Genomic DNA, 60,948 nt, shown 5'->3' with positions numbered 1-60,948 from the left:
ATATCACTCGTGTGAATTGGAAATGTGTTTTTTACTCCCCCTGAGACACCCATGGAGAGTGGGGTCTTGGCCAGGGTCAGCCATTATCAACAGCGACCCTGGAGCAATGGGGTTAAGTGCCTTGCTCAAGGGCACATTCGATCTGATCATCTGTGAAGTGTGCCTGGCCATGAAAACAACCTATACTAGGACATGCCTTAAGTCTCCGTCTTCCAAGTTCACAGATTCACAGAGGAACACAAATTCAATTCAAGTAATTTAGTTGAAGGCCCAATGCAGCCGTAAAAAAAACAAAAACAATATCAAATAATTTCTGCGTAACAATTAAGTACCTTAGTGTAATAGATTTCTATTTAAATGGACAATGATAGCTTTTTAGCAAAAACTACATCTCAAGCAAGACTTTTCCAAGGACTGTCTGGGAGAAGTCTGAGTGAGGAGGGGGAAACAGAAAACTAGCTGTTCATGAGGCGATTCGATTAATCTGGCCCATGGGCCCAGGTAGGCGTGTTTTGCACCGGGTGAAAGTTGATTGCCTTCATTTTGAAACCGGTCTGCCTCCCAGGCATTGGTCTATTAACTCATTTACTGCATGGTGATGTTACTATGGAAAGCCAAAACTCCCGCCCATGCAAACCTTCTAATTAGGTCCTTTGTAGATTGTATTTTCAACCGGCCAACTATCAGGAAATAAATAACACTGATAAATGTTTTTAAAACTTTTCCAGTGTTAGTTTCATCAGCTGTTGTACAATATAATACAAAACACAGGAAAACATTTTTTGGACTGCACTGGGCCTTTAATGTTAAAATGTACATTTCTAAGTTTAGATTAGGAATGTACCTTAGAGTAATGTGAGTGCATTTTTTCTCAAGAGCAATGGAAAGCAATGTAAATGTTGAATCAGACAGCAAGAAATAGCTTTCCAAGCTTCCCAAGAAGCTAGCTAGGTGTCATGTAGTTTACAGCACTAGTACAGTTCAGTTTTCACTTCCGTTTCCTCAGTAAAATGGGTCCACACATATAGGGCCCAGACGTCATACTTTTAGGGCGTGGACCTAGTTAGCGAGATAGGCGCTAGCTAGCAGAAAAAGACCGACCTGATATCGATGCACAGCTAGCTATACTAGCAATCCTGGTTGTGATAATATTGCCACTGTATCCAAATTAACAGGTAGCTATGTCTATTTTTCAACGAATATGATTTGTGATATTACCTTTACCTTGTGAGTCCTTGCTTGCGGTTTATGCCATCAAATTTGATCAAGCTACTGGTAGCAAGCCAGGTAACTAACGCCAGGCCTGCCATTTGTGTATGACTGTCTCAGGATCAAATTATGATCTAATAACGTTAGCCAAATTAACTTCATCTAGCTATTTTGTTAGGTGCAATCATGTGTTTCATGATAATGAATTTAGCTACTGTAGCCAGCTAAATGTATTTAACTCACGTTAGCTACTAGCAACAATGCGCTAGCTAAATTCACAATGTGCTAGTATTGTTAGATAGCTACCAGCTAGCATTTGCAGCAATTTAAAAAGTCTAACGTTACAAGACATGATTAGCTAGTTAACTGCATTCACTTACCTAAAAGTAAAATACAATTTAGATGGCCAGCTAGCTAACTAGTTACGTAGTTAAATATTATTAGCCAAGTAACGTAGGCTAGTTGAGTAAAGGTAGCTAGTTAATTTACGTTTAAAAAAAACAACTAGGCAAGTCAGTTAAGCACAAGTTATTATTTACAATGACGGTCAAACCCGGACGATGCTGGAACAATTGTATGCCGCCCTATGGGACTCCCAATCATGGCCGGATGTGATACAGCCTGGATTCGAACCAGGGACTGTAGTGACGCCTCTCTCACAGCGATGCAGTGCCTTAGACTGCTGTGCCACTCAGGAGCCCCGTTACAAACATACCAATATACTTCTTTACTTTCCTCAGGTTTAAAATAATACCAACCATGTCTGATGGAGAGGGTTACGTGGTGCGTGTGAGAGGTCTACCATGGTCCTGCTCTGTGGATGAAATACAGAGGTTCTTCTCAGGTAACACCTTTACGATAACACCTGCTTGATACTACACGTTTATAGCCTCTCACAGCTGAGATAACTGTGAGTCCCTCTAACCTCTTCTTGGTATATAGATTGTAAAATCGCCAACAATGGCACCAGCATCCATTTTACCTCCACACGTGAGGGCCGACCCAGCGGAGAGGCCTTCGTTGAGCTGGAGAACGAGGATGACCTTAAGATCGCTGTGAAGAAGGACAGAGAAACCATGGGCCACAGATATGTGGAAGGTGTGTGTCTCTCTGTTTGTGTGTTTTTGTGTCAATGCAAGTTTTGAAGTTTCAATGTTTGCAGCAGAAGCATAATATGTGCCTTGGGACCTCACTTTGGGCTACATTTCTCAGCTGTTTACATTGTGTAGCACTATCAGTAGTGACTGTATATGTTGACTTGTATTTTCTCAGTGTTCAAATCCAACAATGTGGAGATGGACTGGGTGATGAAACATTCTGGTTCAAGCAGTCCAGAGGCGACTGGAGACGGCCTGGTCAGGCTCCGAGGCCTCCCCTTCGGCTGCAGCAAGGAGGAGATCGTCCAGTTCCTCTCAGGTACTAGTAGCTTGGTTCACATGAACAGCCCCATAACAGCCTGTAGGAGTAGGTGACCGTCCTCAGCCCTCATCAATGATCCAGGATTATTTACGTTTTTTAGACATTTAGCAGACAGTCTTAACCAGAGCGACTTACATTATACAGGCTATAATTTGTCCAGGATTTCCCCCATCACCTAATTTTCTCTATCACTGCTTTGGCCCCAACCAATACTTACATTTTTTAAATTTTATTCTGTACAATAATTTGACCAATCAGGCCTGACATGCTAGTCTCTGTCACTCTCATTGACAGTGGTCCTTTAATTCATCCCATTGGGACAATTATAGAATGGGTGGGTACTAAAGGTAACGCAAGTACCGCCAGAGCCACTCCTTTTCATTCCTTGACACCTACAGTCTCTTCTGTATCCTCTTCTCTCTCCTTTTCTCTTTCGCTCACTCTTTCCTCTCATCCTCCTTTATGTTGCAGTAAAATTTAAGTACCATGAATGGTCATTGACTCATTGGTTAAAAACACTCACCAGGTGTGTACATAACATAATGTATAGTTTTCATTATTTTTATATTTTTTAAATCTATCATACAAAATAAATAAAGCAACAACAGAGAAAGATCTCTTTCTGTAACTGGGCATGTGATTTACTGTGTCCCCCACTGGGGTTATCTGTCCTTGGGTTGAAGGGTTGGAAATCGTGCCAAATGGGATAACATTGCCGCTGGACTTCCAGGGGAGGAGTACGGGGGAGGCCTTCGTGCAGTTTGCTTCACAGGATATAGCTGAAAAGGCTCTAAAGAAACACAAGGAAAGAATAGGGCACAGGTGGGGATGGATGGTTGGTTGGCTGGATAAAGTTGCATTTCTTATGGTGTACAACTTATAAACATTAACCACAGGTATAACTGACTGACACTCAACAGAACAGTAAAAAGTGATATCTGTTCATTTAAGACAACACATACTCAGATATTGACTGTAAAGACACATAGTTACAATATTAGATCAAAACACACTAACACTCATTCACTCACAGCAGTCGTTGGGAAAATGAAGCACATTCTCTTGTTCTTAAACCATTGGGAGATAGATCATATTCTGAGTTTAGTGCCGAGGTGACTTGTAAGATCTCAGGTTCGTCACCAAGTTTGGTTGAGAGTGCAGAGTAAAAATTGCAGTTTAATTTGGCATATCCATTTTACCCTGATTCTTAAGAGTGAAACTGATTGGTTCCTGGGCACTAAACATCAGTACAGGTAGCCAATGGATGGACAGACATACAATTCTCCCAGGTGTTCTAACTCACTGAGGGCCATTCAACATGAGGACAAGGACCCCGCCCACTGTCACTCACAGGTAATGCTCAGAGAGTGTGTCTCCATGGATAACAACAGGACAATGACCACAACAGGGACACAGATTGTACTGTAACCTCAGTGTTAACTGTATCGGGTACCTGCAGGTGACCATAAGAAAAGTGCCTGTTGTACTGTCAAGGCTTTATACTACACAGTATACTGTTACCCACTAGATCAAGTCTCACCTACCTACGGAACAGTAGTGCACGTGGCAGCACCTGGCCTCAATAACCCAACTTTATCAGTACTCTCAATGACCAGTAACTACAGAAAAATGTCAGCTCATCACCTGCATATTGAACATCCAACTTTATTGGTGCCCTTTGCATTTGAACACACATTGATTCAGCCTGAGGTGCTGTACAGTAGCTAGCTGTAGTCTACACCTCCTCCTGTGTGGTGGGGTCTTCATGGTGATGTGTGTACTGTATGTGTCTCAGGTACATTGAGATCTTCAAGAGCAGCCGTGCTGAGGTGAGGACCCACTACGAACCCCAGAGGAAACCTATGGGGATGCAGAGACCGGGGCCCTATGACAGACCGTCTGGGGGCCGTGGGTACAACATGATGGGGGGCCGAGGAGGGGGCTCTTACGACAGGGCCAGACGCGGAGGCTATGGTGGAGGTGTGTGTGTAATGTCTACCCAGTGTAAGAAGATAGTGTGTTTGTTTTTGATCATCTGAATGGATTAAGAGGGAACGATGATCAGTCAAAAAGGGTCATGATTATGGATCATAACACAATGGTCTCAGTCATACTCTTCCTAGCCCTCTATGTACATTTCTATCATGATGAGAGACTGTATATGCCTCAATGTTCCAGACCAGTGTCTCCATAACTATGGTGTGTGTCTAACATCAGGTGTGTCTGATGGGCGGTATGGTGACAGTAGCTCCTCCTTCCAGAGCACCACAGGTCACTGTGTTCACATGAGGGGTCTGCCCTACAGAGCCACAGAGACTGACATCTACAATGTGAGTTCTAGGATCTTCTACTAAGAATGGTCTGTGTGAGAGACGGTGAGAATAACACACTGCTTCCTCCCTCCCTCTGTAGTTCTTCTCTCCTCTGAACCCAGTGAGAGTGCATGTGGAGATCGGTCCAGACGGCAGAGTGACAGGAGAGGCTGACGTGGAGTTTGCTACACATGAGGATGCTGTGACAGCCATGTCGAAGGACAAGGCCAACATGCGTGAGTCTGTCTTTGAAGTTATTTTGTTTTGAGCCGGCCACAGCTATTATGAAAGGCACTTTAAAATGTACCCCCCCCCATCCCTCTCCTTCCCCATAATTCCTCCTCCTTGCCCCCCCAGCATTCCTTCCTTATTTTCCTACCTTAATATGATTAAATCCATGTACTAACCAGCTGTGTCCTGCAGAGCACCGCTATGTGGAGCTGTTCCTCAACTCTACAGCAGGGGGCAGTAATGGCTCGTACGGCAGTCCGATGCAGGGGGGTATGGGGAGCCAGTCCTCCTATAGCAGTGGAGGGCTGAGCTCTGGATACTCTGGAGGCTACAGCAGCCAGGGCAGCATGGGAGGTTACAGTGACTATAGTGAGTATCAGCTCTATAAAACACACCCCCTGTTCACATGTACCTCCACCACTGTTGACTAGCCTTGTATGTCTGTATCTGCGTATGACTTGAACTATCAAGCTTTACTGTGTGTGACTTCTGAACTCCTCGGTCCTATAGTGTGTATCTCTCTCCTGTCAGGTAACCAGGGCGGTATGAGCAGCAGTTACTATAGCGGCGGTGGACGAGGAGACAGGAGTTCCAATGGACTGGGGGCAGGATGGGGGATGTAGTTCTTCAACCAAGCATGTGTTCGGCTAGAATTGTAGTTCTCACCTGGATGTTTCGTATTAATGATTGAGGCCCCTTTGATGTTTTGTTTTCACCCTCTCCTACTGTTGTTAGTGACATGACCGTGGTCGGAAGGCTTGTTTCATCAGCGTTACCTGGAAGATTCAAATAACCAACTGTGATTATGACTGTCTGTTTCTTTAACCCACAGTTCACCTTATGTTGACCGTGAAGGGTTGCGGGAAACTCTAGTTAATTCAGAAAGTAAACCAATTCCACATTTTTGTAATTGAAAAGCAATTGGCCCCATCGTGGCAGTTCTGTCTCTGAGTGGATGAACCAACACACTTCTGTAAATAGACTTCTAGATGTTTTCTTTTCTCCAGTAGGTGCAAAAATATCTTGACTTTCTGTCAAAGTCTGAAACAATGTCAAAATAGTGTGAGGTTAACATGGTGAACAAAGCGCATGTTTGTTTTATAATGAAGATTGTTATGAGGGATGGATACTTATTTAGCAAACAAACCTTTAAGTTTATAAAGGTTTCTTTCTACTGCCTATGTGGAATTTTCTCTTTGTATTTCTTGTAAGGTGCACAAGAGTAAATACAATTTGAAGATCGATAAATGTCTTTGTCCTGTTTGACGTGAGTGGTTTCTTAAACAGTCAAGAAACAACACATTCAGATAGGTTTTATTAAATTAGATATCTATATAGAAAACATGTTGCCCCAATGACTTGGCAGAAATTGGCTGTTTAGTAGCACTAGTCACAATCAATCCACAAAATGATCGTTATTTATATACATTCTAAAATAGACCTTTCTTGATATGTTAACATTCTGTAGTCATTTACAAAAAAAAAAAAAAAGGCCTGTAACAAATCCACAATTGTTCAGCCAGGCAGGTTGAGGAAATAAACTTGATTCTTTCACTTCCATTGAAGCAAAGGAACCATGTGAAACTATATATAATCGCCACAGAGACAATTAAATCAGGAGTTTTGATAAGGTCTATAAGTGAATCAACAATGATATTATTGAAGGTCAGTTCATCTACTAACATTTTCCCACAATTGTGACATTGCTGCATACTGGGTCATTAATAATACAACAAATACTGACATGTTCCAATACTCTACCGCCCTTCAACTATCATTTCAAATTCAGCATCCTAGAGGAATATGGAGATAATGACAATTAGCTGGCTAACTAATTGTATTCTTTATCTTACTTTGTGAAATCCACCCAGGGGAGTTTAAAAGATGAGAAAAGGCAGTATTAAGCAGAGGGTTCAACAGTCAAACATCCTGAATCTCAGGTTAGTGGTGAAACAGAACTTAAACATAGATCGCCTGTCCCTGCTCAAATTTGATTAAAATGTTTTCTCAGTGGCTTTGAGCACAGTGAGGGAAGAAAGATTATTGGTGAGTGTGTCTACTGGCTTGCGTGAGAAGGAGAGAGAGTGTGTATATCAGGGTCTTGTGTGTGTTCTGTCAGGTGGAGGAAGGTGTGTGTGTGTGTTCTGTCAGGAGGAAGAAGGTGTGTGTGTGTGTGTGTTCTGTCAGGAGGAAGAAGGTGTGTGTGTGTGGTGTGTGTGTGTTCTGTCAGGAGGAAGAAGGTGTGTGTGTGTGTGTGCTGTCAGGTGGAAGGTGTGTTCTGTCAGGAGGAAGAAGGTGTGTGTGTGTGGTGTGTGTGTGTTCTGTCAGGTGGAAGGTGTGTGTGTGTGTTCTGTCAGGAAGAAGAAGGTGTGTGTGTGTGGTGTGTGTGTGTTCTGTCAGGAGGAAGAAGGTGTGTGTGTGTGTGTGTTCTGTCAGGTGGAGGAAGAGGTGTGTGTGTGGTCTGTCAGGTGGAGGAAGGTGTGTGTTCCGTCAGGAGGAAGAGATGCTCCTCTGCAGCAGTAGTGAGTGACAGATGTCACAGACTCGTACAGGTCGGGGGTAGGAGGGCAGGGCCAACTCATTAGTAGAACAACTGTTACAGTAGATATCTCCACAGTTCCTACAGTGGTGCTGCAGACAGACAGGGGGAAAAACGGACATTTAGTAGAACTGTATTTGTAACCCTTGTGGCAAATGACAGCATTTCATACAAAGGCCTTTCTAAACCTTCCTTTACATCTGCCACAGACCAGAGTCCACAACTGAAGAGATGGATGGACAGAGCCTTACCTTTCTGCGAGCGATGGAGAACTCCTTCTGACACTGTTTACACTGTGTAGCCTCATCGTCTTTCAGCCAGGCTTGGCCCTGACGGACACAGACGGACAACAATGCTCAATCACAAATGATTACAGAAATGAGTGTGTGTCTGTGCTGTGAAGGTGGGGGTCAGGTACAAGGAGAAGTCTATGACCAGCTGTGAGCGCCTATGTCTCGTCTGTTCTTCACTAGTAAACTCTGTAGAGACTTGGTGTAACGGTGGGCTAGGGGAAGTTTTAATGTAGGAACACCTTACCTTCAGGGCTTTGTTGACCTCTTTGAAGTCCTCCATCTTCAGTTTAGACCTACGAGAGAGATGAGTCACACAAAGATGGAACACAGGAAGGAAGAGAGATGTAAATAGGCCCATCTCCTGTAAGGCCGTCTAGTACAGTACTCACTGGCCGAGGTGTAGGGCCATCTCCTGTAAGGCCGTCTAGTACAGTACTCACTGGCTGAGGTGTAGGGCCATCTCCTGTAAGGCCGTCTAGTACAGTACTCACTGGCTGAGGTGTAGGGCCATCTCCTGTAAGGCCGCCTAGTAGAGTACTCACTGGCTGAGGTGTAGGGCCATCTCCTGTAAGGCCGTCTAGTACAGTACTCACTGGCTGAGGTGTAGGGCCATCTCCTGTAAGGCCGTCTAGTACAGTACTCACTGGCTGAGGTGTAGGGCCATCTCCTGTAAGGCCGTCTAGTACAGTACTCACTGGCTGAGGTGTAGGCCCATCTCCTGTAAGGCCGCCTAGTACAGTACTCACTGGCTGAGGTGTAGGGCCATCTCCTGTAAGGCCGTCTAGTACAGTACTCACTGGCTGAGGTGTAGGGCCATCTCCTGTAAGGCCGTCTAGTACAGTACTCACTGGCTGAGGTGTAGGGCCATCTCCTGTAAGGCCGTCTAGTACAGTACTCACTGGCTGAGGTGTAGGGCCATCTCCTGTAAGGCCGTCTAGTACAGTACTCACTGGCTGAGGTGTAGGCCCATCTCCTGTAAGGCCGTCTAGTACAGTACTCACTGGCCGAGGTGTAGGCCCATCTCCTGTAAGGCCGTCTAGTACAGTACTCACTGGCCGAGGTGTAGGCCCATCTCCTGTAAGGCCGTCTAGTACAGTACTCACTGGCCGAGGTGTAGGCCCATCTCCTGTAAGGCCGTCTAGTACAGTACTCACTGGCCGAGGTGTAGGCCCATCTCCTGTAAGGCCGTCTAGTACAGTACTCACTGGCCGAGGTGTAGGCCCATCTCCTGTAAGGCCGTCTAGTACAGTACTCACTGGCCGAGGTGTAGGGCCATCTCCTGTAAGGCCGTCTAGTACAGTACTCACTGGCTGAGGTGTAGGGCCATCTCCTGTAAGGCCGTCTAGTACAGTACTCACTGGCTGAGGTGTAGGGCCATCTCCTGTAAGGCCGTCTAGTACAGTACTCACTGGCTGAGGTGTAGGCCCATCTCCTGTAAGACCGTCTAGTACAGTACTCACTGGCTGAGGTGTAGGCCCATCTCCTGTAAGACCGTCTAGTACAGTACTCACTGGCTGAGGTGTAGGCCCATCTCCTGTAAGACCGTCTAGTACAGTACTCACTGGCTGAGGTGTAGGCCCATCTCCTGTAAGACCGTCTAGTACAGTACTCACTGGCTGAGGTGTAGGCCCATCTCCTGTAAGACCGTCTAGTACAGTACTCACTGGCTGAGGTGTAGGCCCATCTCCTGTAAGGCCGTCTAGTACAGTACTCACTGGCTGAGGTGTAGGCCCATCTCCTGTAAGACCGTCTAGTACAGTACTCACTGGCTGAGGTGTAGGCCCATCTCCTGTAAGACCGTCTAGTACAGTACTCACTGGCTGAGGTGTAGGCCCATGTCCTGTAAAACCGTCTAGTACAGTACTCACTGGCTGAGGTGTAGGCCCATCTCCTGTAAGGCCGTCTCCTGCTCCTGACAGGTCTGCTGGAGCTGCTGCTTCTCCTGACGAACATCCTGCAGCTCCTAGAAACCCACACAAACCAGCTCAGGAGAAAAACAGGAGCTAGACTTCTCTTTTCTGTGTGTGTGTGAGACGCTGACCGTGTGTAGCCCCTGTATCTGCTGTAGTTGGGTGCGTAGCTCAGTGCTGTTGTCCTGTTCTCTCTGTAGAGCTCTCTGAATGGCCTGTCTCTGCTCCTTCTCACTGCACAGATCACTCTCCAGACCCAGCCTAGGAAGACAGGGGAGTGGGTCACAACGTGTGTGTGTGTGTGTGTGTGTGTGTGTGTGTGTGTCCTCGTGCTTACATACCTTAGTGTGTCCAGGTCAGACAGTTGTTTCTGTAGGGAGTCTACCCTGCCCTCCAGCTCTGTTCTCATGTCCCTGTCCATCTGGTCACTTTGTCTGCGATCACGTTCAGAGTTCTGCAGTCTGAAAATACATGGGCTACAATTAGCATTCAATCATGTTAAAACAAAGAAACCATCATGGAAACCCCCCTGTACCACACACCTCTGCTCCATCTCCTTAATGGTGGTCTTCATCTGGTTTATCTTCTCCTCCAGTTGTCCCTCTTCCTCCTGCTTCCTCTGGGCCTCACGCTCACAGTCCTGCACACACATGCTGTCAAGAGGTGTGTTCTCACGAGGGTGTTGCTGCGGAAGTGAGAGAGTGTGTGTGTGTTTCCGTGTGTGTTACCTGTGTCTTATGGAACATCTGCAGGTTGAGGGTTTTGACCTGGTCTAGTTGTTGTCGGAGAGCTTGCAGTGTGTCCTGTTTCTCATGTGTGTCTTTCTCCAGCAGCCTCATGGCCATCTCCATCTCCTGCTTTAGTCCTACCTGCAGCTCCAGCTCCCTCTCCAACTCCTACACACAGGAATAAAAGGTACAGGAACACACACACCTATTGTAGAGGCAGTTAGCTAGGATCTCTTAAAGAAATGTAGAGCTAGTTGTTCATGTTGCTGTTACACACACACACACACACACCTGTCTGATGCGTTTCTCCTCCTGGTACTGTTTCCAGACCACGCTGTACATCTCATCCAGGCCCTGCCGTGTCTGTCTGTATGTCTCCAGCTCTACTGCACTGTCCTCCAGGGTCGCCTAGGAAATCACACAGGACGTGAAATGCCAGCTCTTCATGTTGTCTGAGTTAGATTCAAGTTACAGACTAAAAACAGTGAGTCCTGACCTCCTCTTTCTTCTGGCTGCTCTGGACGATGGTCTCATTCTCATGTCTCAGGGTTTCCTGTTCCTCCCGTAAAGAGTTAATTCTGTCTGTCGCTGCCGTCAACTGTAGGGTTATAACACATCCACAAGCACTATGTAGGGTTATAACACATCAACACGCACTATGTAGGGTTATAACACATCAATATGCACTATGTAGGTTATAACACATCAATACGCACTATGTAGGGTTATTTTTTCCCATTAATCTCATTGTCTGAAAGTGTTCAAATACACTGAAAACACCTAAATAAATCTATACAGCTCAAAACTACCATGCGATGTAAAAACAAGTTGACACTGAGGTTAAAGAAAGTCTGCTTTTCTCAATTAACCTAATTTTACTAACCATTACTTTAGACAAAATCAAGACGTGAATATTCTTGTAATGTTTTTTTGTATGAAAAATCTTAAACTACAGTTCACACTGAGCAAATTCGGGAATTTGCGATTAATCACAGCAAATCCTGCGATCAACTCGATTAATAAAAAATTAAAACATTGACAGCCCTAGTTAACACGCCCATGAGGACCGTGGGGTTAACACGCCCATGAGGACCGTGGGGTTAACACGCCCATGAGGACCGTGGGGTTAACACGCCCATGAGGACCGTGGGGTTAACACGCCCATGAGGACCGTGGGGTTAACACGCCCATGAGGACCGTGGGGTTAACACGCCCATGAGGACCGTGGGGTTAACACGCCCATGAGGACCGTGGGGTTAACACGCCCATGAGGACCGTGGGGTTAACACGCCCATGAGGACCGTGGGGTTAACACGCCCATGAGGACCGTGGGGTTAACACGCCCATGAGGACCGTGGGGTTAACACGCCCATGAGGACCGTGGGGTTAACACGCCCATGAGGACCGTGGGGTTAACACATCTATAAGGACCGTGGGGTTAACACATCTATAAGGACCGTGGGGTTAACACATCTATAAGGACCGTGGGGTTAACACATCTATAAGGACCGTAGGGTTATAAACATCTATAAGGACTGTAGGGTTATAAACATCTATAAGGACTGTAGGGTTAACACATCTGTAAGGACTATATGGTTATAAACATCCATAATCATTACATATAGTTATAGAACACATCCATAACAACTACATAGGGTTATATAATACATCCACAAGCATTATGTAGGGTTATGACTACAGATGTGCATCTCTACCTTTCAAGACGATTCCATGTATCTAGATACATGGGCTCCGATACGTTTTAGTTTGAAACGATTCTGTGCGATTCGTTTTAATTAGACGAACGAATCGATGCGATTCGGTGTGATACGATTTGAAGCACTAATATTTGTTGCATAAACACATCCATTTTCTAAATGAAAATCTGCTGCTGATGGAACTCATGAGCTGACTTCTGTCTGAATGATGTATACTGCAAAAATATAAAACACAACATGTAAAGTGTTGGTCTCATGTTTCATGAGCTGTCTCAGCCTCCAGTATTTATGCTGTGTTGGGGCTAGGGTCAGTCTGTTATATCTGGAGTATTTCTCCTGTCTTATCCGGTGTCTGTGTGAATTTAAGTATGCTCCCTCTAATTCTCGCTCTCTCAGGGGACCTGAGCCCTAGGACAATGCCTAGGGTAGGCCCCTGAGACCAGACTACCTGGTCTCAGGGGACCTGGTCATGCTGCTGCTCCAGTTTCAACTGCTCTGCCTGCGGCTATGGAACCCTGACCTGGTCACCGGATGTGCTACCTGTCCCAGACCTGCTGTTTTCTACCCTCTCTCTCTACCGCACTTGCTGTCTCTAACGCTGAATGATTGGCTATGAAAAGCTGTTGAGGGAATTAAATAATTCCTCTAATGTACTCATTAATTAAATTCAATCTGTCTATTTATAAGAATTTGTAAGATACTTATTAACATAAAATAGACAGGATACAGTCTTATTAAAATTAGATAATAGTATTTATTCTCGGAGCACGCTACCATTTGACCATAAACAACAGGTTTATATACAAGATATGACGTCATAGGTTACAGAATAAATCTCCTCGTCCTGACAAATAGAAAACAGGTTCAAAAGTTAATTCCAACTTCCCAGCGCACACACATGACACACAATATAATCTATTCTCCTGAAGGCTCACTATAATTTATTACCACTTTAGCAGACAACTCAAGATAATGGAAGACCTAAAAAGTTACCCACAGCCTTATCTAAACACCTCAGGGCTAAGTTGGGTCAGTTCAACCATAGTTTAACGACCCTTTCTGTTTACTTTATAACCCACAGCACAAATCTCTTTTCACCAGGCGTGCGGAGTTCAATTAGTTGTAGCTTTATCTAAATCTAGAAATTGTTTTATTTATTATCAACAAAATTCCTAACAAAAGCCAACTGACATTTACTCCTGAGGTGCTGACTTGTTGCACCCTCTACAACCACTGATTATTATTATTATGACCCTGCTGGTCATCTATGAACATTTGAACATCTTGGCCATGTTCTGTTATAATCTCCACCCGGCACAGCCAGAAGAGGACTGGCCACCCCTCATAGCCTGGTTCCTCTCTAGGTTTCTTCCTAGGTTCTGGCCTTTCTAGGGAGTTTTTCCTAGCCACCGTGCTTCTACATCTGCATTGCTTGCTGTTTGGGGTTTTAGGCTGGGTTTCTGTATTGCACTTTGTGAGATCGGCTGATGTAAGGGCTTTATAAATACATTTGATTGATTGATGAGCTGAAATAAAAGATCCAGAAATGTTCCATATGCACAGAAAGCTTATTTATCTCAAAAGTTGTGCACAAATATGTTTACATCCCTGTTAGTGTGCATTTCTCCTTTGCCAAGATAATCCATCCACCTGACAGGGGTGGCATATCAAGAAGCTGGGGACACCTTGTGCTGGGGACAAAAGGCCACTAAAATGTGCAGTTTTGTCACACAACACCACAAGTTTTGAGGGAGTGTGCAATCGGCATGCTGACTGCAGGAATGTCCACCAGAGATGTTGCTAAATAATTTAACGTTAATTTCCCTATCATCTTTTGTTTTAGAGAATTTGGCAGTACGTCCAACCGGCCTCACAACCACGTGTAACCATGCCAGCCCAAGACCTCCACATCTGGCTTCTTCAACTGTGGGACCAGACACCCAGACAGCTGATGAAACTGTGGGTTTGCAAAACCAAAGTATTTCTACACAAACTGTCAGAAACCATCTCAGGGAAGCTCATCTGCGTGCTTGTCGTCCTCACCAGGGTCTTGACCTGACTGCAGTTCAGCGTTGTAACCGACTTCACTGGGCAAATGCTCACTTTCCATGGCCACTGACACGCTGGAGAAGTGTGCTCTTCCCGGATGAATCCCGGTTTCAACTGTACCGGGCAGATGGCAGACAGCGTGTATGGCGTGGTGTGGGCGAGCGGTTTGCTGATGTCAAGCTTGTGTTCCATGGTAGCGGTGGGGTTATGATATGGGCAGGCATTTTTTATTTATTTAAATTGAACCTTTATTTAACTAGGCAAGTCAGTTAAGAACAAATTCTTATTTACAATGACGGCCTACCCCGGCCACACCCGGACGACGCTGGGCCAATTGTGCGCCGCCCTATGGGACTCCCAAACACGGCCGGATGTGATGCAGCCTGGATTCAAACCAGGGACTGCAGTGACACCTCTTGCACTGAGATACAGTGCCTTAGACCGCTGCGCCACTCGGGAGCCCATTGCATAACCTATGGACAACGAACACAATTGTATTTTATTGATGGCAATTTGAATTCAAAGAGTTACCGTGACGAGATCCTGAGGGCCATTGTCGTGCGCCATCACCTCATGTTTCAGCATGATAACGCTTGGCCCCATGTCGCAATAATCTGTACACAATTCCTGGAAAGTGAAAATGTCCCAATTCATCCATGGCCTGCATACTCACCAGACAGGTCACCCATTGAGCATGTGTGGGATGCTCTGGATCGATGTGTACGACTGCGTGTTCCAGTTCCCTCCAATATCCAGCAACTTCGCACAGCCATTGAAGAGGAGTGGGACAACATTCCTCAGGCCACAATCAACAGCCTGATCAACTCTGATAAGAAGATGTGTCACGCTTCATGAGGCAAATGGTGGTCCCACCAGATATCGACTGGTTTTCTGATCCACGCCCCTACTTAAATACAAAAAGCTATCTGTGACCAACAGATGCATATCTGTATTCCCAGTCATGTGAAATCCATAGATTAGGACCTAATTTATTTATTTCAATCGACTGATTTCCTTATATGAACTGTAACTCAGTGAAATCTTTTAAATTGTTGCATGTTGGGTTTATATATTTTTGTTCAGTGTATATGTCTTTGGTGTATATAGCACAAATGTGGATTTCCTCCTGTCTTATAATCGAATGGTTTGACTGTTTGGAAGTCATGACAACTCAGAGTGAGCTTCTCTTCTTCTCCTGCTTCGACCTTGCAGCGCGGTAGCGATTGCTGTCCTCGTTATGAAATGATTAACTCTGTGTATATACAAATGACCATATATAATGTTGAAGACTCCTGCCAACTAATATCAATACATATTTAGTTTTATATACATATTTATTACTTATTTTAGTAAATACTTTAACACCTTTTCTTTCTTAAAACTGTATTGTTGGTTAAGGACTTGTAAGTAAGCACTTCACTGTAACCTGTTCTATTCGGCGCATGTGACAAATAAAATGTGATTTGAAACATTGAATTTGGCCTTACTGCTATCAGCCCATAGAAACACATTGAATAACAGCTTCATACATGGTTAAACAGATGTTTTTTTTTACTATCTAAAGGAAGTCGTTCTGAAGTGTCTGAGTTTTGCTCCGTTCATCTGTGTTTGTGAGACACTAACCATTCCACAGAGGGGTCATATGAGTGTGTAGGCCAAACTGTTCGGACGCTACAGACAGAAGTTGGCAGATCAGCTGTACCGACTTCAGGATGAGTCATGTGATGATTGTGGGGGTCGTAAAGCAAAAGGGAGAACACCATCATGTTCGTGAGTCTCATGTTTCTTTGTAGCTCAAACCGTTCACATGCTACAGACGTTTCTGTGAGAAGAACAGTTTTCAGGATTTCACAAACACCATTCTAGCTCTGCCACCTTTCACCTCAGATGCGGAAGGGCAACATCATCAGATGCGGAAGGGCAACATCATCAGATGCGGAAGGGCAACATCATCAGATGCGGAAGGGCAACATCATCAGATGCGGAAGGGCAACATCATCAGATGCGGAAGGGCAACATCATCAGATGCGGAAGGGCAACATCGGCGGATGCAGTGGAAAAACATATGTCTAGCTTAAACTGACGGATTTATGGGAATTTTGTATTATGCTAATTTGATTTCCTCAGGCATCGACTCTAGGAGGTTAATAAACACCACAAAGGATTAAAACACATAAGCTCCTCTGACCTCCTCAATGAGCTTGCCGTTGGTCTTCTCTATGGAGTCCATCTTGGCCTGTAGGTCAGAGACAGAGCAGCTCAGGTGTCTGTTCAGCTCCTCGATGTAGTGCTTCTGGTCCAATATGGCCGTCATCTTAGTATCACTGACAGAGGAGAGAAGGAGAGGTTACAAGAGAAGAGACAAAGTATAACACAGAGAGAGGAGTGTGGTTTATCTTTGTATCACAGAAAGAAAGAGGAGGTTGTTAAAGGAAAAAACAAAGAGAAGAGTGTGTTTGGTGTGAAGGAGGAAAGATGGACACATAAATCAAATTGTATTTGTCACATGCGCTGAATACAACAGGTGTAGACCTTACAGTGAAATGCTTACTTACAAGTCCTTAACCTACAATGCAGTTTTAAGAAAATACACCAAAAAAAAGTATGACATAAGAATAACAAATAATTAAAGGGCAGCAGTAAATAACAATAGCGGGGCTATATACAGGGGGTACTGGTACAGAGTCAATGTCAATGTACGGGGGTACCGGTGTCGAGGTAATATGTACATTTAGGTAGAGTTATTAAAGTGACTATGCATAGATAATAACAGAGAGTTGCAGCAGCGTAGAAGAAGGGGGGGGGGGGGCAATGCAAATAGTTGTTCAGGAGTCTTACGGCTTGGGGGTAGAAGCTATTAGGATCCTTTTGGACCTAGACTTGGCGCTCCGGTACCGCTTGCTGTGCAGTAGCAGAGAGAACAGTCTATGAATAGAGTGTCTGGAGTCTTTGTACTTACTCCTTAGTGGTCTCAGTGGTCATAGGGTCCTTCAGGTACAAGGAGAAGTCTATGACCCCCACCTGGGAGTCCAGGTCCTCTCCTTTGATACAGAGGTTAGCATCAATGACGTTTAGCCCCACCAGCATCCCTCCTATCACTGTCCCCTCCTCCTCCATCATCAACGCTCCTGGATCATAGAACTCACTGTAGGAGGAAGAAGGGAGAGAGAGAGATTTAGTAAGTTAGATACAATAACTACTGTAAACGTGAATAGGACACATGTTTACCGGTGTTAAATGTTCATTACATACTTATTACACTGATTCAGTTCTAGCAACAGAGTCTTAAGCTGTACTCACACCAGGAGGTCCTTATGGTCCAGCAGGGCTTTCAGGTAGTCAGACAACTTCTTCTGCATCAGGGCCAGATGCAACCAGGCCCGAGCCCGACCCAACCCAGTCTTTAGCCCTGGCAGGTCTCTGGCACTGGTGGTAATATCAGTAGAATCAGGACACAGCTTCTGAACCAGCTCCAGAGGACCCCAGATAGACTTATTCTGATTGATGAATGACTTCTTCACTACAGAGACAGAAGAAAGGTGAATGTTTAGGTAGTGTTCTTTAAATTCTTATGGCTGCAGGGGCAGTATTGAGTAGCTTGGATGAAAGGTGCACAGAGGTGCCCATAGTAAACTGCCTGCTCCTCAGTCCCAGTTGCTAATATATGCATATTATTACTCGTATTGGATAGAAAACACTCTGACGTTTCTAAAACTGTTTGAATGATGTATGTGAGTATAACAGACCTCATATGGCAGGCAAAAACCTGAGAAAAAATCCAAACAGGAAGTGGGAATTCTGAGGCTGGTAGATTTTCAACACATCCCCTATTGAACACAGTGGGATATGGATGAGTTTGCACTTCCTACGGCTTCCACTAGATGTCAACAGTCTGTATAACCTTGTCTGATGCCTCTACTGTGAGGTGGGGCCGAAGGAGACAGGAAATAGTCAGGTCTACCATGACCTGGCCATGCTCTGACTATTTTTTATTTTCACCTTTATTTAACCAGGTAGGCAAGTTGAGAACACATTCTCATTTACAATTGCGACCTGGCCAAGATAAAGCAAAGCAGTTCGACACATAGGTACACATGGAGTAAAACAGACATACAGTCAATAATACAGTAGAAAAATAAGTCTATATACAATGTGAGCAAGTGAGGTGAGATAAGGGAGGTGAAGGCAAACAAAATATATATATAAATAAATAAAAATATAAAAAAGGCCATGGTGGCGAAGTAAATACAATATAGCAAGTAAAAACACTGGTATGGTTGGTTTGCAGTGGAAGAATGTGCAAAGTAGAGATAGAAATAATGGGGTGCAAAGGAGCAAAATAAATAAATACAGTAGGTAAAGAGGTAGTTGTTTGGGCTAAATTATAGATGGGCTATGTACAGGTGCAGTAATCTATGAGCTGCTCTGACAGCTGGTGCTTAAAGCTAGTGAGGGAGATAAGTGTTTCCAATTTCAGAGATTTTTGTAGTTCGTTACAGTCATTGGCAGCAGAGAACTGGAAGGAGAGGCGGCCAAAGGAAGATTTTTTTTGGGGGGTGACCAGAGAGATATACCTGCTGGAGCGCGTGCTACAGGTAGGTGCTGCTATGGTGACCAGCGAGCTGAGATAAGGGGGGACTTTACCTAGCAGGGTCTTGTAGATGACCTGGAGCCAGTGGGTTTGGCGACGAGTATGAAGCGAGGGCCAGCCAACGAGAGCGTACAGGTCGCAGTGGTGGGTAGTATATGGGGCTTTGGTGACAAAACGGATGGCACTGTGATAGACTGCATCCAATTTATTGAGTAGGGTTTTGGAGGCTATTTTGTAAATGACATCACCGAAGTCGAGGATTGGTAGGATGGTCAGTTTTACAAGGGTATGTTTGGCAGCATGAGTGAAGGATGCTTTGTTGCGGAATAGGAAGCCAATTCTAGATTTAACTTTGGATTGGAGATGTTTGATGTGAGTCTGGAAGGAGAGTTTACAGTCTAACCAGACACCTAGGTATTTGTAGTTGTCCACATATTCTAGGTCAGAGCCGTCCAGAGTAGTGATGTTGGACAGGCGGGCAGGTGCAGGCAGCGATCGGTTGAAGAGCATGCATTTAGTTTGACTTGTATTTAAGAGCAATTGGAGGCCACGGAAGGAGAGTTGTATGGCATTGAAGCTCGCTTGGAGGGTTGTTAACACAGTGTCAAAAGAAGGGCCAGAAGTATACAGAATAGTGTTGTCTGCGTAGAGGTGGATCAGAGACTCACCAGCAGCAAGAGCGACATCATTGATGTATACAGAGAAGAGAGTCGGTCCAAGAATTGAACCCTGTGGCACCCCCATAGAGACTGCCAGAGGCCCGGACAACAGACCCTCCGATTTGACACACTGAACTCGATCAGAGAAGTAGTTGGTGAACCAGGCGAGGCAATCATTAGAGAAACCAAGGCTGTCGAGTCTGCCGATGAGGATGTGGTGATTGACAGAGTCAAAAGCCTTGGCCAGGTCAATGAATATGGCTGCACAGTATTGTTTCTTATCGATGGCGGTTAAGATATCGTTTATGACCTTGAGCGTGGCTGAGGTGCACCCATGACCAGCTCTGAAACCAGATTGCATAGCGGAGAAGGTACGGTGGGATTCGAAATGGTCGGTAATCTGTTTGTTGACTTGGCTTTCGAAGACCTTAGAAAGGCAGGGTAGGATAGATATAGGTCTGTAGCTGTTTGGGTCAAGAGTGTCCCCCCCTTTGAAGAGGGGGATGACTGCAGCTGCTTTCCAATCTTTGGGAATCACAGACGACACGAAAGAGAGGTTGAAAAGGCTAGTAACAATTTCAGCAGATAGTTTTAGAAAGAAAGGGTCCAGATTATCTAGCCTGGCTGATTTGTAAGGGTCCAGATTTTGCAGCTCTTTCAGAACATCAGCTGACTGTATTTGGGAGAAAGAGAAATGGGGAAGGCTTGGGCGAGTAGCTGAGGGGAGGGCAGTGCTGTTGACCGGGGTAGGGGTAGCCAGGTGGAAAGCATGGCCAGCCGTAGAAAAATGCTTATTGAAATTCTCAATTATAGTGGATTTGTCGGTGGTGACAGTGTTTCCTATCTTCAGTGCAGTTGGAAGCTGGGAGGAGGTGTTCTTATTCTCCATGGACTTTACAGTGTCCCAGAACTTTTTTGAGTTTGTGTTGCAGGAAGCAAATTTCTGCTTGAAAAAGCTAGCCTTGGCTTTTCTAACTGCCTGTGTATATTGGTTTCTAGCTTCCCTGAAAAGTTGCATATCACGGGGGCTGTTCGATGCTAATGCAGAACGCCATAGGATGTTTTTGTGTTGGTTAAGGGCAGTCAGGTCTGGAGAGAACCAAGGGCTATATCTGTTCCTGGTTCTAAATTTCTTGAATGGGGCATGCTTATTTAAGATGGTGAGGAAGGCATTTAAAAAAAATAACCAGGCATCCTCTACTGACGGGATGAGATCAATATCCTTCCAGGATACCCCGGCCAGGTCGATTAGAAAGGCCTGCTCGCTGAAGTGTTTCAGGGAGCGTTTGATAGTGATGAGGGGTGGTCTTTTGACCGCAGACCTGTTACGGATGCAGGCAATGAGGCAGTGATCGCTGAGATCTTGGTTGAAAACAGCAGAGGTGTATTTGGAGGGCAAGTTGGTTAGGATGATATCTATGAGGGTACCCGTGTTTACGGATTTGGGGTGGTACCTGGTAGGTTCATTGATAATTTGTGTGAGATTGAGGGCATCAAGCTTAGATTGTAGGATGGCTGGGGTGTTAAGCATGTTCCAATTTAGGTCACCTAGCAGCACGAGCTCTGAAGATAGATGGGGGGCAATCAGTTCACATATGGTGTCCAGAGCACAGCTGGGGGCAGAGGGTGGTCTATAGCAGGCGGCAACGGTGAGAGACTTGTTTTTAGAGAGGTGGATTTTTAAAAGTAGAAGTTCAAATTGTTTGGGAACAGACCTGGATAGTTAAACAGAACTCTGCAGGCAATCTTTGCAGTAGATTGCAACACCGCCCCCTTTGGCCGTTCTATCTTGTCTGAAAATCTGGTAGTTAGGGATGAAAATTTCAGAATTTTTGGTGGTCTTCCTAAACCAGGATTCAGACACGGCTAAAACATCCGGGTTGGCAGAGTGTGCTAAAGCAGTGAACAAAACAAACTTAGGGAGGAGGCTTCTAATGTTAACATGCATGAAACCAAGGCTATTACGGTTACAGAAGTCATCAAAAGAGAGCGCCTGGGGAATAGGAGTGGAGCTAGGTACTGCAGGGCCTGGATTCACCTCTACATCACCAGAGGAACAGAGGAGGTGTAGGATAAGGGTACGGCTAAAAGCTATGAGAATTGGTCGTCTAGAACGTCTAGAACAGAGAGTAAAAGGACGTTTCTGGGGGCGATAAAATAGCTTCAAGGAATAATGTACAGACAAAGGTATGGTAGGATGTGAATACAGTGGAGGTAAACCTAGGTATTGAGTGATAATGAGAGAGATATTGTCTCTAGAAACATCATTGAAACCAGGTGATGTCATTGCATATGTGGGTGGTGGAACTGAAAGGTTGGATATGGTATAGTGAGCAGGGCTAGAGGCTCTACAGTGAAATAAGCCAATAAACACTAACCAGAACAGCAATGGACAAGGCATATTGACATTAAGGAGAGGCATGCTTAATCGAGTGATCATAAGGGTCCAGTGAGTAGAGGTTGGTTGGGGTCACGGCGATCCAGACAGCTGGCCGGGTAGCTGGCTATCGGTAGCAAGATAGCATAGGATGGAGGTCTATTTTTAGTCACCTCGTGCGTTTCCGTTGGTAGATTAGTGGGGTTCCGTGTGGTAGAGGGGATCAATCCAATTGGCAAAATAGATATAGTTATAGTGACCCAAGAAAAATTGTCCGATATACTTATTCAGATAGCAGCCGATAAGACAGCTAACGATTAGCGGGCCCCAGATGAGCGTTCAGGTAACGTCGCGACGGAGGTGCCAGTTGGATAACTCCCTCGGGCAGATAACGTCGGTAGTCAGTCGTGAAGGCCCGGTGGGGCTCCGCATTTGTAGTAAAACGGGTCCGGATAGGTGATCGTAGCCCAGGAGTGGCTGATGGATCTCTTCAGCTGGCTAGCTCCGGAATAATTTAAGTTTGCTCCGGGATCGACGTAAGCCAATAGACACACGGTTTGCAGCTAGCTAGCTGCGAAATCAAGGTGTAAATGTCCAGAGCTTGCGGTTGAAATCCGGGGATATTGAGAAAAATAGGTCCGGTATGTTCTGGTCTGAGTCGCGTTGTACAAAAGTGCCGATAGATTATCGAGCTAAAGGAATAGCTGATGACCACAAAACGTGGTTAGCTGAAATACTAACGTTAGCCAGTAAACTGGCTAACTTCTGGGTAGCTTCAGGTTAACTTCTGGCTAGCTTCTGGCTAGCTTCTGGCTAGCTTCTATTGTGGATTTTCAGATTTGAGGTAAATAATACTTTTTTTTGTAATTGGTGAGGCGGGTTGCAGGAAAGCTTTTTGTAGTTGAGTTCTTGGATAATAAAATATATAAAAGATATGCGAAGGTGTAAATATATATATATATACAGGACACGACAATACGAGGACAAAATGACGTCTGACTGCTATGCCATCTTGGATGATTGTGCGTTCACATGAGAGGGAGCTCTGTTCCATCGCATATCTGAAGTCAATGTAATTCTCCGATTGGAACGTTACTGAAGATTTATGTTAAAAACATTCTAAAGATTGATTCAATACATCGTTTGACATGTTTCTACTGACTGTTACGGAACTTTTTGACATTTCGTCAGCTTTTAGTGAACGCGCTTGTCCAATCTGACTTTGGATTTGTTTACCAAATACGCTAAAAAAATAGCTATTTGGACATAAATGATGGACATTACCGAACAAAACAAACATTTCTTGTGGAAGTGGGAGTCCTGGGAGTGCATTCCGACAAAGATCAGCAAAGGTAAGTGAAGATTTATAATGCTTTTTATGAGTTTTGTTGACTGCACAATTTGGAGGGTAACTGTATGGCTTCCTTTTGTGGCTGAACGCTGTTCTCAGATGATTGAATATTGTGCTTTTGCCGTAAATCTTTTTGAAATCTGACACAGCGATTGCATTAAGAACAAGTGTATCTTTAATTCTATGTAAAACATGTATCTTTCATCAAAGTTTATGATGAGTATTTATGTTATTTGACGTGGCTCTCTGCAATTTCTCCGGATATTTTGGAGGCATTTCTGAACATGGCGCCAATGTAAACTGAGGTTTTTGGATATAAATATGAGCTTTATCGAACAAAACATATATGTATTGTGTAACATGAAGTCCTATGAGTGTCATCTGATGAAGATCATCAAAGGTTAGTGATTCATTTTAAGATTACCTCCAAGATAACCTTTAAAATGGTATAAGATACATTTTTGTTTGAGGAATTTTAATTATGAGATTTCTGTTGTTTGAATTTGGCGCCCTGCACTTTCACTGGCTGTTGTCATATCATCCCGTTAACGGGATTGCAGCCATAAGAAGTTTTAAAGGGCGAAAACAACTAAGTCTCCAACTTGGTTGTGCAGGCTTTCACTCCAGCCCCGCAGTAGCACACCTGATTCAGCTAATCAAGACCCTGACAAAAGTCTGAAACACACCTAGTAGCGCTCCAGACTGAGGGTTGTCCGGTCACCCCTGTTCTAGAGCAAGTCTCACCTTTCAGTCCGTGTTTGAGGCACTGCTCCAGAACCACAAAGAACTGCTGCAGAGGAGGGTAGTCAGAGTCCAGGGTTCTGCCCAGACTCAGAGAAGACTGGATCAGGCCTTTAATACTCAGCTTCATCATACTGAACAGGTTGGAGCGCTCCACAGCCATATGGTCCTTCACTGCTACAAATAGAGAGGGAGACAAAGAAAGAGAAATTAAGAGAGAACGACAGGAGAGAAAGAGAGGAAAGGAGGAGTTTCCGGTGCAAAAGTAATTTAAAAAAGCACATTAAGAAATGACCACGGACAAATATAGACTGTTAGAATACAGTCGTCTATATTTATGATGTTGGAACATGCCATTCTGATGTATTGTGTTTACAGCTAATGACGGTTGAGATACAGAAGAGGGAAGTCACTGGTTCAGCACTAAACTACCTACTAAGTTTATATACCTCCACAATAATCTTGTTACGTACCTGGTAGGTATTGGTTAGCGTTGGTGTCATTCTCGGTAGAGTTTTGTTTAGTCGGACACTTCGGAGAGATCGCCGCAGATCCCGAAGATGTGGCGTTTCTCAAAACTGCACCGTAGCTGACCCCACTGCTGATCGTCTCGGTTGCCTTCCGTGCCAGCGACAGGATCGGTGTTGACCAGTTGCTCTCGGTCGCCGGTTTGTCTTTTGAAATCTCTTCATCGCTGCTAACGCCAACAGGGTGGCTGTCTGGAAGAACTTCCAAAACTTTGGGGTCCTCTTCTTTGGCGTCGCTTTCCTCAGCAGCTGTGTTTGTTTCACTTACCCCGTCGGCCATTTTTTCATAATGGAACACGTGACACAAGGCCTGAGCAGTCGCCTATGATGCTTGCGAAAAGTCCAAAGTAATCAATTTATGATTCTCGGTGTTTTTTTAATTCACTTCGCATTATTTGAAGTGTTTCTTTCCATATTTAAGCGAGGCTAAGTATTTGTATTTTTATTATTATTATTATTATTATTATTATATATATATTTTCATTGCAACAATAATACCAATATTACGCATGAATACAGGGACATTCATGTTTATATAATGAAAAAATTTAATAAAAATAAGCTAGGTATTGGGTACAACAGCTAATGTTTACGAGGTTATAGATGTGTAGCCATTTCACAACACTAGATGTCACTATTGATATTGTCCCGTGTCCTTCAGGTGTGTCTCCATTGCGTGTGAAGGCCTATGATGAAACAGCTGAAGTTACAGACCTAGAAGTCCATTTAGATCAGTGGCTTTTGGTTGACATCATGTTATTATTTAAACCAGTTTCAAACATGTTTAGCTGTTTTCCCAGTTATAGATTAAGTCTTGTCCTGACTAAGTAGATATTTCAATAGATAATCTTCATTGAACATGGATTTTAGTCCAGGACCAGGCTTATTAAACTGTGCCTGGTAAACGGACCCTAAATGTCATAATTTGCATGCGTTTTCTATTAATGTAGTCACAGGTCTAATGATAACCTTTCGTAAAGTCCTTTATTCACTTTCATTCAAATGATACAGAAAGAGACACAATATAATCATATCAGCAATATAATGTTAAGCAATGCACTTTTTATGTTATTTTTCTAAGTAAAATGCCTAAAGAGTCAACAAATTAGACACATGATCATTTAGCCCACATTAGTTTGTTGTAACTGTATAACCCATGTATGGTTTCAACCACTGTAAGTATTAACCATTATAATAAGGTGTATAGCATATAAACATGTTGTAATAGGTGTGTCTACTGTATAGGCGTGGTCGAGGCAGGCTATATAAATCGTGACGCCTCTAGTCTGGCGCTCCTTCCACTCTTCCCCAATAGGCAAAGGCTGTGTTTGAGTGCGCAACGGCTACCCGAGACGCGCCCGGCATCTTGAATAAGAAAGTCGCACTGAGAACCGAAGGAATAGGCAGGAACGTTTCAGGAGAACAAATATTGACTACGTGGACAAGAGAAAGGAAAACGACATACAGTGCATTTTACAGAATTACAGTTGGTGGTGATTGAAGTTTGAAGACATGAGGATTCTACGAGTTGCGCTCCTACTCGTCCATGCTTTTGGTTAGTGTCAAATTACACTTGTATATATCAGGTCAGATTATATAGTTCCTTTTCTGTAGCGTTTATACTTTAACATTGAATAGACTGTTGGTGGTAATAGTTTATCCTAGACTTCATTCCTCCTAAATGGTCTATTTCTTATAGATAAGAGACATGTCGTGTAGTTACACTTGTTGACTGTATAAGAGTGTGAACTTCTCAAGCATGACCTTCTGAGCAAGTCTCCTAAACTTTTAAAAGAAGAGTCAACGATTTTCATAAGGTGTAGGCCTATGCTATTCAAGAACGAAGTGTGGTCATCTTTCTATTTTAAAACATGCTTTATGTAACTGGATATACTTATTTTTAACTCATATTCTTGTACATTAGCTAACTGTCTGTCTATGCAACATTTTGTGTACCATAGCCAAGCAGGATTATAGTCTCCCCTGTACAGAATACTGTACATGCATGATGTTTTTGGGTGCCTCAGTTCTTGGAGCTGAAATTCAACTATCCAGTTTTATAGGCTCACCTGGAGGGGCCATGGGGCCTCATGCAGGGCTCTCAGTCTAGAGACATGTTTCAACTTGCCCACTCAAACCCCTCCATTTTCTTGGCACCTGAATAAATTACTGTGTTGGAAAGAACAGCTTGTGTTTCCAGTGAGCCAAAACTGGTTGAAATGACTTATTTTCAAGCAGTTTTTGCTCACTGGAAACACAAGCTTTTCTTTCCATTGAAATTATGTATTTTCACCCAGTGTTGCTCCCTGGGTTAACTCCTCACAGTGTCAGTCGGAATCTACATATCTGAACTACAGATATGTGAATGGTGTAGCATCAATAATGGCCAAAGTTTAATCTTGTGATTCCTTGTGTTTTCCAGTGGTGTCGAGGTTGGTGAGTGGAGCTGTGGTGGACAGGTATGAGAATGAGAGGACGCAGCACACAGCAGTTATAAACCTGTTGGATGTCCTGAGTGACAGAAGGATGGAGGGAGGGATGGAGAAGAGTAAGCACGGAGTGGAGGGTCCAGTGTTGGAGGAGGATGGAAGCGAGGAAGAGGATGAGGAGTACTATGATTACTACCATGAAGACGACGAAGATGCATCAGGGGACTATGGGGTGGAATTACCTCGAGGTATTTAATAACGCGCTGTGATTTATGTTTGTTTATTGCTCTGTTGTAAGTCACCATCCTATTGTTTATATGTTCTGGAATCCTCACTGACACATGTATTAGAATAGCCATTATAAACATGATTTATGGCACTATCATTCATTGGCTTAACTGGTAGATTGTCAGTTCCATTTTAACAACTGTTCCTATGCAACCAATAGTTACATTTACTTTATGGACCAGGTAGCCTAGTGGTTAGAGCGTTGGGCCAATAACCCTAATTTGCGGCAGAGGCGCTGTACTACTACGGCTGACCCTGTAAAACAACACATTTCACTGCACCTATCATACTACTATGGCTGACCCTGTAAAACAACACATTTCACTGCACCTATCTGGTGTACAATAAAACCTGTATTCTATGAGATGTGTTGGCTAGGTCCATGGATTCAGTTGATTAACATTTCTTGTCTGTGCTCTTTTCTTTTTTAGTTGCATTGTCGACTAAACCTAAAGACCCATCGGCCATCCTGGAAGCTGAGAGGAGTGAGGGGAAGAGGAGGAGAGGAGGAAAGGGGAGGAAGAAGGGAAAAGGAAAAAAGAGGAACCCTTGTCTGAAGAAGTATAAGAACTTCTGTATCCATGGCAGCTGTCATTACCTGAGGGACATCAAAGCTCCATCATGCATGTAAGAAATACCTCTATCTCTCTTTATCTCTCAATCTCTCCCTTTCTCTTTCTCTAACTCGCTCTGTCGCTCTATCTCTCTCCAGAATAACAATATGCCTGCTGTACTGTATGTTGCATGAATCACATCTCACTCCTGTCCCTCTCCCTCTCTCTCTCTCTCTTTCGATCTCCTTGTGCAGATGTCGTCCCAGTTACTCTGGGGAGCGGTGTCACCTATTCACGCTGGCTTCAGAGGGGAGGGACGTGGGAGGATACAGCAGGACCACAGCTCTGGCTGTGGTGGCAGTGGTGTTGTCTTCTCTCTGTCTAACCATCATAGGCCTGCTGCTGGTGCTCAGGTCAGTAGAATCAGAGCAGCTGTATAACACAGGGGATGTATAGAACCAGAGCAGCTGTATAACACAGGGGATGTATAGAACCAGAGCAGCTGTATAACACAGGGGATGTATAGAAGCAGAGCAGCTGTATAACACAGGGGATGTATAGAACCAGAGCAGCTGTATAACACGGGGGATGTATAGAACCAGAGCAGCTGTAGAACACAGGGGATGTATAGAACCAGAGCAGCTGTATAACACAGGGGATGTATAGAACCAGAGCAGCTGTATAACACAGGGGACGTATAGAACCAGAGCAGCTGTATAACACAGGGGATGTATAGAAGCAGAGCAGCTGTATAACACAGGGGATGTATAGAACCAGAGCAGCTGTATAACACAGGGGATGTATAGAACCAGAGCAGCTGTATAACACGGGGGGTGTATAGAACCAGAGCAGCTGTAGAACACAGGGGATGTATAGAACCAGAGCAGCTGTATAACACAGGGGATGTATAGAACCAGAGCAGCTGTATAACACAGGGGACGTATAGAACCAGAGCAGCTGTATAACACAGGGGATGTATAGAAGCAGAGCAGCTGTATAACACAGGGGATGTATAGAACCAGAGCAGCTGTATAACACAGGGGATGTATAGAACCAGAGCAGCTGTATAACACAGGGGATGTATAGAAGCAGAGCAGCTGTATAACACAGGGGATGTATAGAACCAGAGCAGCTGTATAACACGGGGGATGTATAGAACCAGAGCAGCTGTAGAACACAGGGGATGTATAGAACCAGAGCAGCTGTATAACACAGGGGATGTATAGAAGCAGAGCAGCTGTATAACACAGGGAGTGTATAGAAGCAGAGCAGCTGTATAACACAGGGGATGTATAGAACCAGAGCAGCTGTATGACACAACACACATTGCATAATGCAGCAGCTGAAGATAGACAAAGTCTGTATTGGCACTGTATTTTGGAAATGGGCCAACAGGAAATTAATAGTAAACAACCTAATTGATTGTAGGGGAAAGGGAGTTGAGGCTATAACAAACATATGACAGTATAGTTCAACATGGTCATAGTTCAACATGGTCATAGTTCAACATGGTCATAGTTCAACATGGTCATGGTTCAACATGGTCATAGTTCAACATGGTCATAGTTCAACATGGTCATAGTTCAACATGGTCATAGTTCAACATGGTCAAGGATCAACATGGTCATAGTTCAACATGGTCATAGTTCAACATGGTCATGGTTCAACATGGTCATGGTTCAACATGGTCATGGTTCAACATGGTCATGGTTCAACATGGTCATAGTTCAACATGGTCATGGTTCAACATGGTCATAGTTCAACATGGTCATAGATCAACATGGTCATGGATCAACATGGTCATAGTTCAACATGGTCATAGTTCAACATGGTCATAGTTCAACATGGTCATAGTTCAACATGGTCATAGATCAACATGGTCATGGATCAACATGGTCATAGTTCAACATGGTCATAGATCAACATGGTCATGGTTCAACATGGTCATAGTTCAACATGGTCATGGATCAACATGGTCATGGATCAACATGGTCATGGTTCAACATGGTCATGGTTCAACATGGTCATGGTTCAACATGGTCATGGTTCAACATGGTCATAGTTCAACATGGTCATAGTTCAACATGGTCAAAGTGTAGCGTTATTGTTCCCACCACAGGTGTTTTTGTTGTTGTTTCAAAACAGTTCCAGGATCCACAGGTCTTAACTCTGTTGATGTTTTTCTACAGGTTTCACAAGCGAGGAGCGTACGATGTAGAGAATGAGGAGAAGGTGAAACTGGGGTCAGCACCCAACCACTGAAGAGCTGGAGAGAAGGGTGAGTTACCAAGGAAACCCAGGGAAAGACAAAAATCCTCTACTTTCAAGTCCTGAACAGAAATGTTATTTCCTCTCCTAAATTGATAGGAGTCAGACAGAAAGTGAAACCTCAACATTACTGTACATTACAGTATGAATGTGAAACAGAGGCTGGATTTAGATTGATGAAAGATGAGTTTTGGTTTTGTTTTCACACGATCTGAGTGTTGAAGGAAACTTGATTGCTCATTGTTTCTCCCTCTTTTATTTCAGGACAGGATAGGGAAATTCTACCTCAAAATAGAAAAGAAGAAGTGGAAAAAAAGCCAAGAGTGAACCCAGAGAGACTTGGAAGGTATGGAAGAGAAGGGGGACTGGATGGGCGTGACCTGTACATATAGCCCCATCCCTTCTCACTGATGGACAAATGTGATTGGGTGCTCAGGATTCTGAGGTAGTCCCTGCCACCTATCAGGAGAGAGCCTGCCTAAAACTGGAACTCTGATTGGCTGGGAGAAAAGACTGAAGTTGTGATGAGCATATGGAAGCTGAGAGGAAAAGGAGGAACGTTTCTGGGCCCGTATCCACAAAGCATCTCAGAGAAGGAGCCTTTAGATCATAATGAATAAGATTATATGGACAGACCTTAGATCAGTACTCCTTCTCTGAGATGCTTTGCGGAAACGTCCCTGGACTCAGTGCTGCTTCTTGTTAAAAAGACTACCAGGAGTCTCAGACTGAAAGGACACCATCTTCTCTTCATCTGCCAGAAACAGAGAGAACCCTGGTCTTTCTTCAACAGGAGTGTTGTTTTTACCAATCAACATTTGTATTTTCCTGCACATGTTCGTTCGTTGTCATTTTCTAGTGTACTGTAAAACTTTAATTTATACCATATACTTCTCTTTTAATGTATTTATTAATGTGTTGATGTTGCTGTATTTATGCAGATATTTAACTGCTTCGTCCACCCAAGATGCACTGCCAGTTTGTAAAGATTATCTATAAGGTCATCATTGTGTTTTTATATTTAAATGTTAAAGCATATTTATTGATAAAAATTGAAGATAAAAGTATTTAAAAAATGTACAGTAATTTTGGAGAAATAGACATTCAAAGTAAGTGTCCTCTTGGTCTCATAGGGATACCTGATTGCTGACTTTGATGTATCGGCACTCTGGTTACAGGCTGCTGAGAACACACACCACTGTGCTTGGTTGGTTGATTGATTGACTTATTAATTGATTGATTAAACAGCTCTGTGGTGTATTCCACCAATGGACCACTGACAGGTCTCTCTTTCTGTACCATTATGACGTGGTTGCATTGGTCTTCTGTGTTTGACTCTGTGAAGAAGACATGCAAAACATCCAGACATAGAAGTGAATTTAATAGAACCTACTCTAGAATCGCAAAATATAGAATATAGGAAATATGTAAAATGAATGTTTAAAATCTAGAATCCAGTTTAGATTTTTCTGTATTACAATCAGGATGTGGAATAGATCCAACGTAAACTCTGGTGCCTTGTCGAGTCCAGCCACTGTAGCGAATGTTGGGACATAAAAACACACACAAGTGGTGAAATTTTTATTGTCTTTGAGAAACAAGTTGGACATTAATCTCCAAAAATGTTATCTCCAATTTCAATTATTTATTTATGTTACCATGCCAGTTAGTTGTTTTGTTTTAGCATGATGGTGTGGTTAGGGATATACTCAGTGATTTACTGTATGGTAATATACACTGAGATCCATGCTAAGATCATGATAAAATGTGAATTCATTTTAAAAACAAATAACCCTCCTCAAGAAAAACATACTGGAAACAACCTGCAGTTTTGAAGTGATTTCTAGTCAAAAAGTGTTCATTTTTTTCTCTGAAAATAAAGTATTTTTTTCTCAGAATTCACAAAGTAATTGTATTTATTATGCTTTGTCTGTGTCACTGAGGCTGCATTTACACAGGCAGCCCAATTCTGATATGTTTTCCATTAATTGGTCCTTTGACCAATCAGATCAGATCTTTCACCAATAATTGGGCAAAAGATCAGAATTGGGCTGCCTGTGTAAACGCAGCCTATAGCTCATATTCATCCATATCAGCTGCTATCTATACACTGATGAGTGATTTAAACTCAGAATCATGACGCAAGAACACTGATCTGATGTCAGTTTAGGGTCAGTTGTTTTGGATTGGAAGAAGGTCATCTTACTCAAGATCTGAGGTGTTTAAGATGAAGTGTTTCTTAACCTCAAGCCCTCTTATCTGTTATTATAGATGAATAACATTTCTATACTAATGTCCTAGGCTTCACCTTGATAGTTAAGATCACCATTTATATAGCTATCTGGTTTACTTCCTGTATGAAATGTGTCAGCGTGGCCTCATATTGTAGTGATACTTAAGAGAGACCGGTCTGGGACGACAACACTACTGTGTCCTTTAGGCCTTTCAGTCACTGGCTGTAATTATAGAAAGGATAATATTTGTCTTCCCCTCCCCTCACCCTCCTTTTCACCCCTCCTCTCCTCCCACCCTCCAGCTACTCCTTTCAACCAGAGCACCTGTATCCTGGCCAAGGGTCACCTTCAAGATGTATAGCCAGTCCTTGCAAGCGTTCTGAAGAGTTCCCACTGTTCTCCTTAAGTAACTTAAGTTTAATTTAAGAACATTTTCTCTTTCCACGAATTGTCTCCACATGGGTTCATGCCAATGACAAAATCACAAGCAGACCTGGCTACCCAGCTGGAAAGCTACCCAGCTAGAAAGCTACCCAGCTACAGTAATCCAGTACATCCACAGTTGTTCTCCCTTTGATCTACAGTAATCCAGTATATCCACAGCTGTTCTCCTTTCGATCTACAGTAATCTAGTATATCCACAGCCGTTCTCCTTTGATCTACAGTAATCTAGTGTATTATCGGCTGTTCTCCTTTGATCAACAGTAATCTAGTATATCCACAGCCGTTCTCCTTTGATCTACAGTAATCTAGTGTATTATCGGCTGTTCTCCTTTGATCTACAGTAATCTAGTGTATTCTCGGCTGTTCTCCTTTGATCTACAGTAATCTAGTGTATTCTCGGCTGTTCTCCTTTGATCTACAGTAATCTAGTGTATTCTCGGCTGTTCTCCTTTGATCTACAGTAATCTAGTGTATTCTCGGCTGTTCTCCTTTGATCTACAGTAATCTAGTGTATTCTCGGCTGTTCTCCTTTGATCTACAGTACTCTAGTGTATTCTCAGCTGTTCTCCTTTGATCTACAGTAATCTAGTGTATTCTTGGCTGTTCTCCTTTAATCTACAGTAAACTAGTGTATTCTCGGCTGTTCTCCTTTGATCTACAGTAAACTAGTGTATTCTCGGCTGTTCTCCTTTAATCTACAGTAATCTGAAGCTATAAGACTATGCAGTTATGATGACAGGACCCCATCAGGTGCTCTGACTGATCATCAATCAGACGATACATTACTAAGTGGTTGGTTACAGTGGGTGGGTGGGGGAGGGACATGAACCTGCTGCACTCTAGCCAGGAACAGGAACAGGAAGCCTTTGGGGGAGCAGATGAAGTTGGTACACCTGATCTGAGAGTACACCGCATCATTCCACTACACCACCACAGCATTAGTCACACAGCCAACAGATGGCACGCTCAGAGACGCTGCCTACTAATGTAACATATGAGCAACTCTACTACACACACACACACACACACACACACACACACACACACACACACACACACACACACACACACACACACACACACACACACACACACACACACACACACACACATACAACTATACTATAACACTTAATCCTTCCACCACTGAGCACGCCTGAATACCAACACCCCACAGAGGTGATGTAGAGCTCACAGCAGCCCCGTACAGTAAATACCCTGTGGCTAAACAACAATGCTGTGGTGGTGTGTAACATAACATTGCCTGGCTTAATGGTCTGGTTTAGTCTATGGACTCATAGCCAGACTCAACCAACTGTTACTCAGACAGTGAAATCACCTCCTGTCCGGATGCTGATGCTGCTGCTGGTGGTGTGTGTATGTGTGTGTGTGTGTTAGTTTTACAAGACTGTATGTCTGTGCGTGCGTGTGTGTGTGTGTGTGTGTGTGTGTGTGTGTGTGTGTGTGTGTGTGTGTGTGTGTGTGTGTGTGTGTGTGTGTGTGTGTGTGTGTGTGTGTGTGGGCGACCTGCTTCCCCCAACCATGGGCCTGGCTGTTTGATGTGGGGTCTTTGTTGGTTTAGGGACCCCCTCTGGAATGCAGTGAGGGTGAGAGGGTCTTAGAGATGAGAGGGGTGGTGGTAAATGGTTAAATGGGTCCCCTAACAGTCAATTGTTGCTGGATCTGAAATTGCTGACTCAAAAGTAAAATAAAAACAGTCTTGTCTCGTTGAAGTTAATTGTTAGTACACTTCACACAGTAAAAGGTCTAAAGATTGTCTTTTTCTTCTGATTCTTTTGGCAGAGATATTGGTGACAGGGAGGGAGAACTGGTTGAAGCCAGAAATTCAGCTGCAACATGCAGGGCGTGTCTCAAGAGTGTTCTGCTTAAACCATATGTTGAGCAATAGGGAGAGTGCTGTGCCTCGTTTGGAATCGATGCAGACTTGGAAACTGGAACAACCACTTCTAAGAAGGACGCAGTGCCATATAGCTGAGGCTGTAACATCTGCTATCGTTCTTAAACTGTAAATGGCTTTGACAGATTTTTGTCAAACTATTGCTGAGTTGTACAGTGATTATTCAGTGTGTGTGTGTGTGTGTGTGTGTGTGTGTGTGTGTGTGTGTGTGTGTGTGTGTGTGTGTGTGTGTGTGTGTGTGTGTGTGTGTGTGTGTGTGTGTGTGTGTGTGTGTGCGTTATCATGTACAGTAGTGGAGCCTCCCATAAGCCTGTCCTCACAGAAATAGTTGAGTGTAGTCATGGTCACATAGTTAGCTGCTATTCCAGGGACTGACAGACAGGCAGGCAGGACAGACACACGCTCCCAGAGAGAGAGACAGAACATAGATAGAATCTTCTACAGCTTATCTATGTCTCAGAACACTGACGAGTGAACGTCATGACGTAATGCATGGGTTGTCTAGTCCTGAACTAGTCATGTTTATCCACCTCCAGTTGAACCAGGTACCTTAGTATGGTGACACACAAACAGGCTCCAGCACCTGATGTTCCCACAACGTTCCTTGTTTACGAGGGTTCTGAGACGGTTTCTCTCAGATAAATTCCAGGAGAATCTAGCCACATTTACAGGTGACAATCCTGTATCCTAACAATGCCTCTCTGTCGTGCCAACGTGATTATCCCATGCTTCTCTGTGTACCATTAGAAGCGACGGATGAATTTCAATGCTCAGGGATTTTTCTCTCTACTGAAAGAAGAGTAAACTGACAAGGTGTATGATAGGGTGGACAATGTGGTAAGACATTCCAATCCTCCCAGTCCTATGTCATCTTGGTCAGTCGTAGCCACAGTCACAGTCCTGTTGAAATTACTACGTTACCAAACAAGCAAGTGTGGTTGATTAATCGGGTTCAGGAAATTCTTGTGTGTGTGTGTGTTTCAAGTTGGGTAGAATAGCGATTAAGAGCACAGGATACAATGCAATAATAATAATATAGATAATAATAATAATAATATAGATAATAATAATAATAATATAGATAATAATAGAAAATATAATACAATATTTAAGTAAGAATAAAACCACACAAGAACTACGATGAGAGTTAAAGAAACATGAGAATACAAATATATACAGGTCAGTACCTTATTCAATGTGCAGGGGTACTGGAGTGGTTGTATATACAGGTCAGTACCTTATTCAATGTCCAGGGGTACTGGAGTGGTTGTATATACAGGTCAGTACCTTATTCAATGTCCACGGGTACTGGAGTGGTTGTATATACAGGTCAGTATCTTATTCAATGTCCAGGGGTACTGGAGTGGTTATATATACAGGTCAGTACCTTATTCAATGTCCAGGGGTACTGGAGTGGTTGTATATACAGGTCAGTACCTTATTCAATGTGCAGGGGTACTGGAGTGGTTGAGGTGGGTTTATACATAAAAAGTGACTGGTAGCAGGATATACATGTAAACAGGGCTGAAAAGTGACTGGTAGCAGGATATACAGGTAAACAGGGCTGAAAGTGACTGGTAGCAGGATATACATGTAAACAGGGCTGAAAAGTGACTGGTAGAAGGATATACAGGTAAACAGGGCTGAAAAGTGACTGGTAGCAGGATATACAGGTAAACAGGCCTGAAATGTGACTGGTAGCAGGATATACAGGTAAACAGGGCTGAAAGTGACTGGTAGCAGGATATACAGGTAAACAGGGCTGAAAGTGACTGGTAGCAGGATATACAGGTAAACAGGGCTGAAAGTGACTGGTAGCAGGATATACAGGTAAACAGGGCTGAAATGTGACTGGTAGAAGGATATACATGTAAACAGGGCTGAAAAGTGACTGGTAGCAGGATATACAGGTAAACAGGGCTGAAAAGTGACTGGTAGCAGGATATACAGGTAAACAGTGCTGAAAAGTGACTGGTAGCAGGAATAGATACAGTGCCTTCAGAAAGTATTCACAGCCTTGACATTATTATTCACTAGTATTCATTAGTATTCACAGCCTTGACACGGCGCCGACCAAGATGGCCGCCTCGCTTCGCGTTCCTTGGAAAATATGCAGTATTTAGTTTTTTTATGTGTTATTCCTTACATTGGTACCCCAGGTAATCTTAGGTTTCATTACATACAGTCGGGAGGAACTACTGAATATAAGAGCAACGTCAACTCACCATCGTTCCAACCAGGAATATGACTTTCCCGAAACGGATCCAGTGTTTTGCCTTCCACCCAATACAATGGATCTGATCCCAGCCAGCGACCCTATGCGACGCCGTAAAAGGGGCAAACGTAGCGGTCTCCTGGTCAGGCTTCGGAGACGGGCACATCGCGCTCCACTCCCTAGCATACTACTCGCCAATGTCCAGTCTCTTGACAATAAAGTTGATGAAATCCGAGCAAGGGTAACATTCCAGAGAGACATCAGAGATTGTAACGTTCTCTGCTTCACGGAAACATGGCTAACTCAAGAGACGCTAACGGAGTCGGTGGAGCCAGCTGGTTTCTTCACGCATCGCGCCGACAGAAACATACATCTTTCTGGTAAGAAGAGGGGCGGGGGGGTATGCCTTATGATTAACGAGACGTGGTGTGATCATAACAACATACAGGAACTCAAGTCATTCTGTTCACCTGATCTAGAACTCCTCACAATCAAATGTCGACCGCATTATCTACCAAGGGAATTCTCTTCGATTATAATCACAGCCGTATATATTCCCCCCCAAGCAGACACAACGATGGCCCTGAACGAACTTTATCTGACTCTTTGTAAACTGGAAACCACACACCCTGAGGCTGCATTCATCGTAGCTGGGGATTTTAACAAGGCCAATCTGAAAACAAAACTCCCTAAATTCTATCAGCATATCGATTGTGCTACCAGGGCTGGTAAAACCTTGGATCATTGTTATACTAACTTCCGCGACGCATATAAGGCCCTCCCCCGCCCTCCTTTCGGAAAAGCTGACCACGACTCCATTTTGTTGCTTCCAGCCTACAAACAGAAACTAAAACAACAAGCTCCCTCGCTCAGGTCTGTTCAACGCTGGTCCGACCAATCTGATTCCACGCTTCAAGACTGCTTCGATCACGCGGATTGGAATATGTTCCGCATTGCGTCCAACAACAACATTGACGAATATGCTGATTCGGTGAGCGAGTTCATTAGAAAGTGCATTGACGATGTCGTACCCACAGCAACGATTAAAACATTCCCAAACCAGAAACCGTGGATTGACGGCAGCATTCGCGTGAAACTGAAAGCGCGAACCACTGCTTTTAACCAGGGCAAGGTGACCGGAAACATGACCGAATACAAACAGTGTAGCTATTCTCTCCGCAAGGCAATCAAACTAGCTAAGTCCCAGTACAGAGACAAAATAGAGTCGCAATTCAACAGCTCAGACACAAGAGGTATGTGGCAGGGTCTACAGTCAATCACGGATTACAAAAAGAAAACCAGCCCCGTCGCGGACCAGGATGTCTTGCTCCCAGACAGGCTTAATAACTTTTTTGCTCGCTTTGAGGACAATAGAGTGCCACTGACACGGCCCGCTATCAAAACCTGCGGGCTCTCCTTCACTGCAGCCGAAGTGAGTAAAACATTTAAACGTGTTAATCCTCGCAAGGCTGCAGGCCCAGACGGCATTCCCAGCAGCGTCCTCAGAGCATGCGCAGACCAGCTGGCTGGTGTGTTTACGGACATATTCAATCAATCCTTATCCCAGTCTGCTGTTCCCACATGCTTCAAGAGGGCAACCATTGTTCCTGTTCCCAAGAAAGCTAACGTAACTGAGCTAAACGACTACCGCCCCGTAGCACTCACTTCCGTCATCATGAAGTGCTTTGAGAGACTAGTCAAGGACCATATCACCTCCACCCTACCGGACACCCTAGACCCACTACAATTTGCTTACCGACCCAATAGGTCCACAGACGACGCAATCGCAACCACACTGCACACTGCCCTAACCCATCTGGACAAGAGGAATACCTATGTGAGAATGCTGTTCATCGACTACAGCTCAGCATTTAACACCATAGTACCCTCCAAACTCGCCATCAAGCTCGAGACCCTGGGTCTCGACCCCGCCCTGTGCAACTGGGTCCTGGACTTCCTGACGGGCCGCCCCCAGGTGGTGAGGGTAGGTAACAACATCTCCACCCCGCTGATCCTCAACACTGGGGCCCCACAAGGGTGCGTTCTGAGCCCTCTCCTGTACTCCCTGTTCACCCACGACTGCGTGGCCATGCACGCCTCCAACTCAATCATCAAGTTTGCGGATGACACTACAGTGGTAGGCTTGATTACCAACAACGACGAGACGGCCTACAGGGAGGAGGTGAGGGCCCTCGGAGTGTGGTGTCAGGAAAATAACCTCACAGTCAACGTCAACAAAACAAAGGAGATGATTGTGGACTTCAGGAAACAGCAGAGGGAGCACCCCCCTATCCACATCGACGGGTCAGTAGTGGAGAAGGTGGAAAGTTTTAAGTTCCTCGGTGTACACATCACGGACAAACTGAATTGGTCCACCCACACAGACAGCGTTGTGAAGAAGGTGCAGCAGCGCCTCTTCAACCTCAGGAGGCTGAAGAAATTCGGCTTGTCACCAAAAGCACTCACAAACTTCTACAGATGCACAATCGAGAGCATCCTGTCGGGCTGTATCACCGCCTGGTACGGCAACTGCTCCGCCCACAACCGTAAGGCTCTCCAGAGGGTAGTGAGGTCTGCACAACGCATCACCGGGGGCAAACTACCTGCCCTCCAGGACACCTACACCACCCGATGTCACAGGAAGGCCATAAAGATCATCAAGGACAACAACCACCCAAGCCACTGCCTGTTCACCCCGCTATCATCCAGAAGGCGAAGTCAGTACAGGTGCATCAAAGCAGGGACCGAAAGACTGAAAAACAGCTTCTATCTCAAGGCCATCAGACTGTTAAACAGCCACCACTAACATTTAGCGGCCGCTGCCAACATACTGACTCAACTCCAGCCACTTTAATAATGGGAATTGATGGAAATTATGTAAAAATGTACCACTAGCCACTTTAAACAATGCCACTTAATATAATGTTTACATACCCTACATTACTCATCTCATATGTATATGTATATACTGTACTCTATATCATCTACTGCATCTTGCCATCTTTATGTAATACATGTATCACTAGCCACTTTAAACTATGCCACTTTATGTTTACATACCCTACATTACTCATCTCATATGTATATACTGTACTCTATACCATCTACTGCATCTTGCCTATGCCGTTCTGTACCATCACTCATTCATATATCTTTATGTACATATTCTTTATCCCTTTACACTTGTGTGTATAAGGTAGTAGTTGTGGAATTGTTAGGTTAGATTACTTGTTGGTTATTACTGCATTGTCGGAACTAGAAGCACAAGCATTTCGCTACACTCGCATTAACATCTGCTAACCATGTGTATGTGACAAATACAATTTGATTTGATTTGATTTGTTGTTGTTGTCACGTTCCTGACCTAATTTCCTTTGTTCAGTCTTGTTTAGTTGGTCAGGACGTGAGCTGGGTGGGCATTCTATGTTATGTGTTTCTATGTTGGGTTTATTGTCTAGCCTGATATGGTTCTCAATTAGAGGCAGGTGTTTTACATTGTCTCTGATTGGGAACCATATTTAGGTAGGCTGTGTTCACTGTTTGTTTGTGGGTGATTGTTCCTGTTCATTGCGTTCTTCGTTGTCTCTATGTTCACATGTTCAGGTCTGTAGCGTCGTTAGTTTCATTTTCTGTTTATTGTTTTGTTCGTGTTGTTAAGTATTCCAATAAATATGGAAACGTACCACGCTGCAATTTGGTCCTCCTCTCTTCCACCTATCGACGAGCGTTACAGTTGTGTTACAGCCTGAATTCAAAATGGATTGAATGGAGATGTTGCATTACTGATGTACACACAATACCCCAAAGTAGAATGATTTTACACGTTTACAAATTCATAAAAAATGTAACGCTGAAATGTACTGAGTCATTAAGTATTCAAACCTTTTGTTATAGAAAGCCTAAATACGTTCAGGAGTAAGTCACATAAGTTGTATGGACTCACTCTGTGCGCAATAATGGTGTTTAACAGGATTTTTAAACGACTACCCCATCTCTGTACCCCACACATACAATTATTTGTAAGGTCCCTCAGTCGAGCAGTGAATTTTAAGCTCAGATTCAACCAAAAAGACCAGGGAGGTTTTCCAATGCCTCGAAAAGAAGGCCATCTATTGGTAGATGGGTATTAAAAAAAACAGACATTGAATATTCCTTTGAGCATGTTGAAGTTGTTAATTACACTTTGGATGGTGCGTCAATACACCCAGTCATTACAAAGATACAGGCGCTCTTTCCTAACTTAGTTGACAGAGAGGAAGGAAACCGCTCAGGAATTTTGCCATGAGGCCAATGATGATTAAAACAGTTACAGAGTTTAATGGCTGTGATAGGCGATAGCTGAGGATGGATCAACAACATTGTAGTTACTCCACAATACTACATCAATTACAGAATGAAAAGAACAAAGTCTGTAGAGAATAAAAATGTTCCAAAACATGCATCATGTTTGCAATAAGGCACTGAAGTAATACTGCAAAAAGTTTTTGTCCTGAGTACAAATCATTATGTTTGGGGAAAATCCAACACAACACATCACTGAGTACCACTCTTCATATTTTCAAGCATGGTGGTGGCCTCATCCTGTTATGGGTATGCTTGTCATCGTCAAGGAATAGGAAGTTGTTTTTATTTATAAAAATAAATGGAATAGAGCTAAGCACAGGCAAAATCCTAGAGGAAAACTTGGTTCAGTCTGCTTTCCAACAGACACTGGGAGACAAGTTCCCCTTTCAGCAGGACAATAACTTAAACACAAAGCCAAATATACGGGGGTGGAGACAAGGACAGGTGAAACAGATTAGGGCGTGACTTTAACACCTATGGGAATGGAGAGGGTTTGAGTGGGGATGCCCAGCTCGGACGCCAGGGTAACATCCATGAGACTCACATCGGCCCCCGAGTCGATGAGTACCTGGAGAGACTTGGACTGGTCGCCCCACCACAGGATGGCACGGAGAAGGGGGGCGAGCAAGGGGAGACGAAAAATGATCTTTAAGGCCCACCAGAGTACTCACTCCAAAGAATGAGCTAGGTCTCTTGAAGGGACAGGTTGACACATAATGACCGGTAGTACCTCAGTACAGACAACTCTTTTTAGCCCTGCCGAGCTGCATCGGCTTGGGGAAAAAATAAATAAATAAATAATTGCAATAATTTAAGGCCATGTAGCAAACAATAATGCTGCCAAACAATAATTACATTTAAGTCATTTAGCAGACGCTCTTATCCAGCGCGACTTACAAATTGGAAAGTTCATACATATTCATCCTGGTCCCCCCGTGGGGAATGAACCCACAACCCTGGCGTTGCAAGCACCATGCTCTACCAACTGAGCCACACGGGACCATAATAATAATAATAATAATGCTTCCAAACAATAATGCTGCCAAACAATAATGCTGCCAAACAATAATAATTCCAAACAATAATGCTGCCAAACAATAATGCTTCCAAACAATAATGCTGCCAAACAATAATGCAGGCACTAGGGATGGGGGTGTGGCCAGGCACTAGGGATGGGGGTGTGGCCAGGCACTAGGGATGGGGGTGTGGCCAGGCACTAGGGATGAGGGTGTGAGCATGCGGGTCTGGGCAGAGGAGATGTAGTCACTGTTTGTGTGCGTCTGTAAGTTGTTGTTTGTATGTGTATGTTAGTATTTGGTGTGGGGAAAAATGTAAACAAAAATATTTGAAAACTAAAAAGGTAACAAACACGTTTTCCATGTGTTGGAAGCCATTCCATTTACTTCCATCCTTTGTTGAGTCATCCTTCCCTCAGCTTCCTCCTGTGATATACTGGTGGTTTATTTTCCTTCATTTTATTTTTTAAACGTTCAAATTTGATTCCACTTTGACATTATTTTGTGTAGATCGATGACAAAAAAACGACAATTAAATACATTTGAATCCCACTTTGTAAGCCAAGCGGTGTAAATACTTTCTGAAGGCACTTTAAATACTTATGGTAATATACTAATGGTAATATATACATGTAAACAGGAGTAATAGTGACCAGTAGCAGGATAAATAGATACTAATGGTAATATATACATGTAAACAGGAGTAATAGTGACCAGTAGCAGGATAAATAGATACTAATGGTAATATATACATGTAAACAGGAGTAATAGTGAACAGTAACAGGATACATAGATACTAATGGTAATATATACATGTAAACAGGAGTAATAGTGGCCAGTAACAGGATAAATAGATAGATACTAATGGTAATCAATAATCAATGAACAGCAGCATAATGGAATAATACATCTAATCAATAATCATTTTAGCAGCAGCTTAGGTTGTATCTGAGTAGGTAGAGACCTGTGGATGGGCACAGAGTCAGTGTGGATAGTCTGTGGGAGATGGAGAACAGTAGATGATGGCCAGGGGATAGAAGCTGTTTAGGAGTATGTTTGTCTGAGCCTGGAGAACAGTCCATGTCTTGGGTGGCTTGAGTCTTTGGCCATTTTTATTAGAGTGTGTGAGTTGTTCAGGCAATGCTTGGAGTATGTGTGTCAAGGAGTTGTTGTGAAAGGTGCTTCCTGTCTCAGCAGCCGAGCAACAATGGGTTGTTTCCACAGCGATATGGAAGTGCGCACACCGACACCTGGAAAAGTAATCATTCTCTTACTGGATTCGATCAACAGGAACACATTAAGACTTACCTGGATTCAGTGATTAGGGATATGTGTGTGTGTGTGCGTACGTGCGTGCGTGAGTGTGTGCGTGTGTGCATGTGTGAGAGAGTGCCTGTGTATGTGTGCACGTGTCTGTTTGTGTATGCATGTGTGGGTGTGTGTGTGTGTGTGTGTGCATATGTCCATGTGCTTGTGTTGGCATCGCGTGCCCCAGCTGCTGTGCTCCTGAGGTAAGTGCCAGTCTCTCTGGGCCACTCAGAGTCTGATGGATGAGGTGGTGACACAGCCATTGTGAGTTGACAGTCAGAAGCTTTGAAAGTCACTGTGCTATACACAACCACTACCACTCCAGTACACTCCATATACACTGAGTATACAACACATTAAGTATACTATATATACTACCACTATCGCTACAGTACACTATATAGACTACCACTACAGTATACTATATATACTACCAATATCACTACAGTATACTATATATACTACCACTATCACTACAGTACAGTAGATAACCTACCATGACAACTACAGTATACTATATATACCACCAACATCAATAAAGTACACTATATATAATACCATTATAACTACAGCAAACTATATATACTACCACAATCACTACAGTACACTATATATACTACCACTACAGTATACTATATATATTACCAATATCACTACAGTATACCAAATATACTACCTCTATCACTACAGTATACTATATATACACTACCAATATCACTACAGTACACTATATATACTACCTCTGTGACTACAGCATACTTTATATACTACCACTACAATATACTTTATTTACTACCACTATCACAACAGTATACTATATTTACTAATACTACAGTACACTATATATACTACCAATATCACTACAGAATACTATATTTACTACCACTACCACTACGATACACTATATATACTACCACTATCACCACAGTATACTATATACTACCACTACAGTCTACTATATATACTACCACTATCACTACAGTATACTATATACTACCACTACAGTATACTATATATACTACGACTACCACTACAATATAATATATATACTACCACTATCACTTCAGTATACTATTTATACAACCACCATCACTACAGTATACTATATATACTACCACTATCACTACAGTGTACTATATATACTACCACTATACTACAGTACACTATATATACTACCACCACCACAGTATGCTATACATCCTACCACTATCACTACAGCATACTATATATACTACCATTATCACTCCAATATACTATATATACTACCACTACAGTATACTATATATACTACCACTACAGTATAATACATATACTACTACTATCACTACAGTATAATATATACTATCACTACAGTATGCTATACATACTACCACTATCACATACAGTATACTATATATACTACTAGTACAGTATAATATATATACTACCACTATCATTACAGTATACTATATATATGTACTACCACTACAATATATTATATATACTACTAATATCACTACAGTATACTATATATACTACCACTATCACTACAGTATTCTATATATAGTACCACTATAATACACTATACTATATTTACTACCACTATCACTACAGTGTAAAATGTATATACTACCAATATCACAACAGTTCACTATATATGCTAACACTAACGTACACTATATATACTACCACTATCACTACAGTACACTTTATATACTGAACACTATCACTACAGTATACTATATATACAACCACTACAGAATACTATATGTACTACTACTATCACTACAGTACAATATATATACTTTGTAGATACTTTGTAGATACTTTGTACCTGTTTCCTCCAGCATCTTCACTAGCACTACGGTATACAATATAAAGTACCACTACCACTACAGTGTACTATATACACTACCACTACCACTACAGTATGCTATATATACTACCACTACAGTATACTATATATACTACCACTACCACTACAGTAAACTATATAAACTACCACTATCACTACAGTATACTATATATACTACCACTATCTCCACAGTATGCTATATATACTACCACTACAATATACTATATATACTACCACTACCACTACAGTAAACTATATAAACTACCACTATCACTACAGTATACTATATATACTACCACTATCTCCACAGTATGCTATATATACTACCACTGCAGTATACTATATATACTACCACTACCACTACAGTAAACTATATATACTACCACTATCACCACTTACAAATCAAATCAAATTGCATTTGTCACATACTTTGTAAAAACCAGGTGTAGACTAACAGTGAAATGCTTACTTAGGGGTTCTTTTCCAACGCAGAGTTAAAGATAAAGATCAATAGTGACACGAGGAATAAATACACAGTGAATAAGGAATAACAAATAACAAGTAAAACTAACATGGCTATATACAGGGAGTACCAGTACAGAGTCGATGTGCAGGGGTATGAGGTAATTGAGGTACAGTTGAAGTCGGAAGTTTACATACACCTTAGCCAAATACATTTAAACTCAGTTTTTCACAATTCCTGACATTTAATCCTCGTATAAATTCCCTGTTTTAGGTCAATTAAGATCACCACTTTATTTTAAGAATGTGAAATGTCAGAATAATAGTTGAGAGAATGATTTATTTTAGCTTTTATTTCTTTCATCACATTCCCAGCAGGCAAGAAGTTTACATACACTCAATTAGCATTTGGTAGCATTGCCTTTAAATTGTTTCACTTCGGTAAAACGTTTCAGGTAGCCTTCCACAAGCTTCCCACAATAAGTTGGGTGAATTTTGACCCATTCCTCCTGACAGAGCTGGTGTAACTGTGTCAGGTTCGTAGGCCTCCTTGCTAGCACACGCTTTTTCAATTCTGCCCACACATTTTCTATAGGATTGAGTTCAGGGCTTTGTGATGGCCACGCCAATATCTTGACTTTGCTGTCCTAAAGTCATTTTGCCACAACTTTGGAAGTATGTTTGGGGTCATTGTCCATTTGGAAGACCCATTTGCGACCAAGCTTTAATTTCCTGACTGATGTTTTGAGATGTTGCTTCAATATATCTGCTAAATTTTCCTTTCCTCATGATGCCATCTATTTTGTGAAGTGCACCAGTCCCTCCTGCAGCAAAGCACCCCCACAACATGATGCTGCCACCCCCGTGCTTCATGGTTGGGATGGTGTTCTTCGGCTTGCAAGCCTCCCCCTTTTCCTCCAAACATAACGGTGGTCATTATGGCCAAACAGTTCTATTTTTGTTTCATCAGGCCAGAGGACATTTCTCCAAAAAGTACAATCTTTGTCCCCATGTGCAGTTGCTAACCGTAGTCTGGCTTTTTTATGGCGGTTTTGGAGCAGTGGCTTCTTCTTTGCTGAGCGGCCTTCCAGGTTATGTTGATATAGGACTCGTTTTACTGTGGATGTAGATACTTTGTACCTGTTTCCTCCAGCATCTTCACAAGGTCCTTTGCTGTTGTTCTGGGATTGATTTGCAGTTTTTGCACCAAAGTATGTTCATCTCTAGGAGACAGAATGCGTCTCCTTCCTGAGCGGTTTGACAGCTGCGTGGTCCCATGGTGTTTCTACTTGCGTACTATTGTTTGTACAGATGAACGTGGTACCTTCAGGCGTTTGGAAATTGCTCCCAAGGATGAATCATACTTGTGGAGGTCAACATTTCTTTCCTGAGGTCTTGGCTGATTTCTTTTGATTTTCCCATGATGTCAAGCAAAAAGGCACTGAGTTTGAAGGTAGGCCTTGAAATACATCTACAGGTACACCTCCAATTGACTCAAATGATGTCAATTAGCCTATCAGAAGCTTCTAAAGCCATGACGTCATTTTCTGGAATTTTCCAAGCTGTTTAAAGGCACAGTCAACTTTGTGAATGTAAACTTCTGACCCATTGGAATTGTGATACACTGAATTATAAGTGAAATAATCTTTCTGTAAACAATTGTTTGAAAAATGTCTTGTGTCATGCACAAAGTAGATGTCCTAACCGACTTGCCAAAACTATAGTTTGTTAAGAAGAAATTTGTGGAGTGGTTGAAAAACAAGTTTTAATGACTCCAACCTAAGTGTACTGTATGTAAACTTCCGACTTCAACTGTAGCTATGTACTGTACATATGCAGTAAGTAGGGGTAAAGGGACTAGGGAACAGGATAGATAATAAACTGTAGCAGCAGCGTATGTGATGAGTTTGAAAAGTGTGTGTGTGTGTGTGTGTGTGTGTGTGTGTGTGTGTGTGTGTGTGTGTGTGTGTGTGTGTGTGTGTGTGTGTGTGTGTGTGTGTGTGTGTGAATGTGTGGCGTCAGTACACAGTGTGCGCGTGTTATGTGTATGGGCATATGTAGTGTGTGTGTGTGTATGTGTGTGTTGGGGTGTCAGTGTATGTGTGAGTGTGTGGGTAGAGTCTAGTGTGTGTGTGCATAGAGTCAAAAAAGTTTATGACCAATGCAACGAGCTGTATAGGGCCATAAGCAAACAAGAAAATGCTCACCCAGAGGCGGTGCTCCTAGTGGCCAGGGATTTGAATGCAGGAAACAGTACCCAATTTCCACCAGCATGTCACCTGTGCAACTAGAGGCGTAAACAACTCTAGGTCTCCTTTACTCCACACACAGAGATGCGTACAAAGCTCTCACTTAACCTCTATTTGGCTTAATCTGACCACAACTCTATCCCTCTGATTCCTGCTTACAAGCAAAAACAGAAAGTACAAGTGACGTACTCAATACAGAAGTGGTCCGATGAAGCGGATGCTAAACTACAGGACTGTTTTACAAGCACAGACTTGAATATATTACTGCATTCATCCGATGGCATTGAGGAGTTTACCACATTAATCATTGGCTTCGTTAGTAAGTGCATCGATGACGTCATCCCCACAGTGACCGCACGTTCATATCCCAACCAGAAGCCATAGATTACAGGCAACATCTGCACTGAGCTAAATGCTAGCGCTGCCGCTTTCAAGGAGCAGGACAGTAATCCGTACGCTTATAAGAAATCCCGCTGCGCTCTCCAACGAATCAAAGCATCAAATTAGTACCAGTATGCGTACTCAGAGCATGCACTGACCAGCTCGCAAGTGTCTTCACTGACATTTTCAACCTCTCCCTTACCCAGTTTGTAATACCTACAGTGCCTTGCAAAAGTATTCATCCCCCTTGCCGTTTTTGTATTTTGTTGCATTACAACCTGTAATTTAAATGGATTTTTATTTGGATTTCATGTCATGGACATACACAAAATAGTACAAATTGGTGAAGTGAAATGAAAAAAAAATTATTCGTTACAAAAAATTATAAAAAATAAAAAACTGAATAGTGGTTTGTGCATATGTATTCACTCCCTTTGCTATGAAGCCCCTAAATAAGATCTGGTGCAACCAATTACCTTCAGAAGTCACATAATTAGTTAAATAAAGTCCACCTGTATGCAATCTAAGTGTCACATGATCTGTCACATGATCTCAGTATATATACACCTGTTCTGAAAGGCCCCAGAGACTGCAACACCACTAAGCAAGGGGCACCACCAAGCAAGCGGCACCATGAAGACCAAGGAGCTCTCCAAACAGGTCAGGGACAAAGTTGTGGAGAAGTACAGATCAGGGTTGGGTTATAAAAAATATCAGAAACGTTGAACATCCCACGGAGCACCATTAAATCCATTATTAAAAAATTGAAAGAATATGGCACCGCAACAAACCTGTCAAGAGAGGGCCGCCCACCAAAATTCATGGACCAGGCAAGAAGGGCATTAATCAGAGAGACAACAAAGAGACTGAAGATAACCCTGAAGGAGCTGCAAAGCTTCACAGCGGAAATTGGAGTATCTGTCCATAGGACCACTTTAAGCCGTACTCTCCACAGAGCTGGGCTTTACGGAAGAGTGGCCAGAAAAAAGCCATTGCTTAAAACTTCTTATGGCTGCAATCCCGGTAACGGGATCGATATGACAACAGCCAGTGAAAGTGCAGGGCGCCAAATTCAAACAACAGAAATCTCATAATTAAAATTCCTCAATTATACAATTTTAAAGGTAATCTTGTTGTTAATCCCACCAAAGTGTCCGATTTCAAATAGGCTTTTCAGCGAAAGCACCACAAACGATTATGTTAGGTCACCACCAACTCAAAGAAAAATTCAGCCATTTTTCCAGCCAAAGAGAGGAGTCACAAATAGCACAAATAGAGATAAAATGAATCACTAACCTTTGATGATCTTCATCAGATGACACTCATAGGACTTCATATTACACAATACATATATGTCTTGTTCGATTAAGTTCATATTTATATCCAAAAACCTCTGTTTACATTGGCGCCATGTTCAGAAATGCCTCCAAAATATCAGAAGAAATTGCAGAGAGCCACGTCAAATAATAGAAATATGAATCATAAACTTTGATGAAAGATACATGTTTTACATAGAATTAAAGATACACTTGTTCTTAATGCAATCGCTGTGTCAGATTTCAAAAAGCTTTACGGCAAAACACAATATTCAATAATCTGAAAACAGCGTTCAGCCACAAAAGCAAGCCATACAGTTACGCGCCCAAATTGTGCAGTCAACAAAACTCATAAAAAGCATTATAAATCTTCACTTACCTTTGCTGATCTTCGTCGGAATGCACTCCCAGGACTCCCACTTCCACAAGAAATGTTCGTTTTTTTCGGTAATGTCCATCATTTATGTCCAAATAGCTATTTTTGTCACGTGTTTGGTAAACAAATCCAACGTCAGGGAAGCGCGTTCACTAAAACCTGACGAAATGTCCAAAATTTCCATAACAGTCCGTAGAAACATGTCAAACGATGTATTGAATCAATCTTTAGAATGTTGATAACATAAATCTTGAATAACGTTCCAACCGGAGAATTACATTGACTTCAGATGAGCGATGGAACGGAGCTCCCTCTCATGTGAACGCACATGGTCAAAGAATAGTCACCTCATGGCAGTGGTGACTAATTCTCCTCTCATCCGGCCCCCCTTCACAGTAGAGTCATCAGACAAAGTTCTACAGACTGTTGACATCTAGTGGAAGCCGTAGGAAGTGAAAACTCATCCATATCTCGCTGTGATTTCAATGGGAGCTTGGTTGAAAATCTACCAGCCTCAGAGTTTCCACTTCCTGTTTGGATTTTTTTCTCAGGTTTTTGCCTGCCATATGAGTTCTGTTATACTCACAGACATAATTCAAACAGTTTTAGAAACTTCAGAGTATTTTCTATCCAATACTAATAATAATATGCATATATTAGCAACTATGACTGAGGAGCAGGCCGCTTACTCTGGGCACCTCTGTGCACCTTTCATCCAAGCTACTCAATACTGTCCCTGCAGCCATAAGAAGTTAAAGAAAAAATAAGCAAACATGTTTGGTGTTTGCCAAAAGGTATGTGGGAGACTCCCCAAACATATGGAAGAAGGTACTCTGGTCAGATGAGACTAAAATTGATATTTTTGACCATCAAGGAAAACGCTATGTCTGGCGCAAACCCAACACTTCTCATCACCCCGAGAACACCATCCCCACAGTGAAGCATGGTGGTGGCAGCATCATGCTGTGAGGATGTTTTTCATCGGCAGGGACTGGGAAACTGTTCAGAATTGAAGGAATGATGGATGGCGCTAAATACAGGGAAATTCTTGAGGGATGCCTTTTTCAGTCTTCCAGAGATTTGAGACTGGGACGGAGGTTCACCTTCCAGCAGGAAAATGACCCTAAGCATACTAGCATACTGCTAAAGCAACACTCGCGTGGTTTAAGGAAAAACATTTAAATGACTTGGAATGGCCTAGTCAAAACACAGACCTCAATCCAATTGAGAATCTGTGGTATGACTTAAAGATTGGTGTACACCAGTGGAACCCATCCAACTTGAAGGAGCTAGAGCAGTGTTGCCTTGAAGAATGGGGAAAAATCCCAGTGGCTAGATATGCCAAGCTTATAGAGACATACCCCAAGAGACTTGCAGCTGTAATTGCTGCAAAAGGGGACCCCTTTCTATTTGCACTGACTTTCTTGCACCAGCTATATGCACACTAATCGGATTCTACCCACACACTCACACACACTCTTTTACAACTAACCTTGTGGGCACACAAAATTCAACCCCCACACACACACACACACACACACACACACACACACACACACACACACACACACACACACACACACACACACACACACACACACACACACACACACACACACACACACACACACACACACACACACACAATCCTATTATCTGTAACCTGTCACCCTAAACCTAACCTTAACTCTAACCCTAACCCTAAACCTGACCTTAACTCCTAACCCTAACCATAAAACTAACCCTAGTTCCTAACCCTGGCCCTAAAACTAACCCTAGTTCCTAACCCTAACCCTAAAACTAACCCTAACCCTAAACCTAATTCTAACCTTAACCCTAAACCCTCTAGAAATAGCATTTGACCTTGTGTGGACTAACAACATGTCCCTAGTTGGTCAAATTTAGGCTTGTTTACTTGTTTTGAGGGGATTTCCGGTTAAACACACACACACACACACACACACACACACACACACACACACACACACACACACACACACACACACACACACACACACACACACACACACACACACACACACACACACACACACACTGTTCAAGTGTGTGGGTAGAGTACAGTGTGTGGGTAGAGTACAGTGTGTGGGTAGTGTGGGTAGAGTCCAGTGTGTGGGTAGTGTGGGCAGAGTCCAGTGTGTGGGTAGTGTGGGTAGAGTCCAGTGTGTGGGTCGAGTCCAGTGTGTGTAGACCAGTGTGTGGGTAGTGTGGGCAAGTCCAGTTGTGTGGGTAGTGTGTGTAGAGTCCAGTGTGTGGGTAGAGTCCAGTGTGTGTAGACCAGTGTGTGGGTAGTGTGGGCAGAGTCAAGCGTGTGGGTAGTGTGTGTAGAGTCCAGTGTGTAGGTAGTGTGGGTAGAGTCCAGGTCGTAGGTAGTGTGGGTAGAGTCCAGTGTATGGGTAGACTAGTGTGTGGTAGAGTCCGGTGGTGGGTAGAGCTCAGTGTGTGGGTAGTGTGGGCAGAGTCCAGTGTGTGGGTAGATAGTGTGTGGGTAGTGTCGGTAGAGTCCAGTGTGTGTGTAGAGTCCAGTGTGTAGGTAGTGTGGGTAAAGTCCAGTGTGTGGGTAGTGCTGGTAGAGTCCAGTGTGTGGGTAGTGCTGGTAGAGTCCAGTGTGTAGGTAGTGTGGGTAGAGTCCAGTGTGTGGGTAGAGTCCAGTGTGTAGGTAGTGTGGTTAGAGTCCAGTGTGTGGGTAGTGTGGTTAAGTCCAGTGTGTGGGTAGAGTCCAGTGTGTGGGTAGAATCCAGTGTGTGGGTAATGTGGTTAGAGTCCCGTGTGTGGGTAGAGTTCAGTGTGTGGGTAATGTGGGTAGAGTACAGTGTGTGGGTAGTGTGGGTAGAGTCCAGTGTGTGGGTAGTGTGGGCAGAGTCCAGTGTGTGGGTAGTGTGGGTAGAGTCCAGTGTGTGGGTCGAGTCCAGTGTGTGTAGACCAGTGTGTGGGTAGTGTGGGCAGAGTCCAGTGTGTGGGTAGTGTGTGTAGAGTCCAGTGTGTGGGTAGAGTCCAGTGTGTGTAGACCAGTGTGTGGGTAGTGTGGGCAGAGTCCAGCGTGTGGGTAGTGTGTGTAGAGTCCAGTGTGTAGGTAGTGTGGGTAGAGTCCAGTGCGTAGGTAGTGTGGGTAGAGTCCAGTGTATGGGTAGACTAGTGTGTGGGTAGAGTCCGGTGTGTGGGTAGAGCTCAGTGTGTGGGTAGTGTGGGCAGAGTCCAGTGTGTGGGTAGATAGTGTGTGGGTAGTGTCGGTAGAGTCCAGTGTGTGTGTAGAGTCCAGTGTGTAGGTAGTGTGGGTAAAGTCCAGTGTGTGGTAGTGCTGGTAGAGTCCAGTGTGTGGGTAGTGCTGGTAGAGTCCAGTGTGTAGGTAGTGTGGGTAGAGTCCAGTGTGTGGGTAGAGTCCAGTGTGTAGGTAGTGTGGTTAGAGTCCAGTGTGTGGGTAGTGTGGTTAGAGTCCAGTGTGTGGGTAGAGTCCAGTGTGTGGGTAGAATCCAGTGTGTGGGTAATGTGGTTAGAGTCCCGTGTGTGGGTAGAGTTCAGTGTGTGGGTAATGTGGGTAGAGTCCAGTGTGTAGATAGTGTGGGTAGAGTCCAGTGTGTGGGTAGAGTCCAGTGTGTAGGTAGTGTGGGTAGAGTCCAGTGTGTGGGTAGTGTGGGCAGAGTCCAGTGTATGGGTAGACTAGTGTGTGGGTAGAGTCCGGTGTGTGGGTAGAGTTCAGTGTGTGTGTAGAGTCCAGTGTGTAGTGGTGGGGTAAGTCCAGTGTGTGGGTAGACCAGTGTGTGGGTAGATCCAGTGTTTGGGTAGAGTCCAGTGTGTAGTAGAGTGGGTAGAGTCCAGTGTGTGGGGTAGTGTGGGTAGAGTCCAGTGTGTGGGTAGAGTGGGTAGAGTCCAGTGTGTGGGTAGAGTGGGTAGAGTCCAGTGTGTGGGTAGACTAGTGTGTGGGTAGTGTCGGTAGAGTCCAGTGTGTGTGTAGAGTCCAGTGTGTAGGTAGTGTGGTAGAGTCCGTGTGTGGTAACTGTTGTTGGGTAGAGTCCAGTGTTTGGGTAGAGTCCAGTGTGTAGGTAGAGTGGGTAGAGTCCAGTGTGTAGGGTAGTGTGGGTAGAGTCCAGTGTGTGGGTAGTGTGGGTAGAGTCCAGTGTGTGGTAGAGTGGGTAGAGTCCAGTGTGTGGGTAGAGTGGGTAGAGTCCAGTGTGTGGTAGTGTGGGTAGAGTCCAGTGTGTAGGTAGTGTGGGTAGAGTCCAGTGTGGGGTACTTGGGGAGTCCAGTGTATAGGTAGTGTGGGTAGAGTCCAGTTTGTAGGTAGTGTGGGTAGTCCAGTGTGTGGGTAATGTGGGTAGAGTCCAGTGTGTGGGTAGTGTGGGTAGAGTCCAGTGTTTGTGTAGAGTCCAGTCTGTGAGTAGTGTGGATAGAGTCCAGTGTGTGGGTAGTGTGGGTAGAGTCCAGTGTGTGGGTAATGTGGGTAGAGTCCAGTGTTTGGGTAGAGTCCCGTGTGTGGGTAATGTGGGTAGAGTCCAGTGTGTGGGTAGTGTGGGTAGAGTCCAGTGTGTGGGTAGAGTCCAGTGTGTGGGTAGAGTCCAGTGTGTGGGTAGTGCTGGTAGAGTCCAGTGTGTAGGTAGAGTTCAGTGTGTGGGTAATGTGGGTAGAGTCCAGTGTGTCGGTAGTGTGGGTAGAGTCCAGTGTGTGGGTAGAGTTCAGTGTGTGGGTAATGTGGGTAGAGTCCAGTGTGTGGGTAGTGTGGGTAGAGTCCAGTGTGTGGGTAGAGTCCAGTGTGTGGGTAGAGTTCAGTGTGTGGGTAGAGTCCAGTGTGTGGGTAGAGTCCAGTGTGTGGGTAGTGCTGGTAGAGTCCAGTGTGTAGGTAGTGTGGGTAGAGTCCAGTGTGTAGGTAGTGTGGGTAGAGTCCAGTGTGTGGGTAGAGTCCAGTGTGTGGGTAATGTGGGTAGAGTCCAGTGTGTGGGTAGAGTTCAGTGTGTGGGTAATGTGGGTAGAGTCCAGTGTGTGGGTAGTGTGGGTAGAGTCCAGTGTTTGTGTAGAGTCCAGTGTGTGGGTAGTGTGGGTAGAGTCCAGTGTGTGGGTAGTGTGGGTAGAGTACAGTGTTTGTGTAGAGTCCAGTGTGTGGGTAGTGTGGGTAGAGTCCAGTGTGTGGGTAGTGTGGGTAGAGTCCAGTGTTTGTGTAGAGTCCAGTGTGTGGGTAGTGTGGGTAGAGTCCAGTGTGTGGGTAGTGTGGGTAGAGTCCAGTGTGTGGGTAGAGTCCAGTGTGTGGTTAGAGTCCAGTGTGTGGGTAGAGTCGAGTGTGTGGGTAGAGTCCAGTGTGTGGGTAGAGTCCAGTGTGTGGGTAGAGTCCAGTGTGTGGGTAGTGTGGGTAGAGTCCAGAGTGTGGGTAGTGTGGGTAGAGTCCAGTGTGTGGGTAGAGTCCAGTGTGTGGGTAGTGTGGGTAGAGTCCAGTGTGTGGGTAGTGTGGGTAGAGTTCAGTGTGTGGGTAGAGTCCAGTGTGTGGGTAGTGTGGGTAGAGTCCAGTGTGTGGGTAGTGTGGGTAGAGTCCAGTGTGTGGGTAGAGTCCAGTGTGTGGGTAGAGTCCAGTGTGTGGGTAGAGTCCAGTGTGTGGGTAGAGTTCAGTGTGTGGGTAATGTGGGTAGAGTCCAGTGTGTGGGTAGTGTGGGTAGAGTCCAGTGTTTGGGTAGAGTCCAGTGTGTGGGTAGAGTCCAGTGTGTGGGTAGAGTCCAGTGTGTGGGTAATGTGGGTAAAGTCCAGTGTGTGGGTAGAGTTCAGTGTGTGGGTAATGTGGGTAGAGTCCGTGTGTAGATAGTGTGGGTAGAGTCCAGTGTGTGGGTAGAGTCCAGTGTGTGGGTAGAGTCCAGTGTGTGGGTAGAGTCCAGTGTGTAGATAGTGTGGGTAGAGTCCAGTGTGTGGGTAGAGTCCAGTGTGTGGGTAATGTGGGTAGAGTCCAGTGTGTGGGTAGAGTTCAGTGTGTGGGTAATGTGGGTAGAGTCCAGTGTGTGGGTAGTGTGGGTAGAGTCCAGTGTTTGTGTAGAGTCCAGTGTGTGGGTAGAGTACAGTGTGTGGGTAGTGTGGGTAGAGTCCAGTGTGTGGGTAGTGTGGGCAGAGTCCAGTGTGTAGGTAGTATGGATAGAGTCCAGTGTGTGGGTCGAGTCCAGTGTGTGTAGACCAGTGTGTGGGTAGTGTGGGCAGAGTCCAGTGTGTGGGTAGTGTGGGTAGAGTCCAGTGTGTGGGTAGAGTCCAGTGTGTGTAGACCAGTGTGTGGGTAGTGTGGGCAGAGTCAAGCGTGTGGGTAGTGTGTGTAGAGTCCAGTGTGTAGGTGTGTGGGTAGAGTCCAGTGCGTAGGTAGTGTGGGTAGAGTCCAGTGTATGGGTAGACTAGTGTGTGGGTAGAGTCCGGTGTGTGGGTAGAGTTCAGTGTGTGGGTAGTGTGGGCAGAGTCCAGTGTGTGGGTAGATAGTGTGTGGGTAGTGTCGGTAGAGTCCAGTGTGTGTGTAGAGTCCAGTGTGTAGGTAGTGTGGGTAGAGTCCAGTGTGTGGGTAGTGCTGGTAGAGTCCAGTGTGTAGGTAGTGTGGGTAGAGTCCAGTGTGTAGGTAGTGTGGGTAGAGTCCAGTGTGTGGGTAGAGTCCAGTGTGTAGGTAGTGTGGTTAGAGTCCAGTGTGTGGGTAGAGTCCAGTGTGTAGGTAGTGTGGTTAGAGTCCAGTGTGTGGGTAGAGTCCAGTGTGTGGGTAGAGTCCAGTGTGTGGGTAATGTGGTTAGAGTCCCGTGTGTGGGTAGAGTTCAGTGTGTGGGTAATGTGGGTAGAGTCCAGTGTGTAGATAGTGTGGGTAGAGTCCAGTGTGTGGGTAAGTCCAGTGTGTAGGTAGTGTGGGTAGAGTCCAGTGTGTGGGTAGTGTGGGCAGAGTCCAGTGTATGGGTAGACTAGTGTGTGGGTAGAGTCCGGTGTGTGGGTAGAGTTCAGTGTGTGTGTAGAGTCCAGTGTGTAGGTAGTGTGGGTAGAGTCCAGTGTGTGGGTAGACTAGTGTGTGGGTAGAGTCCAGTGTTTGGGTAGAGTCCAGTGTGTAGGTAGAGTGGGTAGAGTCCAGTGTGTAGGTAGTGTGGGTAGAGTCCAGTGTGTGGGTAGTGTGGGTAGAGTCCAGTGTGTGGGTAGAGTGGGTAGAGTCCAGTGTGTGGGTAGAGTGGGTAGAGTCCAGTGTGTGGGTAGACTAGTGTGTGGGTAGTGTCGGTAGAGTCCAGTGTGTGTGTAGAGTCCAGTGTGTAGGTAGTGTGGGTAGAGTCAGTGTGTGGGTAGACTAGTGTGTGGGTAGAGTCCAGTGTTTGGTAGAGTCCAGTGTGTAGGTAGAGTGGGTAAGTCCAGTGTGTGGGTAGTGTGGGTAGAGTCCATGGTGTGGGTATAGGGGGTAGAGTCCAGTGTGTGGGTAGAGTGGGTAGAGTCCAGTGTGTGGGTAGTGTGGTAGAGTCCAGTGTGTAGGTAGTGTGGGTAAGTCCAGTGTGTGGGTAGTGTGGGTAGGTCCAGTGTATAGGTAGTGTGGGTGAGTCCGTTTGTAGGTAGTGTGGGTAATCCGTGTGTGGGTAATGTGGGTAGAGTCCAGTGTGTGGGTAGTGTGGGTAGAGTCCAGTGTGTGGGTAATGTGGGTAGAGTCCAGTGTTTGGGTAGAGTCCCGTTTGTGGGTAATGTGGGTAGAGTCCAGTGTGTGGGTAGTGTGGGTAGAGTCCAGTGTTTGGGTAGAGTCCAGTGTGTGGGTAGAGTCCAGTGTATGGGTAATGTGGGTAGAGTTCAGTGTGTCGGTAGTGTGGGTAGAGTCCATTGTGTGGGTATGTGGGTAGAGTCCAGTGTATAGTAGTGTGGGTAGAGTCCAGTTTGTAGGTAGTGTGGGTAGTCCAGTGTGTGGGTAATGTGGGTAGAGTCCGGTGTGTGGGTAGAGTTCAGTGTGTGTGTAGAGTCCAGTGTGTAGGTGGTGTGGGTAGAGTCCAGTGTGTGGGTAGAACAGTGTGTGGGTAGAGTCCAGTGTTTGGTAGAGTCCAGTGTGTAGTAGAGTGGGTAGAGTCCAGTATGTGGGTATGTGGTAGAGTCCAGTGTGTGGGTAGAGTGGGTAGAGTCCAGTGTGTGGGTAGAGTGGGTAGAGTCCAGTGTGTGGGTAGACTAGTGTGTGGGTAGTGTCGGTAGAGTCCAGTGTGTGTGTAGAGTCCAGTGTGTAGGTAGTGTGGGTAGAGTCCAGTGTGTGGGTAGACTAGTGTGTGGGTAGAGTCCAGTGTTTGGGTAGAGTCCAGTGTGTAGGTAGAGTGGGTAGAGTCCAGTGTGTGGGTAGTGTGGGTAGAGTCCAGTGTGTGGGTAGGTGGGTAAGTCCAGTTGGTGGTATGGGTAGAGTCCAGTGTGTGGGTAGAGTGGGTAGAGTCCCTATGTGTGTGGGTAGACTAGTGTGTGGGTAGTGTCGGTAGAGTCCAGTGTGTGTGTAGAGTCCAGTGTGTAGGTAGTGTGGGTAGAGTCCAGTGTGTGGGTAGACTAGTGTGTGGGTAGAGTCCAGTGTTTGGGTAGAGTCCAGTGTGTAGGTAGAGTGGGTAGAGTCCAGTGTGTGGGTAGTGTGGGTAGAGTCCAGTGTGTGGGTAGAGTGGGTAGAGTCCAGTGTGTGGGTAGAGTGGGTAGAGTCCAGTGTGTGGGTAGTGTGGGTAGAGTCCAGTGTGTAGGTAGTGTGGGTAGAGTCCAGTGGTGTGGTATGTGGGTAGAGTCCAGTGTATAGGTAGTGTGGGTAGAGTCCAGTTTTGTAGGTAGTGTGGGTAATCCAGTGTGTGGGTAATGTGGTTAGAGCTCAGTGTGTGGGTAGTGTGGGTAAGTCCAGTGTGTGGGTATGTGGGTAGAGTCCGTGTTTGGTAGAGTCCGTTTGTGGGTAATGTGGGTAGAGTCCAGTGTGTGGGTAATGTGGGTAGAGTCCAGTGTTTGGGTAGAGTCCAGTGTGTGGGTAGAGTCCAGTGTATGGGTAATGTGGGTAGAGTTCAGTGTGTCGGTAGTGTGGGTAGAGTCCAGTGTGTGGGTACTGTGGGTAGAGTCCAGTGTATAGGTAGTGTGGGTAGAGTCCAGTTTGTAGGTAGTGTGGGTAGTCCAGTGTGTGGGTAATGTGGGTAGAGTCCGGTGTGTGGGTAGAGTTCAGTGTGTGTGTAGAGTCCAGTGTGTAGGTGGTGTGGGTAGAGTCCAGTGTGTGGGTAGACCAGTGTGTGGGTAGAGTCCAGTGTTTGGGTAGAGTCCAGTGTGTAGGTAGAGTGGGTAGAGTCCAGTATGTGGGTAGTGTGGGTAGAGTCCAGTGTGTGGGTAGAGTGGGTAGAGTCCAGTGTGTGGGTAGAGTGGGTAGAGTCCAGTGTGTGGGTAGACTAGTGTGTGGGTGTGTCGGTAGAGTCCAGTGTGTGTGTAGAGTCCAGTGTGTAGGTAGTGTGTGTGTAGAGTCCAGTGTGTGGGTAGACTAGTGTGTGGGTAGAGTCCAGTGTTTGGGTAGAGTCCAGTGTGTAGGTAGAGTGGGTAGAGTCCAGTGTGTAGGTAGTGTGGGTAGAGTCCAGTGTGTGGGTAGTGTGGGTAGAGTCCAGTGTGTGGGTAGAGTGGGTAGAGTCCAGTGTGTGGGTAGAGTGGGTAGAGTCCAGTGTGTGGGTAGTGTGGGTAGAGTCCAGTGTGTAGGTAGTGTGGGTAGAGTCCAGTGTGTGGGTACTGTGGGTAGAGTCCAGTGTATAGGTAGTGTGGGTAGAGTCCAGTTTGTAGGTAGTGTGGGTAGTGTCAGTGTGTGGGTAATGTGGGTAGAGTCCAGTGTGTGGGTAGTGTGGGTAGAGTCCAGTGTTTGTGTAGAGTCCAGTCTGTGAGTAGTGTGGATAGAGTCCAGTGTGTGGGTAGTGTGGGTAGAGTCCAGTGTGTGGGTAATGTGGGTAGAGTCCAGTGTTTGGGTAGAGTCCCGTGTGTGGGTAATGTGGGTAGAGTCCAGTGTGTGGGTAGTGTGGGTAGAGTCCAGTGTTTGGGTAGAGTCCAGTGTGTGGGTAGAGTTCAGTGTGTGGGTAGAGTCCAGTGTGTGGGTAGAGTTCAGTGTGTGGGTAATGTGGGTAGAGTCCAGTGTGTCGGTAGTGTGGGTAGAGTCCAGTGTGTGGGTAGAGTTCAGTGTGTGGGTAATGTGGGTAGAGTCCAGTGTGTGGGTAGTGTGGGTAGAGTCCAGTGTGTGGGTGAGAGTCCAGTTGTGGGTAGGTTCAGTGTGTGGGTAGAGTCCAGTGTGTGGGTAGAGTCCAGTGTGCGGGTAGTGCTGGTAGAGTCCAGTGTGTAGGTAGTGTGGGTAGAGTCCAGTGTGTAGGTAGTGTGGGTAGAGTCCAGTGTGTGGGTAATGTGGGTAGAGTCCAGTGTGTGGGTAGAGTTCAGTGTGTGGGTAATGTGGGTAGAGTCCAGTGTGTGGGTAGTGTGGGTAGAGTCCAGTGTTTGTGTAGAGTCCAGTGTGTGGGTAGTGTGGGTAGAGTCCAGTGTGTGGGTAGTGTGGGTAGAGTACAGTGTTTGTGTAGAGTCCAGTGTGTGGGTAGTGTGGGTAGAGTCCAGTGTGTGGTAGTGTGGGTAGAGTCCAGTGTTTGTGTAGATCCAGTGTGTGGTAGTGTGGTAGAGTCCAGTGTGTGGGTAGTGTGGTAGAGTCCAGTGTTTGTGTAGAGTCCAGTGTG

The 60,948-nt window shown here is 44.4% G+C and overlaps 3 protein-coding genes across 7 annotated transcripts; 2 read left to right on the top strand and 1 right to left on the bottom strand.

The window, feature by feature from the left end:
- Window positions 1–1,043: 1,043 nt before the first annotated feature.
- LOC120062578 (heterogeneous nuclear ribonucleoprotein H-like) lies at window positions 1,044–6,423 on the top strand. Of its 2 annotated transcripts, none has more exons than XM_039012655.1 (10): window positions 1,044–1,175; window positions 1,950–2,053; window positions 2,152–2,307; window positions 2,482–2,625; window positions 3,312–3,450; window positions 4,424–4,608; window positions 4,846–4,958; window positions 5,041–5,176; window positions 5,364–5,540; window positions 5,703–6,423. In XM_039012655.1, the coding sequence occupies exons 2-10, from the start codon at window positions 1,969–1,971 to the stop codon at window positions 5,792–5,794; spliced, it is 1,227 nt and encodes a 408-aa protein (XP_038868583.1). In that variant the 5' UTR covers window positions 1,044–1,175; window positions 1,950–1,968; the 3' UTR covers window positions 5,795–6,423. The 2 variants fall into 2 exon arrangements, with proteins under 2 accessions (XP_038868583.1, XP_038868584.1); XM_039012656.1 differs by having other exon boundaries at window positions 5,699–6,423.
- A 1,132-nt stretch (window positions 6,424–7,555) lies between these two features.
- Window positions 7,556–24,937, bottom strand: LOC120062577 (RUN and FYVE domain-containing protein 1-like). Of its 4 annotated transcripts, none has more exons than XM_039012652.1 (15): window positions 24,601–24,937; window positions 24,131–24,304; window positions 17,709–17,928; window positions 17,368–17,553; window positions 16,597–16,732; window positions 11,138–11,239; window positions 10,933–11,049; window positions 10,642–10,809; window positions 10,456–10,553; window positions 10,255–10,374; window positions 10,045–10,174; window positions 9,872–9,966; window positions 8,248–8,296; window positions 7,962–8,039; window positions 7,556–7,802 (listed from the first exon to the last, which is right to left on the bottom strand). In XM_039012652.1, exons 1-15 carry the CDS (start codon window positions 24,932–24,934, stop codon window positions 7,662–7,664), a joined length of 2,148 nt encoding a protein of 715 aa, XP_038868580.1. In that variant the 5' UTR covers window positions 24,935–24,937; the 3' UTR covers window positions 7,556–7,661. The 4 variants fall into 4 exon arrangements, 2 of the variants coding, with proteins under 2 accessions (XP_038868580.1, XP_038868581.1); XM_039012653.1 differs by having other exon boundaries at window positions 24,131–24,301; XR_005478411.1 differs by lacking the exon at window positions 7,556–7,802 and having other exon boundaries at window positions 7,971–8,039; window positions 8,954–9,966.
- Window positions 24,938–25,933: 996 nt separating this feature from the next.
- LOC120062576 (proheparin-binding EGF-like growth factor) lies at window positions 25,934–32,091 on the top strand. Its single transcript, XM_039012651.1, has 6 exons — window positions 25,934–26,209; window positions 27,077–27,331; window positions 27,803–27,998; window positions 28,180–28,338; window positions 30,115–30,203; window positions 30,458–32,091. Exons 1-5 carry the CDS (start codon window positions 26,167–26,169, stop codon window positions 30,185–30,187), a joined length of 726 nt encoding a protein of 241 aa, XP_038868579.1. The 5' UTR covers window positions 25,934–26,166; the 3' UTR covers window positions 30,188–30,203; window positions 30,458–32,091.
- Window positions 32,092–60,948: the final 28,857 nt, after the last annotated feature.

The sequence above is a fragment of the Salvelinus namaycush genome, chromosome 17 (assembly GCF_016432855.1).
Source record: "Salvelinus namaycush isolate Seneca chromosome 17, SaNama_1.0, whole genome shotgun sequence".
Lineage (NCBI taxonomy): Eukaryota > Metazoa > Chordata > Actinopteri > Salmoniformes > Salmonidae > Salvelinus > Salvelinus namaycush.
Note: the sequence above shows the minus strand (reverse complement) of the source record. Positions and strands in the feature narration are given on the sequence as shown.

Excerpts from the sequence above, each read along its gene's own strand:
- LOC120062578 (XM_039012655.1), top strand. The coding sequence starts at position 1,969 with ATGTCTGATGGAGAGGGTTACGTGGTGCGTGTGAGAGGTCTACCATGG. Across the intron at positions 4,959-5,040 it reads CAGAGACTGACATCTACAAT|TTCTTCTCTCCTCTGAACCC; the intron begins GTGAGTTCTAGG and ends CTCCCTCTGTAG. Across the intron at positions 5,541-5,702 it reads GGGAGGTTACAGTGACTATA|GTAACCAGGGCGGTATGAGC; the intron begins GTGAGTATCAGC and ends CTCTCCTGTCAG.
- LOC120062577 (XM_039012652.1), bottom strand. The coding sequence starts at position 24,934 with ATGGCCGACGGGGTAAGTGAAACAAACACAGCTGCTGAGGAAAGCGAC. Across the intron at positions 17,929-24,130 it reads CCTCAAACACGGACTGAAAG|TGAAGAAGTCATTCATCAAT; the intron begins GTGAGACTTGCT and ends CTGTCTCTGTAG. Across the intron at positions 11,050-11,137 it reads GCAGCCAGAAGAAAGAGGAG|GCGACCCTGGAGGACAGTGC; the intron begins GTCAGGACTCAC and ends GTGATTTCCTAG.
- LOC120062576 (XM_039012651.1), top strand. The coding sequence starts at position 26,167 with ATGAGGATTCTACGAGTTGCGCTCCTACTCGTCCATGCTTTTG. Across the intron at positions 26,210-27,076 it reads CCTACTCGTCCATGCTTTTG|TGGTGTCGAGGTTGGTGAGT; the intron begins GTTAGTGTCAAA and ends TGTGTTTTCCAG. Across the intron at positions 27,999-28,179 it reads ATCAAAGCTCCATCATGCAT|ATGTCGTCCCAGTTACTCTG; the intron begins GTAAGAAATACC and ends CTCCTTGTGCAG.